Source organism: Odontesthes bonariensis, chromosome 12 (assembly GCF_027942865.1).
Source record: "Odontesthes bonariensis isolate fOdoBon6 chromosome 12, fOdoBon6.hap1, whole genome shotgun sequence".
Lineage (NCBI taxonomy): Eukaryota > Metazoa > Chordata > Actinopteri > Atheriniformes > Atherinopsidae > Odontesthes > Odontesthes bonariensis.
In genome coordinates, this window is record NC_134517.1 from 2,862,771 (window position 1) to 2,934,859 (window position 72,089).

Sequence of the window (72,089 nt, forward strand, 5' to 3'; positions counted from 1 at the left end):
AGGTATACTTTGTCTTTGCAGCTGGGCCTGAAGCATCCATTTAGTTTCTCAAGCAAATTAATCTGGGAGTGTTCAAAGAGGCAGAATTGTTCACTCGCTGACGTTCACCTGCAGATGTTGTCAACAGGTTGAATGTGTTCTTGCTGCATCCTGTGCAGGACTGACAGACCATCTGCACTGTTGTTTCACAGTCAAACATTCACAAACCCCTGTTTATGTATAGATGCATAAAAAAAAGATGATGAATGGATAGCATATATGTTTTGGTGGTAAGCAGAAACCATCATCCATATTCCCGCGAGTGTGGTTTGGCAAATATCTGTAAATACTATAAGACACATGAACATTTAGAAGGTCGAAACAAAAGTGGCTCCAACTTCCACAATCATTTCGACACTACTTTCAAGCATTAAAGAATTTGCAAAGGAATGTTGAAAGTCAGTAAATTATATGATGTAGGTGTCAATGGTAGGCCGAATCATTAATCAGCCTAAGATAGAAAAAAAATGCTTGACTTCCCAAAAAGAAATGATATTGTTGTTTTAATTATTATTTTTTCTTATATAACAATCATTCTAAGCTTTCATGATGCATTTGGTCAGCTGGTAGAATGACTTCCTCTGTTATATTGTAGTTGAAGAGGCCTCATCCTGATCAATGTTTTCACACTATGTTATGTAGAGGGTGGGCAGTGTTGTTCTTTATGATCATTAACTTGTGCAACGCAGAGCCAGCCTTCCTTCTCTGGCTCTGATCCTGCTGCCCCAACAGATGCTGCAAAGCAGACTAAATCAGAAAACGCAATTCAGATTACTTTAAATAATTATTTTATCTTAGTTTTAGTGTTTAATGTTGAGGGTAGAACAAGAAAAAAGTTTATATATCTAGCCTATTGTAATCACTACATTTTTGGTTTTGCACATATACTTACTATACTTGTAATATCCACATTTATGCTGCCTTCTCTGAGGCATTGTCTCTCAAAGGATGTATAACTAACTGAGTTAACCACATCAATCTTTCAGAACAAAAGCTAAACATGGCTTCTAGTTGAAATAGATCACTACCAGGAATTAAAGGCAGACTGATACAGTCTACAGTGACTGAAGTCTTGCTCACATTAACTAACTGCAGTTAAACTACAACTAGCTGCTTAACACGATTAATTAACTATAACCGGCTACATAAAATAACACTGTTAACTTCATTTGTTACAGAGCAGTCAGCTAATGCCTCACAATGCCAAAAAATGTTGTTTCATCAACTTACCGGAGAAAATACTTAAAAAAACACAGAATGAACGTGTTCAATGCTGGAACTGCTGGTTTGGAACTATCTGCAGCTCCATGACCCATGTGACCAGGGCTGTAGTGGAGGGTAAACGCACGTAAACGCCGTTTACGCACCTCTGGAATTTAGGAAATAGCGTTTACCCACCTCTAAATAGCGTTTACGCAGCTCTTAATGGCAATTACGCACGTCAAAGTTCCCTGCGCCTTGTAATCTGCCGTTGGAATACAGTGAACCCTCGCTATAACGCGGTTCACCTTTCACGGTCTCTCCGCTTCTTCTCTACCTGTGTGTCAATAACGTTGTGGTTTAATATGTACACGTACACGTTCATTACAGTTCTCAAACATAATCGATGGTGGCATGTCGGTATATATAAATATTTTTGCCCAGAAGAAAAAAGGGCGACAACAACTACCGATCTATGTTCTTCTCTCGAAAAAAACACACCTGCACCGCGGGCTTTAGAAGAAAAAAACGCTACAGAGCAAAGGCAGCGGCTCAGTCAGAAGAGCAGTGAAATACACGTGAGTCACTATTTGTCCCACTGTCCTTTGTATTTTTTTTCAAAATAATTTTTCATTTTCTCCCGTTCTAATCCAATGACTCGGGTCGCGGTGGGGCGGTGCTGATCTCCGCAATTTGAAGCCTTCAGTTCGTCTTGATGATGAAAATGATTATTTTACAGTAGGCTACAGTAGTTATTTGTAAAAAAAAAAAAAAAAAAAAAAAAACGTTTATACAGTACTTTTATTTGTTAAACAAATGCTTGGGCCTGTAAAACGGCTTTGTTCTTTGGTTTCAATGCTTTATGCAGTATTTCATTGTATAATAATTGTATAATAATTGTAAAAAAAAAAAAAAAAGGTTTCTACTTCACGGATTTCGCCTATCACGGGTTCTTTTTGGAACGTAACCCCCGCGAAAAACGAAGGTTCACTGTAATCCAAAATAAATTTGGTGTCCTGGAAATGAAGTCCTGGCTGGTGAAGCACAGGGGAGCCATGGACCCCAGAACACGCCCCTGTAAGGCAGAACCTGACGTAGCGGACAAGGAGGCCCTCTGGGCACTACTTTAAAAAGCATGCATACTAACACACACACACACACACACACACACACACACACACACACACACCATATCTACTGTAGATAGTTCTTACTCTACACATACTTTTCTTTACTGTTGAAATTTGAAATTTAATAAACTACAAACTACAAACACATTTGTTGACTGTCATTGATTTAATATGACTTTAACTGATAACGTCATGGAATATGGCCAGGACAGCCATACAGATTCGCGACACCTTGCGTTGCTTTGTGCTGTGTCGCGTCACGTTGCGTTGCGTCGCGTCACGGTCTGTCTGATCAAAAAATTCATAGTTTACCCACCTCTAATTTGACCACTACAGCCCTGCATGTGACTTCCACATTCCTTTCTTTCTATAAGGCTACGGCTACACGAAAACGACAGGTATAACATGGTATAACATGGCAAAAGACTTAACTGTGGCGTGGCGTGGATGGTGACGGGGAAGGATCTCACAAAAACTGAAAGGGAACCTGGAAACTAAATACTGTGGAGGGTGATTAGGGATTGAGTGCAGCTGAAGGGGAAAACACAAGTGAGGGACGTGAGGCTGATGGCATGACATGAACTAAACACAAGACCTGAATCTGAAACATGAAAACTAAACTAAGACATGACTAAAAACCAAACATGACCTAAAACATAAAACTCATGACATGAGTCCATGGCGTGACAACCTGTACAGGGCTCTAACACCATTGTCAAGTTTGCAGACGACACATCGGTGATTGGGCTCATCAGCAACAACGATGAGTCGGCCTACAGGAAAGAGGTTCAGCACCTCGCTGAGTGGTGCGCCGACAACAGCCTGGCCCTAAACACTAAGAAGACCAAGGAGCTCATGGTGGACTTCAGGAGAACCAAAGGTAGCACACACACCCCCATCCGTATCAACGGGACGGAGGTTGAGCGTGTCGCCAGCTTTAAGTTGCTGGGTGTCCACATCTCCGAGGACCTCTCTTGGACCCTCAACCCTGATCAAGAAGGCTCATCAGCGCCTCTTCTTCCTGAGGAGACTGAAGAAGACCCATCTGTCCCCTCAGATTCTGGTGAACTTCTACCGCTGCACCATTGAGAGCATGCTCACCAACTGCATCTTGGTGTGGTATGGTAGTAGCTCTGTCACTGACCGATAGCCCCCATGACCCCCCTGCACACCTACCTCCAGTGGCTGTACTTCACCCCTCCACCCTGGCCTTGACGGCCACGCTCCTTCCACCAGCCACTGAACATTTGCATTAAACTGTTTACTGCTGTACTTTCATCTATAGTTTACTCATTTTGACCGATTTATTTATCTGTCCGTAGTGTATCCATTGTACTTATCATGTCTTTTACCTCATTCTGCAACTTTAACTGTTTACATGTATATACACATACATATTTACTGTACATACTGTATATATTCATACTTATGTTTATGGTTAGTCACAGTTTATTACCATTCTGCTCTTACTGCACTTGTACATTTTCAACGCTTTCTGCTTCTTTGCACCACTGGTTAGATGCTAAACTGCGTTTCGTTGTCTCAGTACTTGTACTCTGTGCAATGACAATAAAGTTTAATCTAATCTAGTCTAATGAAATGACAGCTCCATCACAGCTCCAGTCAGTTCAACCAAGTATCTTCCCTAAGATGCCTCACAATGTTTCAGGAGAACTTGATGTAGACACTCTGACCCTGGGGAATAAATCCAAGGTGCACAGTACCATGAATTATTCATCTGACACTCCCACTTTAATCTTGGAACCTGTGAGCTCTTCCACTGAATACTGCTGTCTGGTGTCTGAATCAGAGCTGTAGACCAAACTTCCATCAAAAGTGAACACTATGTGCATATATATATATATATATATATATATATATACACACACACATATATGCACATTCTCAATGTATCCAGCGTCATGCTTACATTAAAACCATTTCCCAGTGGTCCTTAGGTGGATGCAGGTAATTACTTATATATCACAGAGAATCACTAACCTTTAACTTTGAAGTCAAAAACACTCCTTTAAATTGGGAAGACGGTAAGTAAAAACATAGGCTTTTAAAAAGGTGAATTTCAAAATTGTCCCACCTTTTTTGACTGTATTTGTGGAGAAGATAGGAATCAGTGTTCCTCACAGGGAATGTTCCGTATGATCACTGACCAAATAGGCAAAAAAGCCATTTGCCACCAGGAAATGAGAAGGCAGCGACTTGTGGAGGCCTTCCAAAATGAGACTTATAAGCCAATCAGAGAGGGGATCGGAGAGAAGGAAAAGCAAATCAAAGGTGAAGAACACAAGAAAGCCGAGTGTCAAATCAGGCGTAAGGGTTAGGGTGTAAAGGGGAGAGGAACAGAATGAAATACAAGGTGAAACATGAGATTGCATAGTGTTCAGGTTGTGGGATAGAGAGGTAAGGATATGAAGTAGGTAATTGTTGCAAAAAAAAAATCACTTGGTTCATGAAAGAGAACAAGGTTGTGCTGGAGAAAAAGCAAGTGTGACTCAGATAAATAGAAAGTAGGTGAATAGAGGGGGAGAAAATGTTTTAATGCAAAGAGAACATCAGGCTTTTTTTTATCCTGTGCAAGTGGATAGATACCAATTTTGCCTCAAAGTGAAAATTAGATGGAAATGTCAACTCCACGCAGGTAATTTACTCTACCCTGGTTAAAATGTACTATTCAAAATGGTAAAGGTCAAGAGAGAGCAGGCTGATGGCTGCTGTATATGCACATTGTCATGATGAGTGGGAAGGGCAAACTAAAAATAAAAAAAGACTAGATACAACGTAGGACATTTCCCACAGGGTGTTCAGTCAAATAAGAAATCCAGTGTTATTAGAAATTAAAGAAGAAAAGGAGGACAATATTAAACCACCAAACCATTAAAAATAGCACCAGGGGGAGGGGGATATATTAGGCAGCAAGTGTCAGTTCCTAAACACGTGTTAGAAGCAGAAAAAAATTACTTAAGCAAAGATGGCAGGATGACTCGGTCATCTACATGTCTTGTGGTATAAAGAGGTTATGTTACAAAGGTGGTCTGAGGAGGCTCAATCAGCGAGCCTTTGACAGGGTCGAGCTTTATGGATGTATGTGTGGGAGAAAAGGCTACTCCATAGTGACAGATCTCTCTCAAGAAGGGGTCTGCTTAAAGACAGACAAACACAAAATAACAGTGACTATGAGCACAAGGTTTCAGAATGAGTATTCCAGCTTCCTGTATGTGAAGCTGTGGAGACGCAGACGAGTAAAAGTTACACTGCTGACCTTTGTGTGCTACGTCACCGAGAGCACCTTCAATGGGAACGTGTGTGTCAAACCTGCACTATGAAGCGATGGAAGAAGGTTATACTTTCACACCAGTGGACTGTGTGGGGGGTGTTATTTAAAGTGAAGGCAGCAGGATGCAAACTGCAGGAAAAGAAGGTTTGCAAAGGTTGAACACCTTTGATAAGATGATCTGCTAGAAAAACTACAGTGGTGAGATCTACATGGATGTTGATTTAACATTATTAACGCCCCTTCACAGCCATGAATTTTCCCTCCATCTTTTAGCAAGACAATGCCCATTGGCACAGTACAACAATGATACATGGGAAAGATTTCCTGGTTTTGACATAGGCTGTGTTCGAAATCGCCTACTACATACTACATACTTGCAAACGGCATACTCATCGATCAGACAGTATGCAGAGCGTTTACCCACAATGCACTTTGCTCCTGCCCGAGCCGAAATCAGCCGGCCTGAAGCTGATTTCGGCTCAGGCTCTAAACTCTGTAAATATATAACTTTAGCAACATTTGAAACATTTTCAGGTGAGAAAGTAGTCGTTTAGATCCCCAACATGTTGAAAATCTGACAAAATACCGGCTATTCACAATTTTCTTCCTACGAATTCGGCGCTACTAAAGCTAGCCGCAGTGAGTAACACACTTCCGGTTATTTTCACAAAATAAAATACCCGTTGCCTTTTATCATAGGGAAAGCCATTACGATACAATTGGTGCTTTTGTTTTGAAAACAAGAAGTGAACCTACCCTCATTGTAGCTAGCTTGAAACTGCCGTTTTGACAGGAAATTACGATCTGCGACGTCACGTTTATGTTGCATCTTGGGTAGTTTGAGTATGACAAGTAACCTCATGATGAATACTCAACATTTCGGCGAATCTAGTATGCATCTAGTATACATCCGGGAACTTAAAACAGTTAAAGTTAGTATGAGTAGTAGGAGTAGTATGCGGTTTCGAACACAGCTCTAGCCTCCAAATTGCCTGATCTTTCGAGTGAGTATGTTTGATTTGGTAGAAAAAATGGGCCCAATCCATGGAGGCCCCACTGCAGTTTACATGATATAAAGAGTCCTCTAATCATGTCTTTTCAATTGATCCCCAGTGTTGGGAAGTGTTACCCTCAAAAGTAACATTAATGTATCAGATAACTGCCATTAAAAGGTAACACGTTACATTACTAAATGACTGTTTTGTGTTGCCAAATACATACCCCTCTGCAATTCCTGCTCAACTTTCACTATGATATCAAACAACATTTACGTTTAAATGTAGTACCTCATTACATATCCTACAGTTATGAAGCTCACTCGGCTTCTTACAGGAATGACAGATGCAATATGCCTTTTACACAACTTTTTACGAAGAAACATAAGACAAAACACATGGGGCTTAATGTGTAAGGTTTGATAAGCTTTGGGGACTTTCTCAGTGAGCTAACAGAAAGATAGTGACTGCAGTTGTTCGCAGCATCTCCTTCACTACAGAACCAGCAACATGTTCATTACTTTCCTCGGAGCAGCAGCTTAGCTCGATGCTGTTGTTGTGGAGCTGTGCTTAGGCTGCAAGTGCAAATTATCATGTGGGCACAAGATACATTTCACAACAATGCTCCTTTACACCCACAATTCAAATGTAATGTGAGAACATACATAACATGTGGTCCTAACTGCCGTCTCGCTGGCTGAGGGAGCTGCACACACACTAATGGGTGAACAGAAGAGACACAGAGCACATTGGGGATTTTCTTTTTCTCTTTCTTTACTGGCAACAAAACTCACAGGCTGATTCCATGACATGTCTATAGCAACTTGAATTGCCCAAATGTAAATGCTCTAACATTGCTTTGCAGGGCTTTGCCGTTTGCTGATACCACAGCACACCTCCAAAGGTCTTGTGGAGTACCTGCCTTGAAAGGTCAGGGCCGTTTTGGCAGAACAGCTGTGGATAGATGCATGAAGGATGCAAACAGAAAAAACACCACTCCTTTTCCTGCTCACAAAGACTACTCGGGTATTTATAAAGGAAGAAAGCATGGTGCCCACCTCACACAATCTTCAGATCACATGTTTTTAAAGCAATGTAACTCTGATATGAGGTGGAAAAAGAAGAGGTCACATGACTTACTGTTAAGCTAATCTGACAATTTCCCTTAGATTGTCAAATGAAAACTATTTTTTCCCTGATTTTGTTTGTCATCATGTATTTACATCATGTATTTAGTAACTGTGGGAGCTATAAATAACTGCAGCTATGTGTCACGCATCATGAAGACCTCTGTAATGAGATCTTAAAAAGAAAAGAAACACTTAAAGGTAGGGTAGGAGATCCTGGATTTTGAGTCCAGCGAAGCTGCATTTTGAAAATACACAGGTAAAAAGTCCCAACCCTTTTCTTCACTTTCCCCCCGAAGGCACGCCTCTAGAGTACATGAACGCGCACGAGCACGAGCACGAAGGTGCACGAGCGCTGTTCTGACAGCAAGCATCGATCGTTGCCGTATTTAGTATTTATTATATGCTAACTATACATTTAATAATGCTAGGTGCTAGCCAAGCTGGCTCTAGTTTAGCTTCCTGCCAAGCTTCTGGACGCGTAATTCGTTCACGGAGCAGGGTACGGGCACAGGGGGGAGGAGGGGGAGGGAGGAGCAGATTGCAGTTTGATAGACGGCATCAGAATCCAATCATCATTAACAGTCCGTTCAGTATGATTGGATAGTGTTTTTCCTAGATTGTACGTTCTAGAGGCCACTAAAACTTTTCATATTTGTGTCAAAACTTTTAATTAATTGGTTGCAATGGGTGTGTGAAGAGTATTTCAAGCAATATGTAAAAAAATGTTCCAGAAAAAGATCCCCTACCCCACCTTTAACTCATTGGCTGCCAGCCATTTTCAGTTCAGAGACACCCATACTGCCAAGTGTTTTACAGTATTTTGACTGATTTTCCAAGACCCACAGAAAAGTGTGTCTTATGACTATGTACACACCGAAATTACCAAACGAAAGAGTAGACTCTCTTCTTTCATCAGGAAAAAAACAGGTTGTTTCTACCATTTTCAGTCCTTTAGTAATAGACAGTAGAACATAGGTTGGTTTCACCAAAAACAGCTGTTTGACCCAAAAAACGGAGAAAACACGCTTTTTCTTTTTTTTGTGCAAAGTGGCACTGCTGCCACCTTGCGGGTAATTTTGCCAGTATATTCTCTGTTTAGTGTTTACAAGCCTAAGATTTAGTGACAAACTCCACTAGATTGTCCCCCAGCCCGCTCCGTTAAAAAACGCAATTGACGTCTATAGACGTCTTTGGCACCGAAAGAGTTAAGAGACTGGTTTGATTTTCTTTTTTTTTTACAAAGTTGTCTCATAGACAGCAAACATAACAGGATCCATCTGTACATATCTGCCTTGCTGTTGATCATCCGTGAACTAAATCATATGCTGTACAGGCTGTGCGTTCATCCGTTACAATTAAATTGAGTTGAGTTACAGTTGAGTTGTCGGTCATCCTCCACTGTGCTTATGTGTGAATTCATGTGTGTTTTGGCCACTGGTTTATCATCCAACCTTTTCTATTTTACCTCTGCTGGGTTGTTTGCTCTGAACATACACATTTTTATGTTTTTAATTCAGCGGTTTTGGGATTACAAACCGATTGACAATTAAAACCAATTCAATTTTTCTCTGCCTGACTAACGACCGTCTCAGTTTTATTTTCGGTAAAGCTGTGCTTCTCATTTACTGCTTTCATTACCATCCCCATAGTTTTGGTGGAAAGAGTGTCTTCATGTGCAAATGACAAATTAAGGGTCTGTATCTATTCTCAACTCATGAGATCACTGAGATAAATATGGCAAAACTAATTTGTTGGCACAGTTTTAAGCATCTGGTCCCCTCTTTGGGATGGAAAAACACAGAAAACAACTCGGTAATTCTTACACATTTTCTATACCGACTTAATCCGACTCAGGGTCAAAACCATTCTGATCATGGTATACTACAAAAGCAGCATCCATGAAAGGCTTTAAGGAGCAGAACTGGGCAGAAGAATTCATGTTCTTCAAAGAAACATTTGAGGGGGTGTGCATAGTGGTTAGCGCTGTAATTTGTGAGTCCGTAGCAGTTGGCCGTAGAAGTGAATGTGTATGGTTGTTTGTTTCTGTGTTGGACCCCCGGTGGACTGGTGACCTCCTCTGGGGTGTACCTCAGCTTTCACCTGATTGCAGCTGGGATGGGCCAACCCCCCTTGCAATCCTGAATTGGGTAAAGCGTATTGAAAATAGATAGAGGGCTGTCAACATCACCTGCTTGGCCAGCATCATCAAATACCATTAGGAAATACCAATATCAACATCCATCCACCCATTTTCTATACCCGCATAATCCAATTTAGGGTCACGGAGGGGCGGGAGCCTATCCCAGCAGTCATTGGGCGAGCTGCAGGGTAACCCTGGACAGGTCGCCAGTCCATCACAGGGCTACACAGAGACAAACAAGACGAACAACCATGCACACACTCACTCCTAGGGACAATTTAGAGACAGCAATTATCCTAACATGCATGTTTTTGGAGCCGGAGTACCCGGAGAGAACAAGCAAACCCCACACAGAAGAGACCAGCCTGCTGTGAGGCGATGGTGCTAACCACCACACCACCGTGCAGCCCATAACAACAACATACGTCCCAAAAAAACATCAATTTTTTTTAACAGATTTCAGTTAATCAATGCAAAGAAACTGTGGAGTGACACTGTATTACACATTCAACCAAATCTCCTCTTACAAGCTATGTGACATTACAAGTAGACACAGATTGAGGGGAGGGGGGGCTCTGTATCTTGCCCAAGAGATGATGTTAAATCATAAATTCAGGGATAGAACTGAGGCTCCCCTGATTACAGGACAGCTGCTCCACCTCCTGAGCTTATGCCAGATGTCTGAGATTTTGTTGCACATTTCCAACTATGAATCCTAAAAAGATTGTCCTTTAGATGTGTGTGTGTGTGTGTGTGTGTGTGTGTGTGTGTGTGTGTGTGTTGCAGCAAGTCTTACGAACAAGTCTCAGTTTGATTGTTGACCTGTCAAAATGAACAAAATGATCTGGGATGGAGCTGTTTTTGAAGGTTTAGTATTTTGGAAAGGTTCCTATGAATAGAATTGTAATGACAACCTCCTGTGACTCCTCAAAGATTTTTGTTGTTCCTACATCACAATGTGATAACCTCTGGCTAACCTGATCATATAAGTGAATCTTTAAAACTCTTAAGGACAGTAAGCTCCAATCAGAACAGTAGAGCAGCCACTATGCAAGTACCCTCCAATTAGTCTTAAATAAATAGTTTCTGAAAAACTTATAGAAAAATTCTTTGAAATTATTTTCTGACACTTATAAAATGTAAACAGAATATACACTATATGTGATACACGTAAAAAATGGTTCACAATGTATGAACATTTAATGTATGTACTTGCATCAAATGTGCACAACGCAGTGAATTAATGTCCAGTTTGATACAAATGAAAAGTACTCCATTTTGAACCGAATGTATCTGTAAACAGTTAATTGAACACAGAAGTTTCCCTTTCTCAGGGGGGCTTGTTTGAGGTGGCTGGCAGCTGTGATTTCTGACCAGGTGGATGAGGTGGGTCAGGCATTATGAAATCTGTATGATACTGTAGATGGATAGATAAATAGAGATTTTTAGAAAAAAAAATACAATTTATGTCTTAAATTATTTGATTGTTTTTCAGAAATAGGAAAACAAACATATTTGCAGTTTGTTGAGGGTTTAATGTGAGCTTTCACTGTACACATTCATGCATTGTGCTTATACAGAGTTGATGCACTCTTTTTTGAAGGGAACAAGCATTAGCCCCACGGTGTGAAGAGTTAAAGAGTCCAGTGTTGAGAAAAACTGCTACATGCTTACAGGGGGAGTCGAAACAGGTGGGATGAAGCCTCCAGTGGAAAAGTACCGGACACGGGGAGAAAGGGAGGAGTTTTCCCACACAGGGAGAAGACATCTGACTGGAGCAAAGCTGGAGTACGAGGCTGACATTAGACCAAGGACCAATCAGGGAAAGCCAGGTCTGGTCCACGGCTTCTCCCCAACGTTTGGACCAATAATATTTACATCATGTTTGTATGGCGATGTAAAAGTTTATTTTATAAAAGAGTGGAAGCGTTTATCTGATATGACTGCCTGGCAGAGATGGGTCCACAGCGCTGTGTCACCTGAACCATTTAATAAATTCTGAGCTCGTACATCTTCTATCAGACAAACGAACACGACAAATGAAAACAGTCAAATCTGATTTGTTTTTATTTGATAATGTTTAGTTTTCAACATTCAGTATTAAAGTGTGTGAAAAGAATAGTATATAAGCAGATGATAAGCAGCAAAAAGATGGATTTCACATGACAGTGTGAGGCATCCATCGCGACGACAAAATCAAATTTCCAAGGGATTTAGTTTTTGTGCAGCTGCAAAACAAAAAGGCACAAATGTGTCCCAGCTCTCCATAATGTAGCAGGCTTTTATTTCCCTGCAGGAAACATTCTCCTCTGGCAAGCTGGGTGGCTCAGATAAGCAAGTGTGCTGTCAACTCAGCACCTTGGCTCAGTGGTAGAAAACAGTCCAATCAATACATCATTAATCATCAGTTTAATGTGGCCAAGCCCAATGTGGACAAGCATTAAAATGGAGGGATTAGTGGGAGTAGAAACAAGCTGGATGGCTCTTATGTGAATTTGGCGAGCTTAAAAAAAAAAAATTCACAAAATAAAAATGAGAGTGAAATTTGTTCCAAGTGCTGAACCCGACCTGATTGATGGTAGCAAGACGGGTCTGTTAGAATGTGGTAAATAATATGATTCTGCTTGTAAAATGTGTCACTTACAGCATTTTTCACCTGATTTTTCATGTAAAAAAGTCTCATCATGTGAATGCATCCACTCATTACTGCTTTGTCACAACAGCATCTTAAACAAACTATAAACCCGTGATTCACGGCTCTGACTAATATGTGGGGTCCAGTAACATTTAGTAAGATTTATTTCCATCACTGACATGAGAGGGAATCGCCTCATGACATTTGCTGGTGTAGTTCCTGAATTATAGCCAATGAAATTGTGCCATTCACTTGCATGTGAAGTGCATCAACATCTTACACTTGCGAGCTTCCATTACAACTCAAAGGCAAAAAATAAAGCTCAATCTCTCCTTTTTCAGATGAATTCTTCCGAACTGAATATCCTCACCATGTTCCTCTCCTAAATAATGAATCCTCAGCACTCAGAGGTCTATGCTGTGCGAGTGCTGTGCCGCTTGTGTTCCTGCTGGGGGGCCGTGTGAGAGACGAGATGGGGACAGCGCTCTGCTGGCTCTGACGGCAACACTTAAGCCGTTTTCATTCCACTATGAATTTTTAACCAATTTGACAAAGTCTTTGGATCTCTTGACCTCTTATATTGTTCACATGGACGACTGGCAAAGCTTCAATTTTTCTACAAAAAGCAAGATCAATCTTTAAATTACTGTACTTACTGTAAAGTATCTATAAGGTAATGTTGCTTTCTAATTTGCATATTTAAATATGAATTATATTTCTACTTTTTTAAGATGAATTGCGTAAATAAATCACTATAACGGTGTGGCTGGAACCATTCTTTCCTCTGTCTTCATCTCAAACAGCTCACAGTGAAATTGGTGATTTGTCTGGACTTTCTGGGTAACATATCTTAATTGGAGCAGGATAAAATGTAATATCTACTGGGGGCGAACCAGCTCACTCAACCTCGCAGGCTATACGTGCTTTATTTCATTTTTTATTTTTGAGTCATAAGCTCATTGCACATTTTAATGTGAACTCTGAATGACCCCGACATGAGGGACATGTTAACACGGGATAATGATTCTTGCTGTTGACAGGAAAATGCCATATAAAATAAGTCCAGAAGCTTTTTATTGTTGTTGGCATAATATTTTGAGTGATATAAGTCATTATTCAGATAAATTCAGATTGACCCAAAAACCTCTCAATGACCGATGTTTGCAGCCTTTTGTCTGCGCTGACTGCTTCCTTTCCCTGTCTGTGAACTTTATGCCATGCCAGGTCCGTTTATTCTGCCAGACGATGTTTACACCTCCATCCTTCACCTTTGGAAGGGAGGGTCACGCACGTTGTCTTTGTATTACAGAGGATTCATGTTTTCCCCAAACTCAAGCTCAAAATCAAAGCTGATTAACCCATTAGCCCACAATTGTTATCTGGCGGAAAAGAGCGAGACATTAAAGCATTTGGATATGGCCTTTTGTATTGAGGGCGTGACAGATTAGTGGTTGGACAGTTCCATCCTCTACCCTAACCCCACTCACTCCTATAAGGTTAACCTCCTTTATCTCAGGCAGGGATAATGTGTCCTGCACTCTAAACGACCTTCTCCAAAAACACCCGAGCTCGTCGTTCCTGAATGCCCCCGCACCGTTACATCTTCACGATAGTCCCATGTTGCCAAAGCATCGAGGGGTAAACACTTATTCACTGTCAACAGTCCTTTGTAGGATTCATACAATTCGTTTGATATTCATCTCTCACAGAACGAGTCTATGCAAGGATAGATGTCTTCCTGTTCAAAGGGAGTCGTTTCTCTCCACAGTCGCCTCGTGCACGTCGCTCAGGACGGGAGATTGGACTGAAGACAAGTTTCAGTGCAATCTGTTGGTTTCCTTAGCTTTTGAATTGGCTCTGTATGAATGAATTGGATTCATTTGAAATTAATTAATTGGGTTTCATTGGATTATGATTACAATGAATTGAACTCCAATTGGGTTGAATTGGACTGTATTATTTAAGTGCCTTGAGATGGCATTTGTTGTAATATGGTGCTAAATGAATAAACTGAATTGAATTGAATTAAGAAGGTTTGTGCAGTCCATGCCTCAGGGTATCAGAGCTGTTTCAGTCACGCACAACAGACATGCTGGTCATTAAGTGTTGGAACAGTGTCCATCTACAGCACTTTACTACTTACATGAAGGTTATGCATTGATAGGAGTTGCCTCCAGCAACTTAAAATCAAAACCTCATTTCATTCATGTACACATGTGTGTCATAAATATTATTAGAAAGATAAGGGTTATTTATAAGTTTTTATTTCCAAATCACACCTATGTTGCAATAGGTATGGTAGAAAACTGCATCACACCAATCAAATGCAAGGCATGATGGAAAACTGATTTAATATTTTCTTACAGGTTACTCTCCGTGCATGAAAGCCAGCCTCTGGCTTTGAGTCAGTGCCTTTCCATTCAAGCTCTGTTGGCCTTTACCTCCATTTTTTCCTATTGTGTCACCATGAGATTTTGATTCTTTGGTAAAAATGTTGCAGCTACTTTCAGGGTGAACAGCCATGAAACTTTGTACAGACACGATGTTTCCCACAGTCTGTGTCCAAATGACTCCACTGATGTCCTTCGTCTTCCTCTCACACAATGAGCAGATCGATGATTGCAGTTCTGAGAGAAATTAAACTTACAAGCATTAAAGGTCTTTGTCAAGCATTAACATTAACATTTCCTTCGGTAGCCTCATCAGATTATATTTAGGGCAAAGTTAATGTGTCCAATAAAGTGATAACTACAAGCTGTGGACTGCAGTTGTTCTGTCAGCATGTGACTCTCTACATTTAGAGAGGGTTAGGGTTAGTGTTGGCGTACAGTAATTTGTAACCCTGTCAAGAAAACACTTTGTAGAATTGCCTGCCAAACAACTGACGACCGTACATTTAGAGCAAATCACAACTGGCTGATTTCCAATACAGTTTACTTTACAAAGACAGTGAATAAAAGCTTTTTCAGCCTTTAACACTTACAGTACGTTATTAAGGTATTTATCTGCTTCCTGTGTTTATAACATTTACATTATAAGCCCCTGTGGATGATCAACTATCGCAGACCCTTAACTTTGATAACAAAGCTGATCTTTCCAGTCTTTTGGCATTCACACTTGCTGTATAAGTGCTGATATCAGCAACTAATGAAGGCATAATGAATGAGCTTTTCACACCAAGAGCAGGGTAACAAATGTGTTGCGGACACTAGCATCTGATTTTCTGAATGAATGGTCAGCATCGAGGGGAATGAGGGAAAAAACATTTGACCCTTGACTTCCTCCATGGTAAGGTTTTAAGTAAGGGGGATGTATGCAGAGGCCATTTCCAGAAGCACGTTGGCAAATAAGAACACAGATGCTGATGTGTTGAATTTCTGTCACATAGTTATAGGTGAACAAAGTAGGTAAAGTTTCTGGAGTTTTTAACTCAACTCCTACTGTACCGGTCAAACATCTCTCTGCCATTTCCCGTCTCTGCTTAAGGAGCCCAAAAGTAAAATGACAAATTATTGCCATCTGGTGTAACTCAAAACCTAGGCCCCCTGTCCCTCCACCATCAGCCTCATTTGGAAAAAAAGGATTGACTGAAATGGGAAATAGAGAAATCTACGCTGGAAAGCTAACATGAATCACATCCCCCTCTCATCAAGTCCCACTGCAATGAGTGAGCCTGTACACCCAGATGAGGCCATTTAGTAGTCTCTCAGCAGGCCTCATCAGTGAGCTTGTACTGCTCTAATACATGTAAGGCATTCCGTCAACCCCCCTCTGCCACCTACCAGCCGACCCATTATTATAAACCTCACACTGGCACACCACTGTTGCACTGAATGGACTGCAGATTGAAGGAGGAAATTGCTGAGAGTGTGCCTGTGTTTATGCACGCTCTTGACGTGACTGACATTGTGGGTAGATACTGAAAATGTATTTAGTTACTGTGTGTGTCAGCATTTTTTCAGAAATCAGAGATCTCTACCATGTGAGTTAGCAGACTCCCCTTTACTTATGTGCCTTGGTGTTAAACAAGGTTCCAGGAAAGATCAGTCCAACAGTATTGGACTGCCTCCACTTAAATTACTTTTGCAAAACAGTAGAGTTCTTGCAGTGAAAGTTTTAGCTCATTAAAGGTGTTTGCATTCTTATTAAGCCAACATTCCGCCAATGTTCATCTTAATGGACGTGACTTATAAATGATCATGTGTGATACATGTTTTCCTTGCTGGTGACCTTTATCGTGTTTTGTGTTTCCTCTTTAGGTGAACCTGGTCAGGCCTCATCAAAGCAACACTAGGGACGTTGTGAGCCATGAAAGTAAATGTTTCTGACTCGTTTTGAAGTACAGCAAACTCATTCCCGAGCCTGAAACTGCACTGGAGCCCATAGTAGTTCACAACTTTCCATTCCTTTTGGTTTTCCTGCCCAGTATGATACTGTTTTGCTTTACAGTATGACAGTTTTTTTTTTTGCACCAATTGTAGCCACTAACATTTTCATTGTCCGACCCGCAGTATAGGGAGCCTCTGCAGGTGGACATGATGCAAAGAGGAGAACACAAATATAGGAATAACATTCACTTGATTCACTGTTTGCACATGTACAATCCAACTTCTAGTTATGATTAGATGCAGACACTCCTCTGAAATTGTCATTTGTATATCAAGACACCCTTTGCACCACAACTAAATAGGCATAATATTGAGAGCAACAGTAAAGAAACTCAGTTTTACCATATCTAAAAATCAGACACAGCATAATGTTCATTTCATGGGTTACATTGTTTTGAATTATTGTGCACCATCTGAGGAATGCAAGAGACGCACACATTTTGCTTCCTTTAAAAGTACCAGTTTGTTTCGAGGAAAAGATGCTCATATGTGTATGCATCGTAATGTACCTGGCCCCTGTGGTGGAGGATTATATTACACTTGTGCACATCATATGAAATCACAATCACATGTTGACTGGATTACAAAAGCCTGTTTGACAATGAAGTGCATAAAACACTGTGTTATGTGCAGAGGTTCATTGGGTGACACATGGGCACGTGGGTGCTCATTTTGTGCAGCTACTGGAAAAAAAGAGGAGTCTTCAACTGTTGAAATAACTGACATTTTTCAAATAGCATGTCTCAGAGACATATTCACTGAAGGAAGCAACAACTGGGGCTTAAATCAACACCATGCAGAGCTGGAGTTGATGGAAAAATGTCTAAACAGGAGCCAAAATAATTTGAAACCACTGATTTACACCACTGTTTCTGTCAGATTTTACATGAAGAACTCAGGAAAACAATGCCTTGCTGGCCAACTTGTCCCAAAATGTGGCTAATACTCAGCACTTATGCATTGATAGACAGCTTTTCATTCGATTTCAATAGGAATGTTCTTTGCCTAAACCGAGATATTGCTTGTTTTCTTCTCAGGCACCGTTCGGTTGGGTTTAGACAAAACTATACCAAGAATTTTCAGTTGGGGTAAATATTTATGAATAATCTAATATTACTTTAAAAAAGAAATGTGAAAAAGAAAACATATTTTTTAGGCACCCTCTGGCTATTTCATCTGGCTGAGTCATCAACTTGTCAAACAAGCCATCTGGTCCAACAGACAGACATGGAATGACGATGATTTAATTATTTGACACAATCGGTCATTCTGCAGACGCTTTTATCCAAAGCGACTTACAATAAGTGTGTTCCACATTGGTAGGCAAAAAAACTTCAGGTCACAAGAAATCATAATTGCGTTTCCTTCCAAAACCAAACAGCTAAGAGCATAACTAGTGCTAGAGTAAGTGCAGTAAGTTAGGTACCTAGACGGGAAGACAATTTAGGAAACAAATAAGTGCGTAAGAAGCTGGGAGGAAGCAGGTGATGTCCTCAGAGGGCGGATCTGGGTAGTGTTTCCTGAAGAGGTGGGTTTCAGCCTGCGGCCACAGATGGGCAGCGACTCAGCTGTCCTGACATCAGTCGGAGATCGTTGCACCATCGGGGGGCCAGAACAGAGAAATGTTGTAGAGGAGGAATCGGCAGGAACGGGTCACTGATGCGATTTTTGCCGAGGACGACAGTTGGTCGTCCAGGATCACACCCAGATTCCTCGCGGTCCGGGTTGACGTCACCACGGAGTCATCCATGGTGATGGCCAGATCTCTGAACGGGCAGCCCTTCCCTGGGAGAAACACGAACGCTCAGTCTGGTCCAGGTTGAGCTTAAGGTGGTGCATCGACATCCACCCCGAGATGTCTGCCAGGCACACAGCAATGCCTCCACTTGGGTGTCAGAAGGGGGCAAAGACAGAATCAGCTGGGTGTCATCTGCATAGCAGTGGTAGGAAAAGTTATGGGAGTGGATGACAGAACCAAGAGATGATGTGTAGAGGGAGAAAAGAAGAGGACCCAGGACCGAACCTTGGGGAACCCCAGTGGTGAGCCTACGTGGCTTCGACACAGACCCTCTCAGTGTGACCTGGTAGGAGCGACCTGTCAGGTCGGATGAGGACCACTTTCCATGGTATACAAAATTTTAAAACTTTACCTGAATTGGTTAAAGAAAATAAGCCCAAAACAGGTGACCTGACAAGCTACTATGTGTAAAAGGCAAGATAAACTGTTTGATCAATTCATATGTATTATATGTGTTACATGTGAACAACAACAGGAAGGAATAAATCAATATGCCAATGCAGCTCTTTAAAGAGCTGGTCGAGGCAGATGACCGCCCTTCCTGGTTCTGGTTCTGGTTCTGATAGAGGTTTCTTCCTGTTCAAAGGGAGTTTTTGTTTTTGGACAATTTTTATTTTATTTAATTAAATTGATTTGATTGGATTATGAATGCAATGAATTGGACTCTAATTGGCTTGAATTAGACTTTATCATTTAAGTGCCTTGAGATAAGAGTTGTTGTGATTTGGCGCTTTATAAATGAACTGAATTGAACTGGATTAAATCTGTAAGGAAGATCAGAGTTCAGTAGAACAGATCATTATATAAGTAAAAGTAGGAATACACATTTAAAATTTCTCTGGAAACAAATTTTTTCTTGAACTTTGAGTGAATTCAAAATGTATTTAAGGACATTAATTTATATATAAATCCCTATAATGTGGCGACTGTTTCTAATGTATTTTACTGCTCGGGAGCTTTAATTCTATTACATTTATAAATTATTATATTATCAATAGTTATCATTTTATTATCAAAATATGCTGAAAACTAGTTACCAATTCATACATTTATCTTTTAGTTCTGTAAAAACAAGTACAATTATCTTTACCAAGTACAAGTGTTATTAGTTAGAACAAAATCATTTCATGTCCCTTTAATTTTCAATTATCCAACATGAAGCTTACTATTTCCAGAGTGATTCTGCAGTTTTATGTAATGCATTTTATAGGTACAGGTACCTCCGTCTTGTGGATTTTGTTTGCTCATTCAGAGTGGCAAATAGGTATTATACACCTTACATGCACATAATTCTACACCGCTCACAAAAGTGCCAACTGTAATAAAGTTCTCCCATCCAGAGGGTCAGTGGTGCTTGATGAGCGAAGAAATTACACTGCTCCTCATTTTGATGAATGGGCGGATTTCTGTCATTATGATGTTCTGCTGTATTGGTTATTTTCCTCAAGTGGATGAAGGCTGATGCTTGCATTTTCACAGTCATGTCTGTGTACGGACCTTATCGCCCCACATATTGTGTAACTATCATGTTACTATAACATATTGAGTTTAAATGACACATACTGAAAAGCAAATGTGAAATAAAATGTTCAAAAATGCAGAGAGGTCATTGTTCTGCATACCTGAAAAAAAAAGTGGGGATATATTTTTTATTATAACTATCAAACTTTCAGGATATTTGAGGGCTCCTGTCTTATCCTAATTATTGTTACTGAAATGTATCAAATCATGCTTTCGGCATTAAAATAAGTAGTTTTTTTGTATTTGTGCTGAGGGCCGGCGTGAATTATTACAAAATGATTGGTATCATGTTGGTTTTGATCATTTGATATTGTTGACAGTATTAAATGTTGACATGCTGAAATGTGTCAAAAAGGACTTCTTAACACACCACAGTAGGTATTTAAAGAAATAGATTCAACTTTTTACAAAATGTCTGGAAGACTTTTAGTTCTCTTTATAAGAAAACCAAATTTTATGGAGGAAAATAAATCAATAATCAGTGTCTCTTTAACTTTTCTATCATTAAGACAACAAAGTACCGAAGTGGCCTTGATAAAAGGTGAATCTAAATCATTTTCTTCATTTTCAATCATATGCATAGTGTTTTTTCTTACTTATCTCTGCGTACACCATCTGTGTGGAAGCAAAGGGTTCAGCAGTGGTACTGCTAAAGGACAGGCAATCTAAAAGTTGTAAAAATAGAGTGTAGAATGACACAGCCCGTGCTGCAGATTGTGAGACAAATCAGGAAATCTAATCTAAATACGGTGTTGCAAATGTCACCAGCAAGAGATTAATATTGACTGAGGGAAATTAAGGCTCTTGGGGGAGGAAACAGTATGAGACAGTTGAGATTGAAAAGGCACCGAAAATTCATTCAATTTCCCATCTGCCCCTTAGTTCCTCAATTCAATATAGTTCAGTTTCAGTTGTAAGGGGTATTTTATTGGCATGACGCTGGTGGACAAAGTCAAGACAAAAGGTGACAAAAACATTTACCACTGCCTGATACCAGGCCACCACAACTAAATCCTGTCAGTATTCATGATATTGACAGGTTTCTTAATTTTTCTTCCATTTTATGGTGGATTGGATCTGCAGTTAACAGAGACTCTTTCCTTCTCTGTCTCGTCCTTGTTTGCTCTTCTTCTCACCCCTCTTGCTCTCTCACATACTTTCCAATTTCACACATTAGCCAATTACAAACAGGGGGTAATCAAATCTTCTCTTTAAAATGCACCCTGGTCATCTGCTGGGTTAGAGGGATAGCATTAGTTCTCCATCAGCAGTGATCTCTGGGCTTAAGTTTCTATTGCATTATAGGGCTTGGCTGGGCCAGGTTAATTACATCAGGCTTTCACGCAGCTGCTCGATGAAGCAAAAAGGGGTTGGTTGTCCTGGTCCTGTGTTTGACTGTGAAGAGACTGCCAAATAAAAACGCTCAACATTTGTGTTTACCCATGTCAACATGTGCCTGTGTACTGGATGCATCCTTCTGTGTGTATGGATGTATCCTCCTGTGTGTATGGATGTATCCTCCTGTGTGTATGGATGTATCCTTCTGTGTGTATGGATGTATCCTCCTGTGTGTATGGATGTATCCTCCTGTGTGTATGGATGTATCCTCCTGTGTGTATGGATGTATCCTTCTGTGCAGTAAAATTGTGAACTCCATTCACAGTGAAAATGCTTCTGTGCATGTTCTTTGTGGTGGACAGGTCAGATGGAGCCGACAGGAAGCAACATCTGTTGTCTGATGTCTGACGTGGATGGATTGCATGACTGATTGACACGGGGGGCATCCGGGGTATGTGGTCAAATGGTGCTCTCCTAAAGGTCAATATGAGTCAGTGCCCCACCAGAATGTTCAACTCCAATTAACTTCAAATAGCGCATGATAACGGGGGCTAGTGGGGTTGGGGGTGTAATTGCAAAATCAAACTAACCATTCCTGTTTGGAGCGCCCCTCTTTCTTTTCAGCAAACAATTTCCTTTTTGATCTCTCTTTCACTTCAGAGTTAGTCTTTCTCCCCTTCCTCCTCCTCTTCAGATCATTAGTCTGAGAGACGACGTTTCTTCTTACAAATGGAAGAACCAAGAAGCAGCAGTGCAGCAGAAGAGGAGGAAACTGGTCAACACGGCAGAGATTCTTCATACGTGGGATGTTCTTGAAAGGTATTGAGAGCCAGCTAACAAACCCATGGCCTGAACAGAGCCAGCTGCCTCCAGAATACACTGACAGTCTTCCTTGTGGAAACAGTTCAACTGCATTCACCTCACATCAGCACATCAGTCTTTTCCAAATAACTTTTGGATGTGCAGCAGTGCTACAAGCTTGAAAAGCAGGTTGCACATATTGTGGTTGCTGCATTAAAATGGCAGCTTTCAGAGCTTTGGATTTAAATGGGTCTGTATGTGTTTGTCAGTGGGTCTTTAGAATGACATGAAGCCACTTAAAGCCAGCTGTCTCCAGAGTAGTGTACTATATGGCGATCTGGGTGAGCTTGTTAAAGGACAGCCTTGAGGCTAACTTTCTCAAATTACTCCTGTGTGGCGAGGAGGGCAGCCGCTCTCCTGTGTGGTTTTAGTTAATTGCAAAAGCCGATGAAGGAACCCAGCCCACACCACCCACCCCTGCCCCCCCAATCTCCACATTTATTGGGAACAATTTCATGCATGAGAAATACAAGAGAGCACCACCTTGCATTATGTACATAATGTCCTATATATGTTGGGAGGGCTGATGGAACACTGGCTCTAGCTTTTTTCCTGCAGTGAGCACAAAGGATGTCCTTACATGCTTCTATCACTGTGTTTCTCAGGGGTATCAGCATAAAAAATGAATATCCTATCATTTCTCCTCTATGCTCCGGGCAGTCTTTCAATTACAGCCTTTCATTTGAAATACTAAAGATCTTTCTCCACTCAGTCTCTGGCTCCAAAACGGGTGTGAATTTATGGAAAGGTCAAAATGAAATTGTAAGAGTTGGAACCTACAGCGAGGAGGCATCCAAATGAGCGTCACTTCATAAAAGTTCCAGCGATCTGAGGCCTGCGCTGCGGTGGATCTTGGATTTGTTTCCATTAACAATGGGGTTATAGAGAGCATTACATGCATTTTCACAGAGCTTGAGAAACTGATATGCTATTTCCTTTATCCTTTAAGCCCTCCAAGTGTCAGAGCATGTTGAAAAAAACTACACGTTGATAATAAAAAAGCAATAGAGAGGACTGCAGTCTTTTTGGAACAGCTGTCAAATAAAAACGCTCGACGACAGACTGCTTTTCAGCATAAGTGCAGCTGTGGATGTGAATGGTGTTGGATTGCAATGCGACACAGTCATTTCACACAGCTGATGCTGCTCGTGTGGGCATGATTGTGTGAATGCATTCATGAGAAAGTATGATTAAATCAATGCAAAGTATCTTAGTTTGGGTGTATTCATGCACTGACAGAGACTTTTGTTTATGCCTTGGTCTAATGCTCAATTAGCCCATTCACAAAAATATAACTGTATTATTTATTCTGCTCCATTACCAAAGACATGTTTAAGCTACAGCGTTAAATATGCAGGCCACTGAAGTTAGTTAGCAATCTCTATTTTTCATCCCATATTTATTTTCAATAACACAAACACGCCACTGTACAAAGCTTTAGCACAAAGCTTTAGCACAAAGCTTTAGCACAAAGCTTTAGCACAAAGCTTTAGCACAAAGCTTTAGCACAAAGCTTTAGCACAAAGCTTTCCTAGCCCTCCTGCAGTCATCTGCAGCAATGCAACTGACAGGAGGTATCACACCACACAGGTGGAAACCTCGTGAACAAGGATGTACGTTTTACAGATTTGTCTCTGAAGTGTTACTTTCTATTGCTTAGTCATTGCATGCCTGTCCCCAGAACTCTGTTGGTCTACCATATCAAAATCACTCATCAAAACAGCTTCAGAGAAAGTGTCAACTCGGGTAGTTTAGATTTGCACTGTGAAAAATAGACTATAAAAACTAAATCATCACATTCTTTTATCTGTCAGCTTTTAAAGCTCCAAAACACTAATGTAAACTTTAATATAGCAGTATGTGAAGACAGCAAAGTTTTTACTGGGGTACTTCCTGCTCATAAGTTCTCTGTTGTTCTGAGATTATCAGACAGTGCACACACAAACACTCACTCTGAGAGAGCAAAGCTCCAGCTCCTCTTTCCCTCACAGTCGTTCAAATATTATTTGTTTAAGTTCTGCTGTGGGTATAATTAGAATCTACCTGCAGGGCTCAATATTATATCAATTTGGACTATAAATTCAGATACACTATGTATTAATTCAATAATGTTCTGATAGATGGTAGATGCTGATAGCATACTGGAATGAGAATTCAGTGCTGGGCTTGATCAATTATGGTTTTATTCCCTGTAGAGCATCATCATGGAAAAAAAAACAGAATAGGATCCAGGGTGGCTCATCACAAGAAAACTTTTAATATTTTTACCTTTTACTAGCCTGGCTGACGCATCCATGGTGGTCTTGGAACTAGGTGTGCATTTTCTCGTATTTGAGGCGTTGTTTACGAATGCCTAGAGCTGTTTATTGGGCGCTACGAATGTCTATCAAATGGCGTCTGGTTCTTCCCATGCTGCTTTGCGCGCGATTCATAGCCAATTGTATCACTTATACCAGATGACGTATGTAGAGCGACAGAAATTCGATGAGGAAGAAGAAGACGCTTTACTGTGTATGAGAAGACGATGCTCTTTTTTAAAAGTAAACTTGCGTTCTAAGCTACTTAAAACACTTTCTAAGGCTGCATCGAACGGTAATGTTGTGTCCGCTGCCATGTTGGATTAACACTCTACAAGCTTCGGTGTCGCGCATAGACGTCGTCATCGTCCTGCTGCCCCCGCCGTTCTGTGATTGGTTCCCTAACTCAGGCAAAAATAAGAGCGGTGGGTTCCAGGCTGCCTTTGCAGTGTGAATGAAATCGCGCGCAAAGCAGCATGGGAATTCCCAGGCTAACCTTTTACAGCATATTTTATGAAACAGAGAGCAGTGTTGATAACCTAGCTTATTTCTTGCTTGAGTAAGTAATTCTAAGGATGAATTAATTTGTATATTTTTCCTCAAAATTTACCTTGGGGAACACATGGTTGCTTTCCTTTGAAAATCTTCATGATATGATATTTCTCTGTGCGCTTGTGTTACTGTGAGATCATGAATATGTTCAGTTTGTGAGTACGGCAAAGAGCATATTCAGTCAGTCAATCAGCAGCCAGACAATATCCTCCATACAACCAATCCAGGATCCCTGTATAGCTATGATTCTTACTTATACATCAATTATGTAATAGTTATTGTTTTCTATTAATCCAGTTAAAGGTTGCAGGGCTACAGCCTGGAGATTATCCCAGCTGCCATTGGCATGATGGACTGGTCACCAATGTTCCCTCTAATTTTTCATGTGTCTGGGCAAACACACAAGCTCCCTGAGCACTTTTTACTTTGGCTTGGTGAGAGTGAGAGCAAAGCTGTGTGAGCAGCTCAGAATCATGCTTTATGGGCTCGATGGAGAGCAAAGCGAGATCAGCGGCAAAGGGAATTGAGTGTGCACAAGTGTGTGTGTGTCAGGCTTGATTTCATTATGGGGGCTAATCAGGTCCATATACTTTAAGTGCTGCTTTAATTTGTCTAATCTCTGCAGGATATGGCCGCTGCCCTCCAGACTACATGGCTGCTTTGCCTTGAAAATGAAAAGCTGTTAAAGAGCACATGGATGAGCACCGACTCTGACCTGTCCCTCCCACATTATCACATCCGTTTTCATACACTTATATATTCTGCTCAATTATATCTACAGTTTAACCTTTTACATGAACAAACAGATTAGTGGCAAACAAAGAATCACAATGTTTAAAGGTTTGGCAGGTGGAGGATGTGAGAATATCTGAATGGATACGCTGGTAAACTACTGTGCTCATTTGCAGGCACGTGAACTTGTGACATACAATTTGAACGTGTTAAATTGGCATTCGGTTCCACGTCAAATGACTGCCGCAGATGCATGTTTTTATCGCCTCCAGCTCGGCTCGGCATTGATGTTAACATAACATCCAGGCGCACACGCTGATTTTCACTGAAGATGCTGCAGTTTGGGCTTTACAGGAACACCTGTTTACTGTTCGTCATGTCCCATATGGTGGCTCTGGAACTGACTAAATAAAAATATGTGTGCAAAGGCGTGTGTCGAGCGCACCAGACTGTTTCATTTGTTGTGGAAAATGATGTATGGGGGCGGCTGTGGCTCAGTGGTTAGAGTCGGTCGTCCAATAACCGGAAGGTTGGCGGTTCGATTCCCACTCTCGCTTGGTGGAACTGATAGCTGGAGGGGTGTCAGTCCACCTCCTTGTCACAGCTGAGGTGCCCTTGAGCAAGGCACTGTACCCCCATACTCCCCGGGCGCTTCATGGCTGCCCACCACTCCAGGTTGGCATCTGTCTCTGAGTGTGTGACCCTGTGCATGTGCATGTGTGTGTCAACAGGTGCCAACCTGGATGGGTTAAAAGCAGAGGACCAAATCTAACTTCGGGTGTAAATAAAGTCAACTTAACTTAACTTAGATGTATGTTTTTTGTAATTCAGTTTGTGTGAGAGTTTAAGAGTGTCTGTGTAAAGTATGATGTTTGCTTCAGGACCATGCATGTGCATGTGCATGTGCATGTGCATGTGCATGTGCATGTGCATGTGCATGTGCATGTGCATGTGCATGTGCATGTGCATGTGCATGTGCATGTGCATGTGCATGCGTGAGTTACACTCTTAAAACGCATCAGTCAGCTGTTGTAGATGCGCTGCTGCATGTAATTGTTATTTATTTTCACTGTATTTGCAGCACACCTCTGTCTGTACCAGCAGTGTTTGTTGCACTTCATCCTCACACAGAAAAAAAAAAGCTTCCATGATTTTTTTCATGTGTAAATCACATTTTGAAAACCTTGCTCACCCCATGTTATCTGTGGTTAGGAACCTGTGGTAACTTTACAGATGACCCGTTTGAAATGTGATCTAAGCTTTGGACCTAAAATACAATCCCAGCAGTCTGAATAGATGATGTAAGCAGATAGTTTTAAAACAGTTTATTTTCATTTGAATGGCTAAATCAGCTGAATAGCACATTGCACAGCAAAAGGATAGTTTCTCTTTGATGGCGAGTTATTCCACCAGCCTGCATCAGGCCAGCCTGCAGGATGTAGTATCATGCCATCCCATCATGTTGTCGTAGCTACAGACTTATCTCCTGAGAGCGAGTGGTAGATAGACCTGATCAGAATACATAGTAGCCTCCAGAGCACCTAGCTTAAGACAATCTGAAAGCTTTTTTTCAGCTGGTGTACCCAGATTTGAAAACATTTTTAACAGGTTACCTTTTCTATGAAAAAAATGTTTTGACATCTTAATTTCAGCTGATGTCAGTTTGTCAGTTACTTACATTCAGAGCTTGTCTACACATGGCATTAGATTCCAGTGCTATTCCCACAACACGACCGTAGGTCTTCTTTCCTCTGACTTCTGCTCATAGCTGCATGAATTTTGTATCGGACTGTGAGCACTGCTAAATGCATCGGCCCGCACAGAGTAATGTGGCTGAATTCATCCGGTGTGAGTGATGCAGGATGTTCTGCTGATGTGCTGATACACTTGATGTGCTACTTTCCCTGACAATCTGTTGCTGTAAAATATTAATCTGTAACCCCGAGTAAATTCAGTCTGGTGCTTTGATGTTTCACAGGAGCAGAAGTCAGGTCTCACATAAATATGTGAAACGAGCAGGACTTCAGAAAACTACACAAGACAGATGCGAGGAACGTGTCAAAGTTCGCTGTCGCTCTCATGGAAAACGACAAGCTTCTTCGTGTTAAGAAGCTGATCTCATTTCATGCCTGTCTGTGAGACCATACTGCAGAGTTGCCACGGTTACGGTAAGTCCCACCCTGATCAGCCATTACATTATGACCACCCATCCAGTAGGTGCTCCTCACACCACTAAAAGAGCTCCGACTCGTCAGGACAAAGAACATCAAAAGATGAAACAAATCAGCTCCACACCCCAATGCATGATGGTCAAAAGCCAGCCTGCCCATAATGGTAATCTCAAGCTCACTGGTTAGTTAGCAGCCTGTCTTATTCTTGCCTGTTGCATTACCAGCTTTTCACTCTCAGCTTAACCCATTTAAAGCATTGCCGCATTTCTACCTTTAAAGCCGGGGGCGCTGTTGCGTTATTCTACCTTTAAGGCCGGGAAAGCGTACACGTCTTTTTTCCTGTATAAGGGTTGTTTTGCACCAATTATTGACCTCTGCGCCAATTAAATGCATTATAATAGACACGTGAGAGTGTCGTCATGTTCCTCGTGTCATTGTTTTGAAGTTGAGTTACATCGAACAAGCATGGAGGACTTTCAGTGGGAAGACATTTCAGTGGGAAGACATTTCAGACGGTAGCGATTGTGAGGAGTTTCTTGGCTTTGATGATGCTGATGAACGCGCTGACCCAATTGATGCAGATTTATGGCTAGCACATATGTTTGAAGATGACGATAACGGCGAGGATGATTTTGAAGGGTTTGAATGTGAGTGGAAGACTGACAATTACCACCGTAATCGACGGAGAGATTTCAACCGCACACCAGGGGTGAAAGTCGATTTACCTGCAGATGCCACACCGTTGCAGGCATTTAATCATATTTTTACTGAGGAGCTTTGGCCGCATCTCGTTTCCGAGACGAAGTTTATTTTATTTTATTATTGTTTTTTTTATTGAACTCAATTTCCAAAGAAAGCCACAGGTGTAAGCACTCAAATACTTTTTGAATTTTGTTTCTATCTACTACAAAGGCTGAGAAATTTAGTAGGCGTTGACACAATTGCTGAATTTCCAGAAAAACTTCAGGTTTTAGGGGGTCTTTCTGAAATCGCCCATAGGTTTTACAGGCATTCTTTTCCAGGCGTTTTAGGCCTAAATGGGTTAAAATATATTAACCAGCAGTGGCCAAGAGACAATGACTCAGTGTCACAGTAAGCATCAGAAAACTCACAAAGTAACATAGTTTTACCAGCAATGAATAGTTATCAAACATCTTCAAATAACTGGTGAGAAAAGAATTCATTTTGAACTCATTCAGCTGTAAAGTTGTACATTTCTACGTTTTTCAGTGCAACTACAGTTAGTTTCCCCTTTCTTTTTCTATGTTAGCATCATAGTGTTTAATGAATGAAAATCTTTTACTGGCCCGCGATAAAAATATTTAATCAGTGCCACATGGTGCCGGTTTGGTTGGAGTTTCTGGTCAAGAAGAAACAGGGAAAGTAAAGAAAGTCTTCCCAGACAAAGACAGACTTCAAAAGACCTGCAGCTGTGTTCTTGACATATCTTCCCTGATCTTTTGGATCTGTCAACTTGTGCTAACAGGAAAGGGTTCACAGGTTTTACCTGTTCCAATATGGGCCTGTTACAAAATGTCATGCGTAATATTCCCATTCCATTTCTAAGTGCTGCCGGTTGATGAGCAAGCACGGATTTTACACAAGCAAAAGATATACTAAATAAGGGGAGATTAGCACTGTAATAAGTGCTCTCACTGAATTAAAGACAGGGGCTGATGAAGGACCCTGAATCTTATTTGACATTATGGTGGTTTGGGGTGGCTGCAGCTCTGGAGAAAGGTCGCCTGCTAGTGGTTCAATCCCCAGCTTCCCCAGACCACATATCAAAATGTCCTTGGGCAAGATAGTGAATGGCACTTTGCCTCCCATGCATCCAACTGTGTGATAATGTGTGTGATATAGAAAAGAATACTGCATAGCCTGTAACACTATATAGACGAGGTGAAAGTGGCAGAAAAGCGCAATATGTAGCATTACTGTATCCTTTTGATGAGCCATGGCTGGCTCTCACTGACTCACATACAAGCCTCAGTCATACTGTAGTTGACAGGCATTCTCTCTTAACTTTAAATCGCCATTCAAATCTTAAAGAACATATAAATCAAAGTTCAAACATGAAAACTAGATCAGATTTGCATCACAGATGAAACGTTTGCATTGAAAGGTAGCAGTTGCACACAGAGCACAGACTTTGTTCCTCTCTTCCACCTCTCTGATCTACTTCTACTGGGTGTACATTTTGAATAATGTCTTCAAGACTTACACTGCTGGGTTCAAACTGAGGCTGAATGGAAATCACATTTATCTCACTGCAGAGACCTGACATCGCTACTTCCCATAATAAATTTGCAACATAATAAAAAAAACAGTGGCAGGCTGCAGATAGAAGAATTTTCCCTGTTATAAAAGAAAAAGATATCTTGAGTATTTTGAAGGTTAATCTAAAAAACATGTTAATTTGGTTTCTTTTTAAAATGCCTCCTCTAATGATTTAAGTCATTTATGAAGCATTTAAAGTGTGGTGCGGGCACATGTGTGCATGCCTATGTGTTTGTGATGTATTTGCAGGACCCTGCCCTACAGCCGGCTTCCCTGCTGCACTTAGCACCCAGTAGCCATGCTGTTAGCTTTTCTCTGCAGACTCCTGTCCTGTCAGATTTGGCTGCACCTCTGGTAAAAGCTCATCCTCATGTTCTCACTAGCACATTGCATTAAGTATTTATGACTGCCGCTGTCAGAAGATATGACAACGTGGTGTGTGTACATGCTTCATTTGGAGTCAGCATTGTGCATCTCAAATTTCATTCATGTCTCCTCTTTTCACTCCACTTTTGTTTTCCACACTGCGTGGCTTTGACTTTGAGGTACTTTGTTAGATAAAAGTGGTGCATTCTATCTGTTTACATAAACATGCAAACAAATTCATCCATCTTTAGAAACGAATTTCTTCCACAAATGCTTTTAAGACAGTGCATAATTAAACTCACTGCATTTTAATAGCTCAATGTCTCCTTAATGTTTCAAACCTACTGTTGAAAAGGGAAAAGCACATTTCTAAAAATACAACACAACGGGTAAAGAAAGTTTGAAGACATGTCTATCTGAAGTAAGCTCAGTTGTCAGATAGAGCTTGCAGCAGTGTGCTTTTGACATGAGTGGTGTCTGGAATGCTTATCAATATACCAGAGAGTGCCAGGCTGATTTCCATATGTTATGTTGTTGTTTCTTGTGGGCACTCTTGAGATAAAAACAGCTTTCAGCAATCTGCTATCACACAGAGACGGCAGTTAATTTGAATTCCCGGTGGATTCAGATAAAGGTAGAAAAAAGGGTAACAAGTAATAACTGTTTTATTTTTACTTTAACCTCTGGTGGTTGTTGGCAGATGGCAAATTAACAAAAGGCATGACAAAATAAATGGGTTTTATTTACGAAGAACTACAGCTTTCAGTTCTCTGTGACCAGCAAACAACAGCATAACCCTGTCTTAATAGAACTACCTGATCAAGACTTTGCTCCTGCTCATGTGGGGCCATCACATGAATTGCGAGTGGAGGCCTGAGAATGAGACTTCACAGCCACCATAGAGCTAATTATTGCTTTGGAAATGCATCATCCAGTAGTGAGACAGATGGAGACATTCCACTATCCTTGACATCCCCCATAACTATAAATCAGTTTATGTCCTGCTGCCATGCTTGTAAATAAAGTATTTCATTTTCAAAGAATGATGAAGTGTGACAATATATTGTCAGGGCACATGCTTGGCATAGCAATTACTATCTGTCATGGCTCATGACCTTTGTTCTCAGCTGACATCAACTTTTTTTCTGAGGATTCAGAATAATACACCAGTGCAGTCCAATCACCTTTGAGAATTGTAGCAAATTACAAGAAAAAAACTGAAGAAGATGAATAAAAGCCTACTTCATAATAGAATACGGAGAAGTACGAGTATTAGCCCAGCATCCATCACGTCTCTCGTCCACGATATGCTAAATGTCCTCCCTTATTGACCACTCAGTCTTCTATGAGAAAGAGATGTAACAGTGTGACTAATGTGGCAGATTCGTTCTTAGTCTGGGTCCATCTGGATTAGCTTTGTATACTTCAAAATAGTTTAGAACTAGTTCAAAAGGAGGAAGAGCTTCCTTTCTGAGAGACGATTTACAGGAAGTGTCTTCTGATTGGTTAAATCCCTGTAGGTTAGCCAAGGGAGCTGGAAAAGGGATGATGGTGACTTGTGATGGTCACATTAGGACGATACGACAACACATAAACACAGTAAGACTTTTAGATACATGCTGCAGTTTCGAGTTTGACGATGATAAGATCCAGCCTTTCACGTTTGAGCCAGAATTTGATCCTGAATATCAATGTGAGCAGCGTCACAAACCCTCACAATGAAGACTACAGCAGGATGTTTCTGAGTGACTGTAGAAGCAACAAATATATACATTAAGGAGTTTTGTGTATAAATTCTTGAACACAAAGTACCGTTAGCCTTCTAAACTGCCTTTTAACTCCCTGTTTATACTAAAATCCATTCATATTTCCACTGCCAACACATCACAGACCACTTGTGGATCAGAATTGGGCCCAGTTGTGCTTTGGAAATACCTACCAGACCCTTTAGACCTCACAGCCCAAAGGATTCACCAACCTGAGGAACTTTTCTGTACAACAGCGTTGATTTGCTTGTTAAATTTAAAATCTCAGTCCATAACAGCACTTTTTATAGGGCTCCAGAGAGCCAAGGTTAAAAAGGGGTTTAGAGGGAGCAGAGGCGACTGTGGAGAGAAAAACTCTCTTTAACAGGAAGAAACCTCCATCAGAATCAGAACCAGGAAGGGCGGCCATCTGCCTCGACCAGCTGGGGCTGAGAGTACAGGAAAGAGGGGACAAACACCATTCAAAGGATACCTGCTGAGACACTTTATCAGAAAGGAAAGTTTTAAGCCTGATCTTAAAGGTAGAGAGGGGCCTGATAACTGAAGGCTCTGCCTCCCAAACTGGCAGCTGGTTCCACAGAGAGGGGCCTGATAACTGAAGGCTCTGCCTCCCAAACTGGCAGCTGGTTCCACAGAGAGGGGCCTGATAACTGAAGGCTCTGCCTCCCAAACTGGCAGCTGGTTCCACAGAGAGGGGCCTGATAACTGAAGGCTCTGCCTCCCAAACTGGCAGCTGGTTCCACAGAGAGGGGCCTGATAACTGAAGGCTCTGCCTCCCAAACTGGCAGCTGGTTCCACAGAGAGGGGCCTGATAACTGAAGGCTCTGCCTCCCAAACTGGCAGCTGGTTCCACAGAGAGGGGCCTGATAACTGAAGGCTCTGCCTCCCATTCTACTTTTAGAAACTCTGGGAACCTCAAGTAAACCTGCAGTTTGGGAACGAAGTGCTCTGTTAGGAAAATATCTTACAATGAGATCTTTAAGATATGATGGAGCTCGGTCATTAAGAGCTTTATATGTAAGGAGAAGAATCTTAAATTCTATTCTGAATTTAACAGGGAGCCAATGAAGAGAAGCTAAAACTGGAGAAAAATGATCTCTCCTGTTAGTTCTCATCAGAACTCTGGCTGCAGCATTTTGGATCAGCTGGAGGCTTTTCAGAGAATATGTGGGACAGCCCAATAATAAAGAATTACAGTAGTCCAATCCTGAAGTAACAAATGCATGGACTAGTTTTTCTGCATCACTCCGAGACAAGATGTTCCTGATTTTAACAATATTACGAAGGTGAAAGAAGGCAGTCCTAGAAACCTGTTTTATATGTGAGTCAGAGGACAGATCCTGGTCAGAAATGGTTCCTCACTGTAGAACTAGAAGCCAAGGAAATACCATCTAGAGTAACTATATAGCTAGACAATTTCTCCCTGAAGCGCTCAGGTCCAAAGATAACGACTTCAGTTTGTCTGAATTTAGAAGCAGAAAGTTATTAAGCTTTACAAAACAATGGAGCAACTTTTTATTGTAAATTTGTCTGAATCAATGTACAAATACACTGTACTGTTTTTACAAAAAGATGCAAAGAGCCTCTGAGGCTCAGTCCCAGTTCTGTGAAAATCTCCTATATGCTTCCAGTAGCAAAGATTTTTCATACCAGGGAGCCAAACTGTTCAGACCTTTGGCCTTCTCATCGAATGAAGACCATGAAAAGGATTATACTCAGTCATCTTTGATCCTTGGTGAGCTCACAGCTGGACCCTCTGCAGTTTTCACATCAGTCAGGAATTTGGGCAGATGATGCAGTCATCTATCTAATCTCACCTTTAGCACCTGAGAGCATTGTGAGATTTTCAGCACATCATCCTGCCTGAATGCATGGACTGCAGAGCACCTCACCTGCATCAACTGAGCTCTGTGTGTGAGGCTCGTTGTTTGTCTGATATGATGTGTTGAAGCACAGGGGTTCCTCAGGGTGCAGTAATCGGTCCTTTCCTCCTCACTTTGTACACATCTGACTTCCCCGACAGTACAAACAACTGTCCCCTCCAGAAGATGATACAGTCATTGTTGGATATGTTTCACAGACCCTTTTTACGCTGTGGTGGGGGGTGTACAGAGCAGGTCAGGAAAAGACTAAACAAGCTGAACACTGGGGCTAACTGTCCCCGAGATATTTATTGAAGGAGGTGGGTGAGATGAGTATCTTAGACAGGCTAGCATCGAACATTGACATCTTTGAGTGTGTGTCTGCTGTGGGAGTGGATCTTGGTCTCCTTGGTGACAGCTGCCAACACCTGCTTTTCATCTTCCTCATCAAGCTGCGGTATGTTTTTCCAGTGTAGTCTACATTTATCATTAGATCAGTGTGTCACCAGCTGATAACTAGATGACTGAACGCTCTTTCTAACAGTCATTCTTGTTACCTTCTTTATGTCAGCTCTCTCTCCCAGCTCTGTCTGGCCTGCCCCAGTTTCTCAGTCTGAAAAGTAAAAAATCCCTTTTGCTTGCACTTACCAGCTCTACGCTCAGGCTGGGATCTTGTAAACTGCAACACAAACATAAACTTGAGTCTTAATGAGACTAAGGTGAATGCCTGCAGAGCGCTCTTTTTTTTGCTTCATGTAAGCTAAGTATTAGATACAAAATTTTCAGTGAGAATAAATTGATTTCATCGGGAGAGTTCTTGGATTTCTCTGTCGGAGCTGAAACTTTGAGGAAGTTTGGGATTTATTTGATGAGATAACGATTGCACTTTCAAAGGTAGTCTTTGCATTTCTATGTTCAGGAGAAAAAAAGGGTTACATTGGAGAAATAAGCAATATTCTCATTTTGGTTGCATAGAGAGTTGTCTGAGAGACACAAATGAAACGCTCTGAGACCTTTTTTCTCATTTCTCCTCAGGGAAAGCCTACACAAAAATAAAGTGGAGAGGAATAAAAAAAAGACTGAAGAAATTGTATGAATCTCATTATATTTTGACTTAGTATTTTTGTTATGTTTTATTGTTATTCATGACTCTGGTCATCTGCATCTACTGTGCAGTTATAAAAGGTAAGACTGTGAAACTAAGAAAGATTTACAGATAGCTTTCACCCAGTTGCTGTACTGATATTTGTACCAATAACATACTGTGTTCACACAAAGACCCAAGTGGCAGTATCATATATGTTACGACGACTTGAAGAAAATGTTGATTGAGGTGTTAAGAAAAAGTCAGGCTTTCACAGTTACTGGGGATGACATGTTTTTGGAGCCGGTGTTGGATTCCATCAGCAGTGAGTGTGAACAAGCCTCCTGATGCATTGCAACAGTGTGACTGAAGAGGAAGACATGGTTAATGGGTGTTTGTGTTTATCCATGGTAATATGAGCTTGCATTGACTGCACACTTGTCGTGGGCTGTCATGAATATTGATCTGTGTACGCACAGAGGTGTGAGTCAGTGTGTATGTGTGAGTCTCAGTAAGTAAAGTGTGGACATGAAGAATGTGCAAATGACTGCATGTTATCTGTGCAGTTTTCTGTTTTCATGTTAATATTTGATGTTGTGATGGCCAGATTGTTTGCTTGCGACCACTAAAAACGCAACTTCAGCCATTACTTCACTTTCTCAGTTGTTAGTCTTTTTATCTAGCATTTTCAGAGATTCTAAGGGTTAAAAAAGAAGAAATGGTCATCCCTTTTCCATAACTGCTTTATTCTATGCAGGGTTGCAGGGTGGGTTAGATAGATAGATAGATAGCTTTTATTGTCATTGCAAAAGAGCTTATAACGAAAATTGTCAGCAGCAACTCTGTCTGATTGAACTATATATATATATATATATTTATATATATATATATATATATATATATATATATATATATATATACATATATATATACACCTAATATATATAATTTAAAAAACTTTTTTTTTTAGTTCAATCAGACATATTGTATATATAAATATATATATGTATATATATATATACATATATATATATATGGGAATGAAATATACATATTAAATATTCATAAATAATCATAAATGTATCGACCTTATCCTCCTGATATCCTGAGCACATTACTCCCATTTCAGCCTCCCTCCACTGGCTGCCTGTGCATTTTAGAGTCCATTTTAAGATGGATAACAAATTTTATTTGTTTTTAAATCTTTAAATGGACTCGCCCCGCCTTACCGGTGCCTCAGGTCAGCTGATCAGCTGCTCCTGGAGGTACTGAGGGCTAAACGGAAGCTCAGAGGAGATGGAGCCTTTTCCGCTGCCGGTCCGAAACTGTGGAACGACCTCCCATTGCACATCAGACAAGCCCCTTCACTGTCCATTTTTAAAACTCGTCTTAAAACCCATTTTTATTCCCTGGCTTTTAACCCAGCATGAGACTCTGTTTCTGTTATTGTTTATTATTGTTTTAATATTGTTATTGTTTATTATTGTTTTTACATTGTTCTTATGTTTTATGCCTTATACTTCGTGCTGTTATTCATGTACAGCACTTTGTTTCAGCCACGGCTGTTTTAAAGGGCTTTATTAATAAAGTTGAGTTGAGATCCGGTAATTAATTTTTCATTTAGTTTTTGCTTATATCTCTCATACTACACATACCACTCTGCTAAGTCCTGATGCTTCTGAGAGAGGAAAATGATGTCACGTGTGGGGGTGTGGCCTCTGTTCAAAATGGCTGCCATCCTGACAAGCACATTTTATCTAAGAAAGAAAGGTAAGTGTGTTATTTATATTTAAATGTTTTTAAGTTGTATATTTTGATTCATTTTCCAAAATGAAGATCTATTTAGTAATTTGAGTGAGTTTTCAGAACTTATCTTATTTAGTTTCAAAGGGCAAATTAGTAATTTATCAATGTGTACTGTAGTGCACGTCAGGACTTTGTACTTATGTTTATTTTATTTTTTCTAGTAGACAGCTTTCTGACAGAGGCAGAGAGAATTCTCAACAGAATCATTGAGGGATATTCAGACATAGATCTTTCAGAAGATGAGATTCAAGTGAGCCAGGCAGGGGAGGGTGAGAACCCAGATGAGGAACCAGATGAGGATGACCAAGATGCAGGGCCAGATGTAGTGGAGAAAGACACAGAGCCAGCTGATGTCTGGGCCAAAACCAACATGTAGGGATCTGGGATTTTTGATAACATACAGAAATTTGGTCCAGTAAATTTATTTAACTTTTATTTCTTAATATAGTGTAAAAGAGTTGAACTGTCCTATATATCCGAGGAAAGATTTAAGATATTGATTCTGCTAAATAGTGTTTTGCTACATTATTTTATTTTATATCTTAGGTTCATGCCTGTGTTGGAAGAACACAGAATTGCAGATGACAGTACCCTAATGACCCGTAGTGATTGGAGCCCACAGCAGTACTTCCTGCAGTACATTGACAAAAAACTAATTCAGGATCTGTCCTTCTTTACTAACCAGCATGTGGTATAGGAGGATTTTTCCATTCAGCAGCCATTGTCCAGTTTGTCAGTTTGTGCCTGGGAAGCCGAATACAAAGGGTTTAAAGGTGTTCGTTCTTGCAAGTCCAGGTGGCTGAGTTCTGGATTTTGAAATCTACATAGGAAAGAACACCTTCACTCAAGTCCGACAGATGGGAATAGGTGGAAATGCAGTCCTGCGTTTGACTGAGACACTCTCCCAGAGGATCATTGGTCTACTTTGAGCGGTATTTTACTACCATTAGTCTTCTTGACGCTCTTCGAGAAAGGGGCCTGCTTGCTACCGGAACAATTCAAAAGAACAGAATCCCAAAAGAGTGCCACTTCACTGCTGACAACGTCCCGAGCACAAAACCAAGAGGGTCATCAGAAATGATTGTTCGGACACCTGATGAAATAACATCAAGTGGATGGACAACGGGCCTGTTGTCATGGCATCGACAGCCCATGGAATTGACCCCCAGGATACCTGTTCCAGATGATCAAAGAAACAACAGAGGCAAATCCAAGTCCCAAGACCTGCAGTGGTTGCGGAATATAACATCAAAATGGGTTGATGTTATATTGACATGTATGATCACATGCTCAGCTTCCACAGAATGTCCAGCCGGACAAGAAGTGGACTGTTTTCACCATACTTCACTTCACTGATTTGACCACTTACTGACAAGACAGCCAGGTCTTGCAACGAGCTGATAATAACACCTTCCAGTACCTGGAGTTCAAACTTGTCTTGGCTGAGGGACAGATAACCCAGGGACAAACATGTCAACAAGACCTGAATGATTCAAGTGATAAAGAGTTCTTCCTCATATGTACAGATAAAATGAGGTGCAGGAGTGACTGAAACATTCTGTGTGTGTGTCAGTATGGTTTTTGGCTGTGACTATTGAGGATTCTTATGGCTGTGGAAAAGTCTTTCATTCTTTTTGTACAAGCCTTGGCTGCTCTGTGTCTCCTGCCAGAGGGCAGCAGTTCAAAGAGATGGTGATCAGGGTGGTAGCTGTCTGATAAAATTGTCCTTCCTCTGCTGAGGTAGTGTGTGGTGGCAATTTCCTCCAGAGATGGCAGCTGGCAGCCGATGATCTTTTCCGCAGTCCTTGCCACTCTCTGGAGACACTTCTTATCTGCAGCAGAGCAACCTGAGGACCACACCATATGTGAGGACAGACTAACCTGCAGCCCTGTAGAATGACACCAGCAGCCTTTTCTCCATGTTGTTCTTCCGGAGTACTCAGAGGAAGTGGAGTCTCTGATGTGCCCTCTTCACTGTGGCCGTGCTGCTCATTGACCTGGAGAGATCGTCAGACATGACGACCCCAAGGAAGTCAAGGGACTCCACTCTCTCTACATGTAGAGTTGATGTAGAGTGGGGCTGGGTCCAAGTCAAGCTTCTTCCTGAAGTCCAAAACCATCTCCTCTGTATTACTAGCGTTCAGACACTGGTAATTATCTGAGCACCAGGCTGATAGTCTGTGGACCTCATCCCTGTATGCCGACTCGCATCTCGGGGGGCTCTCACCTGGTGCCCAGTTTAGTAATGAGAATGTCCGCGATGATGGTGTTGAATGGGAGTGAGAGCAACTGGAGCAACTGGTCTGTAGATGTTGAGATCGGAAGAGGCTGGTTTTTTAAGGAGTGGGATTTTGGTAGCAGATTTCAAGCAGGATGGGATGTGGGCCTGTGACAAGGAAAAGTTGAAGATCCTGGTGAAGACCCACGCAAGCTGGTCCGCGCTGGCCCGGAGGACTTTACCAAGCACTCCATGAGGAGCAGCAGCCTTCCTTGGATTCACCGACCTCAGCACACGTCTGACATCAATTTCTTGCAGAGAGAGAGCATGGGAGTAGGAGGAGGGAGGAACAGGAAGGGACACAGCAATAGGGCCATTTGTCTTAAAGTAAGCAAAGAACCTATTAGCTCCTCACACAGTCAGACGTCCACAGTGATGGTATTGCTGGGGCTGCCTTTGGAGTTGGTGAGCTGTTGTATTCCTTGCCACACCCTGCAGGGGTTGTTGTCCTCCAGATGGGCTTCAATCTTCTTCCTGTACTCCACTTTTGCCTCCTTAATGCCCCCCCCCTTAAATCTGCTGTGGTTGCACTGTGCAGAAGATTAAATTAAAAGGCTGTGTTGCGTCTCTTAAGTAGTCCCAGGTAGTTCCTGGACCTTGCCAGTCGTCCAGGGTTTCTGGTTGGGAGGGCCGGATCCGTTTTTCAGTCGCAAAATTGTTTATACTTGATGTAATAAAGGGCAGCCTCTGTGTGTTTCTCCATGTCCTCTTCTTCAAACACATCCCAGAGAGTGTTTTCAAAGCAGTCCTGAAGCCAAGTGAGGTCACTTTTAGGCAGGATTTTAATGCATTTTGTGCAGGGCTTCGTTGACCTTATGAGAGGGGTGTAAGCAGGAGTCATTGCCAGGAAAAGGTGGTCCGACTGTCCTAAGTGTGGGAGAGTGAAGGCTCTGTATGCATGTTCAATGTTTGAATAGACACGATCCAGTGTGGAATCACAGTCTTTAAATATACCTGGTTAAAATCTCCTGCTCTGATTTTTTTTAACACCGTCTGGATAGTTCTTCTGCTGTTTGCTTACAATGGCTAGCAGATTGCTCAGAGCAGTGCTAACCTTAGCTAACATTTGTAGAGAGGACTCTACAAATGAGTATCCCAGCAACCATCGACTGAGAGCAACTTTATTGGGAATTTGGCTGAATTAATATACACTTACACTATCCTGTTCTACCAAAAATATGCAAAAAGATGGAACTATAGAACGTGTGGTGTGCCCAAGCCCATTTGAGTCTAGTAGAGGGAATATATGCAGTAGTGATTTGACTTCAAGCTGCATTATCTGGTAGTCTAGCTTTGAGAGCTTCCATTTGACATGCAGTTACACGCTGACATGCATTTTCAAAGACTAGTTTTGGTTAGACTAACACAATTAGTATTTTTCATAGTCTTGTGTAAATGTGCTGATTGTGTGCTGTTATGCTTGTAAGTAATACTAAACAATTTTGCCTGTTTTATTGTAGAAGTAAGAATAAATACTGGGAATTCAAATTTTGATATTTCCTTTTCTAATATCATAAATTCTGAACAAGTCAAAGCTGTGTGTCTGATTTTGATGAAAACTGCAAAGTGAACTGATCATTAACTGTTTTGGGCATAGTGTTGTCCAAAATAGTGTTTCATAGTGTTTCGGCCACAAAATAATCCCAGATGATCTTAAATTGAGCTATAATCCATCTTTTTTTAAGGATATTTATCCTGCAGTTGATAACACTTATTTTGTGGTGAGAAATAATTATTTTCACATGAGAAACCGAGTCATTTTACAATAAGACAGACAGCATGAACTTTACACAGCAGGGCACTTGGAGCAACTGTATTTTCTTGCAAAAGACTTGACTGGCTCAAGAATGCATTTTTCAAACTTTACAGATGTATGAGCTTAAAGTGAAAGGGAGCAGTTACAACAGTTGAATCCAAGAAGACTATCGCTACAAGTATAGGAAGTTCATGTATAATGTTGTGCTATCCGGTGTGGGTGTTTGAGATCTTTTTCGAGGCAACACAATGATCGACATGAATAATACTTCTACTAGCATCGTGACCTGTGTACCCTCACAAACCTATTAGAGATACATCAGCCTACCTTCAAACATGTCCTCGGCTTGTTATTTCCTCCCTCGGGCCTCCATGCAGTAAGGAGGGCTAAGGGCAGTTATACTCCCATATATTTGGTGTGGGAGGTGGAGTTTGAAGGTGACAGACAAAGTCACCGTTCCTCCAAAGTCACTCAAGGTAAGACTTCACCCCTGGGCCCCAGAAAAAAGGAGAAAGGACAAAATGACAGCTTTGAAATTAAATGACTCTTTCCTAAAGCACCACAAAAGAGAGCCAAAGACTTGGGTGCTGAATACTTTTATTGATAAAATGATTGGATGGTCACATATTTGAAGCCAAACTTTTCATGTTTGACATCAAAGACATTTTCTTTATTATTGTAAAATATTCGTAATATAGTTACTGGCATTATGTGTTTGGCACAGTCACAAATAGGACGTTAGACTGCTGTTGACTACTGTGAAAGAGAGATTTGTCATAAGTTCTGCTTTTATGAATCTTTTTAACAAGTTCAGAGCAATGCTACATGCTGAATGACTCATGAATGTCAAAATTAAAGAGCTGAATTAGCCAAGTCAGTTAAACAGTAATGCAGAGTACGATGGTCATTTACTGAGTAGTTGTTCAACATGTTGAAAGTGCAAGCATTCATCAGACCCCTATACACTAATGCCTCATAATGTCTCATAATTTTTTACTCTTCATACCACCATTTTTTCTTCACACTTTAAGGGCATGATATACATATTAGAATAGAATAGAAAAATACTTTATTCATCCCCCAATGGGGGAGATTCAAATTAGTCAAGTAGCTCAAAAAAAATTCTAAATATTTCCAATGATTGTATATTAACCACAACTACAATAATAACAATACTAATAAAAATACTACTACTAATAATAATAATGATAAATGACTAAATAAATGAATAAATAAAAAAAAAATCACTCAATCAATTTGAGAAGAACTCAGCAGTCACTGTTAAAAAGCCTAATGGCTGTGGGAACAAAGGACACACAGCCATAAGGCTTGGTATTATCCTGTCATTGTAACCAAAGACAGGACGTTATTCAGGGGAGGACAAATTATAACTCTGCCTGCCCTAAAAAGGCTGGTATGCATGTTTGAGCACAATGTGTGTACCCATGCACATGCTTCCAACCTGGCAGCATGTTGAATAATAATATTTCAAATTTTATACATGGGACGTACTGCATAAGTGAACTTTAACCTTCAATTCAATTCATTTTTATTTATATAGCGCCAAATACAACAAATGTCATCTCAAGGCACTTAGATAGTAAGTCCAATTCAAGCCAATTGGAATTCAATTAATTAATAATAATCATAATTCATAAAATAATCCAATTCGTTCATATAGAGCCAATTCAAAAACAATTTCCTAGCTAAGAAAACCAACAGATTACACTGAAAACTTTATGTTTTTCGGTCCAATCTCCCGGCCTGAGCGTGCCTGAGGCGACTGTGGAGAGAAACGACTCCCTTTTAACAGGAAGAAACCTCTGGCAGAACCAGACTCAGGAAGGGTGGCCATCCGCCTCGACCAGCTGGGGTTTGAGAAGACAGAAAGGGGGGGAGGGGGCGGCGGCGGCGGCACTGTAACACCATTCAAAGGATATCTATTGGAACAGGGAAACACGAGTTAATGACCACAATAATATCACATATACATAAAGAGAGTAAAGTGAAGAAAGGTGTGACAGATGAGGCCCCCCAGCAGGCTGGGCCTATAGCAGCTTAACTATGGGATGTTTCAGGATCACCTGAGCCATCCCTATTCAAGGTAAACACAAGAAACTTGTGCTAACGAAAAAATAAATAAATAAAGGACCAGACTCAGTGAGTAATTCCCTATACTCCCTATATAGATCTGCTCCTCACACCACAACAACCATCTTTTTACAGCCACAAGCTACCTCAGCCTCTCACCAACTGCACACCAGTCACAGCGGGGTGGGGATGCAAACCCTGGTTCGGGTAGGGGGAGAAATAAAAGAGGTAAGATAGGCGGGAATGGGATTCAAACCCTGGTTCGGGTAGGGGGTAATGAAAGTATAGAGGGTGCCAGAGGTGGAGGCAGAACAAGACACACTATCAGATTCAACAGACCTAACTATAAGCTTTATAAAAAAGGAAAGTTTTAAGCCTGGTCTTAAAAGTGGAAAGGGTGTCTGCATCCCGGACATTTACTGGCAACCTTAAATCCTGTTTGCAGATAAGGTGATGTTCCATATGCCAAAAGCTCTTTTAGCCAATTTATGATAATTGGACCAACTATTTTTGAACATTTATGCTGGTTCCACCATCCATCTATCCAGAAAAGGGGTCGCGTTAACCAAATATTTTCCGTCGCTATTTAAAACGGTGACGAAAAATCTGACATTTTAATATATTGCAATTCACACCCCTGACCACTTGGTGGCGAGTGAGCATATTAGTTAACTATTGTCTCTCTTGATGCATGACCTCGTTGACTTCACTCGGAAAAAAGTTACGCAGTCTAAAGTCTAGTCTCTGATCCAGATAGACGGAGAGATTATTTATTTTAGAGAGATTATGCCTTTGTGAGAAAATAAATGGATGGTCTTTATTGACTTAACTGACACTGTTGGATAGTGGTTTGTTGTGTTTTTAAATTTAATTTTCTTATTTATATTTACTTATATATATATACAGTATATATAAATCTATGTATAAAAGTTATTTACTCTGTTTTGTCATATTGTCAAATTGTCTCGTGATTTTGAAATATTCAAAATTGATCTACAGTGTAGAAAATAATTCAAGATTTCCATTAATGACCTTAAAGATAACTGAACTTATTTCCTGTACCCGCTTTGAAGTTACCGGAACGTTTGGAAATATATGCCATTCATATTGGATCTTAATCTTCCATTCCTACTACAAGCACTGTATCAACTGCTCATATATCCAATGTGTTGAGTTCCCTGTTGTTGCTAATTCAGACTGCCCAGTGTGATTTCAATTGCAACTTCAACAGCAGGAAGGGAGAACTGAGTGAAATAAAACAGAGATAATATTTCTCTTGAGATACACAGACAACCTACACACAGTAAATAATATGTCACAATTATATCTCATTCAATACCAACTAATCACAGGAGCAATGTGCACCACTGGCAATTGTTTATGAACTTGACACTTGAATACGCTGTTTTGAATTATTCTCCAATATCCTTGTTTTTGCCAGAGAGGGCTTTACATCATTAGCAAAACCAAACAAATAGACTTACATAATCACGTTGCCTCAGGGAACGTTCAGCTTCACAAATGTCTCAGTTTATGTACAATTGTTAATGTTTCTGTAAATACCCTCACGGCAAATGATATATTAATATCTCTATTATTTCTCCCTGTGGATAGAGTTATGGAATCCAGAATGCATTTGTTTAACAGCAAACATCATTTGTGAAAGTTATTTGTGTTTGTGTTTTTTTCCTTTTTTATAACGTAATTTTTTTTATCTCTTAATACTAGATGGGTCTCCATCCCAATTTGATGGAAAGTTTGGAAAATAAAATGCTTTAATGCTAGTTTAATTCCAGAAAAGTTGGAAAATTTTCTGAACTGGAATAAGAACATAAAAACTTTCATCTATAATTTATTAATTGTTTGACACTTTATTTAACAGACACAAATCAAATCATGTACACTGAAGAAATCCATAGTATTAAGTAAACTTAAACATATTTAAAAAATCAATTCCACTAACAAGCTCAAAAAAAGTTGTTATACAGGCACTGTGTTACATCATCCTTTCAGAACTCTCCATCCATCCATCCATCCATCATCTGCCGCTTCTCCAGGGATCGGGTCGCGGGGGCAGCAGCTTGAGCAGAAAAATCCAGACGTCCTGTCCCCTGCCACTTCCTCTAGCTCTTCCGGGGGGACACCGAAGCGTTCCCGGGCAAGACAAGAAACATAGTCTCTCCAACGTGTCCTGGGTCTTCCCCGAGGTCTCCTCCCAGTGGGACTGGCCCGGAACACCTCAATAGGGAGGCGTCCAGAAGGCATCCTAACCAGATGCCCGAGCCACCTCATCTGACTCCTCTCAATGCGGAGGAGCAGCGGTTCTACTCCGAGCCCCTCCCGGATGACCGAGCTTCTCACCCTATCTCTAAGGGAGAGCCCAGACACCCTGCAGAGGAAGCCTATTTCAGCCGCTTGTATTCGCAATCTCGTTCTTTTGGTCACTACCCACAGCTCGTGAACATAGGGTAGGAACGTAGATTGACCGGTATTCTCATCCCAGCCGCTTCACACTTGGCTGTGAACCGCTTCAGTGAGAGCTGGAGGTCACGGCCCGACGATGCTAACAGAACCACACCATCCGCAAAAAGCAGAGACCCGATTCTGAGTTAGCCAAAACTGACCCCCTCAATGCCCTGGCTGTACCTAGAAATGCTGTTCATAAAAATTCAGAACCCCAATGTACAGGCACACAGCTGGGGGTCAATGAGTATGCCCACACCTGCTCTGCGCCTCTCACCATGGAAAACTCCATGTGAAAGAGAGTCCAACTCCTCTCAAGGAGACTGGTCCCAGAGCCCAAGCCATGCGTTGAGGTGAGTCCGACTATATCTAGCCGGAACCACCCAGCCTCGTGCACCAGCTCAGGCTCCTTCCCCTACAGAGAGGTGACGTTCCACGTCCCAAGAGCTTCAGTAGCCAAGGATCAGACCGCCGAGGTCTCCGCCTTCGACTGCTACCCAGCTCACACTGCACCCGACCCCCTTGTCAAAAGCCTGTCAAAAGGGGGACTCACGTCATAATTTCGGGCTGTGCCCGACCAAGTCCCATAGGCAAAGGCCCGGCTACCAGTCGCTCACTGCCGGGCCCCAACCCCAGGCCTGGCTCCAGGTGGAGGCCTCTGTGACCTGCGTCCGGGAAAAGGAAATCGTTGTCCAACACTGTTTTTCGTCATGGGGGGTCTTATGAACTGTTCTTCATCTGGTCCCTTATCTAGGATCTGTTTGCCTTGGGTGACCCTACCAGGGGCTGAAAGCCCTGATTGTTGAACATCAAATCCGTAAGGGGAAGTGTGGTTCTCGTCAGGTTGTGGAACAGTGGACCAGATCTTTACCCTCGCAGTTACTGAGGGGTTCATGAGAGTTTGATCATCAAGTCTACATGTGTTTTTTTCCAAGTGTAGACTTGGAAAAGGATTGCAACAGTGTTCCCCGTAGGGTTTCCTATGGGAGGGTGCTGAGGGAGTATGGGGTACTGGAATCGCTTTTGTAAGCTGTTTGATCCCTGTAAAACCAAAGCAAGAGCTGTGTTCTTGGTACTAGGTTCGGCTTGTTTATAGTGCGTGTTGGACTCGACCAGGGCTGCCCGTCGTCACCGATCTTGTTCGTGATTTTCAAGGACAGGATTTCAGGGCCTAGTTGTGGACAGGATGGTGTCTGGTTTTGGAACTTCAGGGTTGCATCTCAGTTTTTCCCAGATGATGTGAACCTTCAGCGCACATTGGAGCTGTTCGTGGCTGAGTATAAGCTGCCAGGATGACAGTGGCAATGTACAGGGCAATGGTTCTCAAACAGAAAAAAAATGGATCTATCTGTCAATAAAAAGTTTCCCTTTTGTTAATTTCTGCTAAAAAATGTCTATCCATGCCTTTTGCTTTGATGAGTGTAAACTTATGTTTACTTGTCTGTTGTCCATGATTACTAAGATAATAGGTTACACCAGTGGTCGGCCAATTTTGACCCGCCATCAATTCTATCTGGCCTGCAAGATGACGTTGATTTACTGTTTAAAAAATGTGATTTAAAAAAATGTCAAACCCCATGTTTAAAAAAAAGGCCTACAACAATTCAATCAATTTCGTAACATTTATTGAGGTGTAGACGATAAGTAACGTGACAAAAGCAATAGGTGGAACATCCTTGCAGTTATCCTTGACGCACAGGTCGGAACGGTAACAGTAATTGGCACGCGAGTGCGCGTAATCGTAGGCCTATGCAAAAACCAAAAGTGTCCTGTGTCCCTCTTGCAACAGACAAGGTAAAAAAAATTGCCTCATTAAAATAATAACATAACAAAGTCTGCTCCAGATGGAACATCCTTGCAGACAGTTATCCTTGACGCACAGGTCGGAACGGTAATTGGCACGGGAGTGCGCGTAATCGTAGGCCGATATGCCAAAACCAAAAGTGTCCTGTCTCCCTCTTGCAACAGACAAGGTAAAAAAAAAATAGCCTCATTGAATTAATGACATAACAAAGTCTGCTCAAATATGAAATGGTCTAATTTTAAAAAAAAAGGAAAGAACAGATGAATACACATTTGCGCTGGGAGACGGATCTGCGCTGCTCCTGAATAAAGACAGAAAAAAGAGGAAATACAACGTCAATAAGATCAAACAATATGACTACGCATAGGCCTATTTTTTTTTTAAAAGACTTTATAAAGGCCAGTACTCACCTAGTGGGAAAAGTGACTCCTCCCTTCGGTCACAATTTTGTGGATGTCGGGCGATAGGGATGTCACTTTTATCCTCAAGCAGTTCTCTATGTTTGTATTGGTCAGACCTCTCATGAGTTTTGATTGCATTCATTGACGAAAAGCTTGACTCACACGTGTAGGTAGATGGAAACATCGTCAGCACATAAAGGGCAAGTTTCTTAATCCCTGTGTACTCCTCTGAGCATCCGATCCAGAAATCCTACACGGAATGCGCACTAAACGCATCACGGACGAGGGAGCTTGTCTGGAAATCAATGAGCTCCAACTGAAACATTGCCTCGTCTAGCAAGCACCTAAAACTCTGTTGCACTTTGTTGTAAGCGGGATGGGGGAAGGAGGGAATCAAGCACTGGTGTCACTTTTGTCTTTGATGCACTTTGTCACTTTGGATCTACTACTACTGTGTTTGTACTCCAAACTAAATTTCGTTGGCTTTTTTTTTGACAATGACAATAAACTCTTGAATCTTGAATCTTGTCTAACGAGCTCATGGTTTTTTTCGCCAGTGCGGAGAATTCCTCATTTCGGATGGAGAATGGGTCGCGGACAAAGCCAACAATTTCCTTTGGGACGCAGTATTGTTGGCCCGTAGCTTTTCAATGAATTCAGTTATTATTCCTGTCACTCGCCCCCCTCCCAGTGATTTTAATGTTGCAAAGTGCAAGAGCCTTCCACTTGACAGATCAGACTGGAACAACTCCAGCTTCCTTGTAAACGCATCCATCTTTTTGATCAGGTCCACAATGGTTTTCCCTCTCCCTTGTAGCTGCAGGTTCAGCTGGTTCAGCTGGCCAAAAATATCAGTTAAAAACGCGATGTTTGGGATGGACATTTCATCATCCAGAAAAGCCAGGTGGTCGTCTGAAACACGCATCTTGCTCATTCGCAGGAAGGCTTTAACTTGCTCTAGTAGCGCACAGAAGTGCTCCAGTGCCTTTCCTTTGCTTAACCAGCGCACATCATTGTGAAGCAGCAGATCCTCGTAGCAGGCCTCTGACTCAGTAACAAGTTGGCGGAAAAGACGGTGCTGAGTGCTTGATGCACCCCAGACAAAATTAATGACTCGCATCACTTTATCCATAACACTCTTCAGCTCGCCACTGAGTCTGGCGCACAGAACACTCTGGTGAATTAGGCAATGTAATGCGTGCATTTGGGGCGCTATCTCCTTCACTCGGGCCACCAGACCTCTGTGGCAACCAACCATGGCAGGTGCACCGTCTGTCACGATCAGGTTTACTTTCTGAAATGGTAGTGCATGTAGTTTAAACAATTCCTCCACTTTGGCAAACATAACATCCCCAGTGGTGTTTCCCTCTCATGGAATTAGAGCCAACAACTCCTCCCTGAACTCCTTTCCATCAAAATAACGCACGTAGACACACATCTGACTAATATCAGTGTTGTCTGTACTCTCATCAATGGCAACTGAAAAGTAGTTGGCCTGACTCAGGCCACTCATAATTGATGCGCGAACATCGTCAGATAGGCTCTCTATGCGTCGGGAAGCTGACCTCGCCGAGAGCGGCATTTGTTTCACTGAGGCAATCACCCCATCCATCGACTTATCAGTAGCCAGCTCCTCCAAAACAGCCACCATCACTTACTTAAAAACCTCTGCGTCCGTAAATGGTTTGTTGTGACGGGTAAGAACCCATGCTGCTTTAAGGGACGCACTTGTAACCTTTTGCTGCTCAGTGAGTGACTGAACTAGGATCTTGCTGCTGCGTGCATATCCAGCCTCCAATGCTTTAATTTTCTGTGTTCGCACCTCTGTCCCGGGAGAATAAGCATTTTTGAAGTGGCCATGCTTTGTCTCGTGGTGTCTTCTAATGTTGTATTCTTTAAGCCCCATACACACACGTCGCTGCTATTTACTCGCTACTCGCTCACTCGCCTACTCGCCACTCGCTTGGGTGCTTTTGCTGACTTGATTGGGTGGCCACTGTTTGGAGAACACTGGGGGAACGTCACCTGTCAATAATCTGTATTCTGCATTTTAATTGGCTACTCGCTTTACTCGCGTCGCTCGAAGTTGAAATATGTTCATCTCGGAATCCGCCCACATCGCATCGCTTGTACTCTCCTCGCCTACTCGACTCCTCGCCTCGCGTGAACACATAGACATTCTATTGACTTCACTCGCTGAGCGAGTAAATAGCAGCGACGTGTGTGTATGGGGCTTTACAAACAGCAACCGCCTCGTTGCAAATGAGATGGTTTGGCATTAATAAATGCAGGCAGGATGAATGCATACCTCTGCTTCCATTCTTCTTTGTAGGTCCTGCATTCTGAATCAGTTTTTCTTTTCAAGGTTTTCGACAACAACATTTTGCATTGATAACTAGCATATAGCAATGTTCAGCTAATCATTTACACGTCATCCAAAAGAAGAAATAATTGTATACATTAGTTACGGCAGGTTGCTAGGCGAGTCGCCTGCTTCATGAGAGACGGCAGGAGATGCAGCAGGCGGCATAAAAACAGCGCACAGAAGCAAATAAACGTTTTTAATGAAATGAAATTAAATGCATTTAAATAATGTTTATTTTAATATAGTAATTAATAATATAAAATAATATAAATGATATACCCCCCCCCCCGCGCATTACAAAAGCCATGGCCCACGATGCCAATGTCCGAAAAAAATTTGGCCCGGGTCCAAACTTAATTGCCGACCCCTGGGTTACACTGTCACAGTGTTACAATTTGGAGAAGTATTTTGCTCTTTGGCTCCCCCTACAGCTATGGGATGTAACATCACTGTCGTAAAAAAGAAATATCCCATGAGCCCATGAGCCCTGTGCATGTGTAGTAAACATTATTTGTTGTCATGTTGAAAAGGCCACGGAGATGCCATCAAAAGCCCCAAAAACGATGCAGTGCAGGGCTGGAAACCAAAGTAGTAAACTGCGGTATCTCCACCCCCAGGTACTTTAGGGTAGTTTCAGGCCTGGGAAGTGCATAACAAAAGTAAATATATACTTCAAAAGTAGTCTGAGAATGGTTCATAAACTTCTCTACTATTACTTTAAGGAAAAGAAAACAAACAAACAGCTACAACAACAACAGCCTTTTTTTGTCTTTCCTTCGAAATAAAGGAGCAAAGAAGCCATTAAAGCTGCCGTCGGCAACTTTTTTTTAGTCAAATTAGCTTGAACTGTCATGGGATTCTGGAAGTAGAATATTAAATAGGATGTTTAAGAAAAATCCCGAATTCTGTAGCTCCCTCTAAAGCCTGTAATCGTGCTTGCAAAAATCGAGCGCTCCCGGCTGTTTTTAACCAATCACGTTGGGTTTATTATTTATCTATTATCTGACCAGAACAGTCACCAACCACGTCTTCCATGCTGAGCGTGAGTCTGCCCCCAGCTTGTGTGCGCGCACACTGGTGTGAACTCACGTGCACAACCTCGTCCACAGAGGGGGAGGGACCTGAAAGTTGTATCAGTTCGAATTTTCCGACTTTAGACTAGGTTTTTTGAAAACCTGCCGACGGCAGCTTTAAGGAAGTGAAAATGGATAATAAGCCTTCCGCTTGTCAACATCAGTCAAAGCTAATAATGTATTCGTCAAGAGCAGTGAGTTTTCTGTGTTTCTGTTTGACTTCAAGGTGGAGAGCTGGGCTGATCCTTCAAGTGGAAAGTTCCATGGACGGAGTCCTCTGGCTGCTGGCAATTGTGTGTTATTCTCCTAATCAGCAGTGGGCTCTATCAGAACAGAGGCTGCAGCTCTTCTCTGCCAGATTGTCGTCACTGTTATGGTGAACACGGGCCGCTTTCCTAGTAAAGCTGAGTTTTTCGAGAACCTGTATTGATTGAGCCTGTTTTTTTCTTTTTTCAGAGTTCCTGCTCTGCTGAGCTGCTGCCTGCTACTGACAAAAGTAGGAAACAGCACTCTCCTCTTTTCACTCTTCATACCACTCCAAATTAGCCTCTTACCAATCTGTCTTCTCCAACAGGAGGCCTGGAACCTGTACATGGGTGTACCGTCAGTCAGCACATACCTGTCAACTTTCTGCTTATTCACTGTGAATAAAAGTCACTTTAAACTGCTCTGCCAAGCCCAAGTCTGAGTCTGCCCGCTGGGTTCGTGTGTTCTAGTTCTGAATCATGACAGTATTGCTAAATGCTATCGTCAGACGAGACAAACACTCCTGATTGCTAGCCCTGAAACGTTACCCGTACCTCAATTGGGTTTCTTACTCCGGTAGTTTAAAAGGGACTTATAAAAAAACATCTATTTCATGTGCTTGAGAGAATACACATATTTGAGTGTCTGAAAGAGACTGTCCTCCTCCACAAAACAATCCCATGGGTCATTTGCTCGTAAAGGCAAAAAACACTTATAATTACATTAAAAGAACTGTATGTGATGTGTAAAAGTGTGGTCCATTAGGAAGACTGCTGCATGGTACAAATGAGGAATTTTAGTCTGAGTGATTATATTTTCAGCTTTAACCCTCTGGAGTCTAAGGCCTTTCAGAGACTTTGAGGCGGTTTGCAACACCTTGACATTTTCAAGTATTTCAACTATCTGTAAACATCTATGCAAAAGTGACACATATGGTTGTATTCTGAAAAGCTTAACAAAAAACAATATGAGAGTGAAGTGAATGTAATACAAACAAGTTTTATTTAAATTGAGGGTAAACACAACTGTACAAAAAAACAGGTTTTAGAGGTCTTCAAACAGTGCAAGAAAACACACTATAAATATATCTAGCCAAGACTTTTGAAGGTTGAACCTTGTAAACAAAAGTGTTGGCTGCATAAAAGTAAAAAGTGCAGTCAGAAATGTTTTGTTGTTTTCACACAAACTGTAAAAAAGTAATTGTAACTCAAGGCAGTGTCTCTGTTAGTTGAATACTAATTAGATGGGTGTGTAACACCCCTGATTGCCCCCACCCCCCTGTCACTCTCCATGTGATAATTGTCTGTCTCGGGCAGGACATTGTTGTTGAATGGGGCGTGTTCTCACCTGTGAATAGCCACTCAATCACCTGGTACTTTACATGTGAATAGCGATAGGTGTGGCCTAGGAGGCTGCTGCATTCAGAGAGTACAGAAAATCCAAAGATTTCTGTTCACTCTCTTTAAAAAGGGCCAGCTATATAATTTATTTTAATATATATATATATATTTGAAAAGTAGAAGTTTCAAGGTTTTTAATGGTGTCACTTATATGTTTGAATGACAAAAACTCACAGAGTTACAGATGTGTTTTTGGAGATGTGTCAAAAATCCCACCGGCGGGTTCTTAGACTCCAGAGTGTTAACCAAGTAGTTCAGATTTTTGTCATGTTATTGTGTAAACCCAAACAGAAAGCAGCCTGTTTTAGTGTTATTGTGTTATCATTCTTGTATCTTTTTTTTTCTGTCAATGGTTATAATCAGGAAAATATTGCAGAAGGAACGGTGAGGAAGCGCTATCTTACTCCTGAAGTGACTAAAATCAATACTTAATACTGCTGCCCCACTAAAAATGAAAAAGATTAAATCAAATCCAACACCTCCCTGGAAAGATCAAACAATTAAACAACTAAAGAGGGAATGCCGTGTAGCATAGCGGAAATGGAGGAAGACTGACTTGCAAGACAGTCCTACTTTTCACATTTGATCAATGACAACAGTAACAACCCTAAAACTTTATTTACAACCATCGACCATCTTGTTAATCCTATTTTTCATCATATAAATAATTGTTCGTCCAGTGAGAGGTGTGGGGAATTTGCAGTTAATTTCAGAGACAAAATCGACAACATCAGATCAGATCTCGTTCAGCTCCAGTCAGCCCAGAACCTGGTCTCAGAGCATCTGTCTGTATGTGAGGAAACACCAGAAAGTTTTGTCCTGGTTGATGCACCAACCTGCTTTTTAGATCCCATTCCAACCTTCTTTTTTTTAAATCAGTTTATGGCTCTTTAGATGGGGATTTATTGACCATCACAAATTATTTTCCTTCTTCTTTTAAGACCGCGTTGGTTAAACCCCTTCTGAAGAGAAATGGCTTGGATGTTTTAGACCCCAATAATTACAGACCGTTATCCAATCTGCCTTTTTTAAGTAAGATTTTAGAGAAGCTTGATTTTAATCCGATGAATGATTTTAACATCTCCAAAACTATCCATGAAAAATTCCAGTCTGGTTTTAGAGCTAAACATAGTGCAGACTGCACTTGTTAAAGGGATAGTTCGGGATATTTGACATGGATCTGTATGGCATCACCATAACCAGTGTCGTGCATTCAAACTGACTTACCCCCGACAGTGTCCTGTGAGCCGAGTTTTTGTCCAGTGTTGGTCAAGGCGAAAGTAGTCCGGCTTGTTTGCTGGGGTCAAGAAATTAGCGCGTTTTTCTTCCCAAAACAGTACGTGTGCTAAAGAGTGATTTATTTCATCACAAAAACCGAAGCCGGCAAAAGTCACTCCTCGTTATCACTTGGGCCCTATACTGTCTCATTGTGTATCATTGCGCACGTCATTCTGACCGCGAGCTGTGCGCACGAGTCTTTCTGTTCTTTGGCAGTGCTCAACACTTACTCTGCAGACAACTGGCCATCGGGTCTAGCTGGTCTGGGACGCCTCTTCCAGTTGATCTTGGGAACATGGAAAAAAGTTCTCAGACGCCTGCATTCAGGAGTGCAGGGAAGTCACCGTTATTCGTGATGCAGGCAGCAGCCGTCCCGCGGCCGCCGACATCCTCATCTATGGAAAGGTTTTGTATCTGGGGCATAACTAAATCCCACTCGTGGCAGCAGTAACATTCCACCTCTGTCTGCATTACTTCGCACTTCAAACAAGTGCACCAGGATTTGTCGGCCACCCTGGGTATCGCAGCTCCAGCAGTGGCTCCAGCTTCTGTTTCCATCACTTCTCTGTCCACCCTCTCTCTTTCTGCCCGATCTAAGTCCATGTGGCGAACTTCCTCCTCAGTATAAACGGGTTCATAAAGATACCCCCTTGGCTCTGAACGGAAGTCAATATGTTCCTCGTCGCTCTCGTTGTCAGACATCTTCCCGAGCAGTAAACAAAGTGAACTCGTGCGCACAGCTCGCGGTCAGAATGACGTGCGCACTGATACACAATGAGACAGTATAGGGCCCAAGTGATAAGGAGGAGTTACTTTTGCCGGCTTCGGTTTTTGTGATGAAATAAATCACTCTTTAGCACACGTACTGTTTTGGGAAGAAAAACGCGCTAATTTCTTGACCCCAGCAAACAAGCCGGACTACTTTCGCCTTGACCAACACTGGACAAAAACTCGGCTCACAGGACACTGTCTGGGGTAAGTCAGTTTGAATGCACGACACTGGTTATGGTGATGCCATACAGATCCATGTCAAATATCCCGAACTATCCCTTTAAGGCTGTGAATGACCTTACATATAACCCTGACATGAGAAAACTTGCAGTCCTTGGTTTTGGGGGGCGATAGCACTGAGTGGTATCTGGTGGGCGGGGCTCTTTGGGTATGTAGGCTGCCCGGAGGGCCACGCTCCCAGTTCCACAAGGTTGCTTGCCCCTCAATTTTAAATGCGCGCTATTAGAAAATGTCAGAGAGCCAGAGGGGAGAGGGGAGGGGTCTTCCCGCACCCCTGTTGCCTGGTTGCTGCCTGGGGCGGGGGGGCCAGGAGGAGGAGTTGTCCTGCTGGTTCGGGGTCTGTGGTGGCTGGGGGGCTGCTGGCCCCCGGATGTGCCCGCTACGCCACACTCCAGCGGAGGTGGGGGATGGATGCATGTGCTGTGCGAGTGTTTGTGGATGTGTTTTTTTTTTTTTCTTTATGTATGTATTTATTTATTATTTTATTTTATTTTATTTTATTTTATTTTGTTTTATTTATTTATTTTTTTGTCTTATATGATTTATGGGGTGACTGGGTCTGGGTCCTGCTGTCCTCTGGCCTGCTTGTGCTGTTCCTGATGGGGGGGGGCATTGCTTCTCCCCGCTGCTCGCAGCCTCACCCACCTGTGGGCACGTCTTGACTCCCGGGGCGCTTGCCCAGGGGCACTGGGGCAGGCGCTGGCCCACTGCGGTTGGCTGTCTGGGGCGCCTGGCCCTCTCGGGTAATGGGCGGGGCCCCTGCCGGGGGGTTTTGGTGGCGCTCGGGCTCGCGGGGGCCAGTTCCGGCGCGTGGCCCATGTCTGGGTGGCGGGGGCCTGGCGGGGCTGGTAGGCTGCCGCCTCTGGTCGCCGGGGGGGGGCTCTGCCCGATGCTTGTGGGGGCTCTGTCTGGGAGCTTCCTCTGCTGTCTTCTGGGGGATGCGTGGTTGTCCCTATGGTGGGCTTCCCGGGTTCTGTGCTCCTTGGGGGCTGTTGGTGGCCTGGGTCTGGGGGCCCTCTCGGCCTGCTTTTGATTGCTGGGGGGGGGATTGTGACACTATACACTGATATTTAAGCATGGTTATTATGTGGGACCATCTATGTGTATTGCATGTTCATGCACACACACTCACACACACACATTCATTAGCCCAGTAGCATGCTCACTATGCTCACTAAGCAGTTGTTGTACTGTCCTAGGTCACCTGTGTATTATATGAGATTGCTGCTGCTTGTGTTTTTTTTTTGTTTGTGTGTTTGTTCTCTGTTTGTCTGCTTCCAGGTGCTCCTGGTGCTTCTAAGGTTGGATTCCCCACAAAAGCCGTGAATCGTCTTCAGTTTTGTTTTTACAGGTGTAGCAGCTGGTTGTCGGATTTTTCATTGTTTTTTATGTTTGTCTCTTCATGTTTCTGTTCTTTTTTTTCTCTTCTTCGCTTTCCCTCTCTCTCTGTCCCCCGGTCCGGTTCGGCACTATTATCATATCATGTTAAATCCATCCATCCATCCATTATCTATACCGCTGAATCCGTCGATCGGGTCGCGGGCGGGCTGGAGCCTATCCCAGCAGTCAATGGGCGAGAGGCGGGGTACACCCTGGACAGGCCGCCAGTCCATCGCAGTCCATCATGTTAAATATTGTAACAAAAATAAATAAATAAAAATGAGGAGTTGATGGACGTCAAGGGGAGCTTTACATTCATAAAGCTTCCCTTGGCATAGCAAATGTGTTTAGCATAAATGGTATTCAGATTACAATTCTGCTGCCATAATGCTGGACAAGGGAAAAAAAAAAAAAAAAAAAAAAACCTTCTGAAGAGAAATGGCTTGGATGTTTTAGACCCCAATAATTACAGACCGTTATCCAATCTGCCGTTTTTAAGTAAGATTTTAGAGAAGCTTGATTTTAATCCGATGAATGATTTTAACATCTCCAAAACTATCCATGAAAAATTCCAGTCTGGTTTTAGAGCTAAACATAGTGCAGACTGCACTTGTTAAGGCTGTGAATGACCTTACATATAACCCTGACATGAGAAAACTTGCAGTCCTTGTTCTATTAGACTTAAGTGCAGCTTTCGATACTGTCGATCACGGAATACTTTTAAATCATCTTCACAGCCTGATTGGTATATCTGGTACTGTTTATAGTTGGTTTCAATCCTATCTTACCAACAGAGAGCTTTTTATGTTTTAATGAATGTTCATCTATGAGCTATAAACTGAATTATTGTGTCCCCCAAGACTCAATTTTAGGTGCACTTCTTTTTAATCTCTATATGCTGCCACTTGGTGATGTCATCAGAAGAGTTATGTGGATGATACACAGCTTTATATTAACGTGTCTCCTGATGACACAGGGCCAATTGATGCCCTTTTTAACTGCATTTTGGATATAAAGTCTTGGATGGCACAAAGCTTCTTGCATCTCAACCAGGACAAAACAGAAGTACTGGTTATTGGTCCTGAAGCACTGAGGGAAACACTGAATTTTAAATTGGAAGCACTAGCTCTAAAACCATCTGATAAGGTTAAGAATCTAGGTGTGGTCTTTGATTCAGACCTATCCTTTGAACACCACATCAGACAAATCACCAAGAACGCTTTTTGTCATCTTAAAAACATTGCCAAAGTGCGTCCATTTCTCTCTAAAGCCAACACAGAGACACTAATTCATGCTTTTATTACCTGTAGGATTGACTACTGCAATGCTCTTCTTTCTGGTCTTCCAAAAAAAGAGTATTGCGCCACTACAGCTACTACAGAACTCAGCTGCACGAGTACTGACAAAGACCAGCAAGAGAGCTCACATTACACTGGTTTTAAAGTTACCTGTGTGCTTCACGATTGATTTTCAAATTCTTTTGCTGATTTTCAATGCTCTTAATGGTCGTAGTCCTGGTTATTTATCAGATTTGCTTTTAACTTATGAGCCATCCAGAACTCTCCGGTCTTCAGATAGAGGTCTTTTATTCATTCCTAAGGTTCGATCTAAAACTCACGGTGAAGCAGCTTTTTATTATTATGCCCCACGCCTGTGGAACAGCCTCCCTGAAGACCTGAGAGCAGCTGCAAGTGTGGACATTTTCAAAAGCAAACTTAAAACCCACTTTTTTAGATTCATTTTATTCATAGTTTTTATTATTTTCTATCCTTTTATTCATATGTTTAAATTTTTTCGTCTGTTTGTTTATTTAGCATATTTATTTATAATTTTAGTTGTTGATGTTAATTTATTTATTTATTTGGTTTTACCCAGTCTCTGGTGTTTCCTCACTGCAACTCGCTGACAGTAAGACAGCGCTTCAGTTACCTTCCTTCCAGTGTGTGTGCATGTGTACGTATAGATGTGTGTTTAAGTGTGTGTTTGTGTGTGTGTGCATGTGTACGTATAGATGTGTGTGTGTGTGAATGTTGGTATGTGGCCTTGAGTTTCACTGCTTTGTTTTATTTCGCTTCTGTCCTGTAAAGTACTTTGTGCTACATTTTCTTGTATGAAAAGTGCTATATAAATAGTCTGATTGATTAAGGTTTTTTGCAAGGTTACACTTCAAAAGAACTATTTCAAAATTAATTTCATACATATTAACACATTGAATACCGGCGGTTTTTACAGAATTATGTCGTAGAATCCCAGCGTTCTAAACCATTTTTTTTTTACGTTTTTTGTACAGTCACAGCATATTATGTGATAGGGCCACTGAAACATGTTATGGCTCGTTTGAAAGCTGAGACTTTAAACTCTTTGCGTGTCTCTAGGTGCCGCCATTAGCGAGCTATCCTTAGCTAAACCAAGGCGGGTATCCACCAAAATCAACAACAAACTGAGATATCGGGGCTTTTGTGAAACGTGCGCTCTTTCAGCCTGTCGCACTTTAGATACTTACATATCCGGGTCAGAGGATTTGCGTCGTGTCGCATGTTGCAAAGCTAACCTGTTCATAAGACCGCCTCCTTAGACTTGTCGCGTGTCTTCTTCTCCTTCTTGTTGTTTGTTTATGTTACTTTACCGTCACCCTCTGGAAACCGACACGTGCCATTGGACAAAATGCGGAAATGCACAACAATCAATGCAGCGTTATCAAAATTGTTCTTGAGTTGACGCAAAGCCATTGGCGTAATGATCAAAATGTCCAGATGATGACACCAGTTTTTGACTGCCATCTATGTCAGTTCTGTTCATCACATAATTACAAAAATCACACAGAATGTGCATTAGAATGTATAGATTCAGAATCCATAAAAAAACCCGTAAAAACATATTTTTACCATGTGGGAGCCAACGCATGGGCAGTAAAAACGTAGTTTTACGTGACTTGGAAGTCAATGTGTTAATATAACAAGCTCATGTTCATCATTTGCCATTTGAAATTGTGAACAGTCCCATGATGAACTAGTTCACCCACATTTGTCACTTGTACTTTCCTTTTTTAAATGAGCTCTTTATATTGTACATAGTTCTCTGGTGTGCTATGGGGAACTGAAGCATGGGCCCCACAGCCTCCTGACATCTGCATTTATCTGTATTTGGTTGCATTTGGTTTCTATAAACCAAAGTCAAATAAAAAAAAAAGTGCACAATCTACTTTATTTAGTCATGTTTAACCTAATGCATGAAAGAAGAGAAAACCCAGCAAGCCATGCATGACAAAATCTGGTGTGGAAGCACAATCATAGATATATATGATCATATATATGATATATATATCATCATGTGTCACTGGATGAAGGGGATGAGAACAGAGTCTGTGAAAATGCAGGAAAGGCCAATGCAAAGGTTCAATTTACCATACATTACAGGTGCTCTCCCCTATGCAAATTTGTCTATCAGATACTGCAGATTAAGTGGGCAGGCCCTTGCTTTGCCTTTTCTTTTTTTAAAAAAAAAACCTTTATAGCTTGCTCCAGAAACTTGCTTTTGTTTTAGGACACCACTTTTTGTAATTTTCTGCGAGAATGAGAATTTTGCTACCTAATTCTACACATCTAAAATAAAATTGTTCCGGCACACCAAGAGGCATTTTAACTTTAAATCATCTGTTCATCATCTTCTAAACTGATGATAGAAGCTGCAGGTCTGTTTCAATAGTTTCTTTTCGACATATTTTACTGTTGCTGTTAGCTTAAGTTAATCTCTCTTAGTGTGTTCTTAATTGTGCAACTGGAGCATTTGTCACTGGCCCTTTGCTGGTTAATATGCTTTAATTAGTGTGCAAAAATGTTGAATTGCAGATAGTGGGAAAGGAAGGATGGCTGGCTTCAGACTAAATAGTAATCTTGCATACATTGCATGCATTGTGACAGGCAGGGCCCACATTGGCTGTTATGTAGTTGAGCGCAGTGCTGCTTCCTTGCTTCAGAGTTCTTTTTTAAATATATTTGTTTGATTGATGCATGATAAATGTAAACTGATTTGAGCTTTGCAGTTTATGATTATTTAGAGCCATTACTGTTATAAGTTGACAGAAGTATTTGAATGATGAATCTGACTTCTGAAGGTAAAACTGTTTTTAAAATGGCAAAAACTACACAGGTCAGATGCGTTCTGTTAAACTCAATCGAATGAAATGAGCTTTGCACTAAAACATCATGTTTTTTTAAAATACGTTTTGATTTCTAGTTTGTATCAACTGAATATATCAAAGATCCGCTTACATCTGCTCAGAAAGCTGTGGTGCCCACATTTTAGTCCTTCATAGCAGTATGTACCATTAATGTATAAAGAGAATAATTCAGAGAAGCTAACAAAGAAGTCAGAATTGATCATGAACTAGTTTCTCCTAGGACTGTACTCATCCTTCAGCATTTCAAGTGGTGAACTATAAACTTGAAATTATTCATATTTAATCTGTGTGAACTGAATTTTGAACTAGTTCTTGAGAAGTGTGAACCTATATAACACTGTTAATGATGTGATAATACGCAGAACTGTTATATTATTGTATACCTTTATTTATCAAAGTGGACCTTACAAAGTAGATTTCCTGACGTCTTATTGACGGGGACATATAGAAAAAACACTTCACTTACTGTCAGTACCAACTCAAAAATTCAGAAGCACAAACCTTTGGTTTCGGGCCCTCTCGGTTTGAAAATCTCTCACTCAATGATCCATTCGGATTTACAGTGTAAGCTTCCACGAATCTTAAAGTTTGCCCCCCCTCTGCTCAGCTCTGACCTCTAAAACCTGCCTGGCATTCAACCTGCTGCAGATGAAGCCAGCTTTGCTTTGTTTTTGTCAGCTGCACGAAGGAGGATGCATCTTACATCTACCCCCAATCTCATAGGATATACAAGGTCAGTGAATAAACTATCTTTGAGGACAATGTTACAAATGTTAGTGAAAGACTATGTATGAACAGCAGCCACTTTTTTTTCAGATTGTTTTGCATGCGATTAAGGTTATACCGCCTTAATGTGGCATCTGGGCACGCGCTGGTGTCGACTGTCCTACCACTGGCATCAACTGGGTGGGTATCGGTTCCTTGTGACACTGTTATATGGTATGAGCTATCCACTTTGTTCACTGCCACTGGCAGTCAGTAAGAACTGAAACAGAATGGAGGTTACGTAGGTAACTATGGTTCTGTGCATTCCTGGATGACTGCTGGTCACTCTGAACCTTTTCTTGGGCAAGAAGATTCTGGATGTAGGCTACTAGACACTATCTATGGTGGGGGCGTCACGTAGGTGACTTTGTTGTCATAAGATCTCGAGCTGCGCGGAGTGCGAAGAGACATATGCACTTTGTTTCCTGCCAAACTCACACAACCATATTTATCTATGTAACTTTCATTATCATTGGAATCACTAATTGTGCATTCAGCTTGACAAGCTTTTAACAGTAGAGTTCATCAATAAAAAAGAAGTAAGAGAACCAGAGAAAAAAATTTAAATAAATAAATAAAAATAAATAGATAAAACAATTCTCCCTCTCTGATGTTAATGTTGACCTCACGAGCTGAGACACTATAGCCCCATTAGATTCACATAGTATGGTGGTCATACCAGTAAGCCATCATTATTATATTTGAGCACCCCAATCAGACTCAACACAAGGCTTTCAGTGGTTAACATTACTCAAAGGCTTTAGCAGCATAACTAAAACATATATCATATATGCAGTAGTGATGTGCGATACCACTAATTTAATTCTGATCCGATACCAAGTAAAACCAAAGGTGATTTTGTCGATACTGACCGATACTTTTTACAAAAGCTTCATGTGTTAAAAGAAGAGAATTTAAAAAATTGAGTGTTTCAAACTGTAGCCACCCAATGTCACCAGAACTTAGATCATCTTTCTTATTCTGTATTTATAGAGCATTTTCAGTTGTAATCAAGATAAGAAATGATGATAGGAGAAATTTAAACAAAATGATCTACTGATGAACCTATTTATTAGTTTTAAATTATGGCAACTGACCTGTAGAACGAACAAGTCCAGATGTACCCTAACCCTACGTTGATGTAGCGTTTAGTTTTTATTTTCGGATGTAAAAAAAGCTCCACACATGACTACACTGTTGCTCTGTCATTCTCATCCCATTAAACTAACCGCCATGCGTCTAGAGTTTCAGTATTGGTTCAGCTTTAGTTCCCCTCACAGGCAGAAGGAGATGTAAGTTAGTCCCTGCTAACCAGCAGAAAATGGGTCCTGTAAATGGTGAAATAACTATGTACTGCAAAAAAAGTAGCTGTTATGAAATTACTGCACACTTGTGAAAATATCGATACTTTTGATAAAGTATCAATCTTAAAATGGACATGTTTGGGATCGCAAATATCGATACCTTGATAAGTATTGATTCGCACCACACCAATATGCAGCACCACGTTTAGCACTGTATTCAAGCTGGAGAAATAAACTCAACTCATCTACCCAAAAGAAATCGTTCAAGGACTTTAACAAAATTCCGGCTAAAACAGTGTGTTAGAAATGATCTTTGTTCTCAAAAATAGGCACAAACAGAGCAGAAAACACGGAGTCTTGTAACAGGAGATTAAACAAGAAAACAGATAACAAGAAGATGAACTACACAGTGGTAAACATGGCCATTTTCTGTGATGTCTTGCTTTCATCAAATTCAAGATGAGGCCATATTTTTCAGGACATAGAAAACATTTAAATTATTTAAAGTGACACATTTTACTTTGTTCTATTGTGGATGGAATATTTCAGACATGGAGGTTATTGCTCTATTTTCATTTACACGTCATATAGCATCCCAACCTTTTTGGAATTAGGGCTGCATAATAAAATAAACTGTGTAAGTGTTTTTGTGAATGCAGAACACATTGTAAAGCACTCTGTAGTACTTAAACACGGTCACATGACAATATTTACCATTAAAGCAATACTATGTAACATTTCTACCTTAAAATAACAGCTTGAAAAAAATTGTGCGGCTAGAATGAGTTTTAAAGGGATAGTTCGCCTCTTTTGACATGAAGCTGTATGACATCCCATATAGCAATATCATTTATGAACATTGACTTACCCCCCGCTGCGTCCTGTGAGCCGAATCCCAGCTGAGTTTTGCGTTCCACGAAGGTAGTCCGGCTAGTTGGCTAGGGTCAAAAAAATAAAGCGTTTTGCTTCTCAAAAAAATATCCGTTCAAAAGAGTAATACATTTGCATCACAAAATGTTGTCCAGGAAAAAGTCAGACCTCACTTCGCTTGGCGCTATTTTTGCCTCCCTTGATATCAATGCGTCCAATGTAAAACAGTGCAGACCGAAGAGCAAACCGAGCACTCCCTAGCCACCTAGCGATAGCCGCACCTGTTACGGTGTTTACTGCTCGGAAGCAGGGGACTGCTGGGTATGCTCTTCGGTCTGCACAGTTTTACATTGGACGCATTGATATCAAGGGAGGCAAAAATAGCGCCAAGCGAAGCGAGGTCTGACTTTTTCCTGGACAACATTTTGTGATGCAAATGTATTACTCTTTTGAACGGATATTTTTTTGAGAAGCAAAACGCTTTATTTTTTTGACCCCAGCCAACTAGCCGGACTACTTTCGTGGAACGCAAAACTCAGCTGGGATTCGGCTCACAGGACGCAGCGGGGGGTAAGTCAATGTTCATAAATGATATTGCTATATGGGATGTCATACAGTTTCATGTCAAAAGAGGCGAACTATCCCTTTAATATTACGATTGGCCTGTCTCCTATGCCCTTCGGGGGTCTGAGTTAGAAAAACTGCGCTATGTAACTTTGCTGGAGCGGCCCGGTGGCGGCCCGGTAGCGGCCCGGGAGCTGAGCGGAAGTACTTCGACTTGCTTTCTGGCACACCTACCGCAAAAACAAATAGACCCCTCTCACGCTCCCAGGTACATTTGATTATTCTTACCTTCTCGGTCGACATAGCTTGCACCTTCTGACTCCTCGCTGGTTCGTCAACAAACGTGAAAGTGAAAGTGAAAGGGTGTTGTATTTACAACAGTGTAACCGTACATTACCTCCAAGCCTGTAGGGGGAGCTCCATAGTGGGCTTTTTGAGAAGTTACATTGTATTGCTTTAAAGGTAGGGTAGGAGATCCTGGATTTTGAGTCCAGCGAAGTTGCATTTTGAAAACACACAGGTAAAAAGTACCAACCCTTTTCTTCACTTTCCCCCCGAAGGCACGCCTCTAGAGTACATGAACGCGCACGAGCACGAAGGTGCACGAGCGCTGTTCTGACAGCAAGCATCGATCATTGCCCTATTTAGTATTTAGTATATGCTAACTATATGTTTAATAATGCTAGGTGCTAGCCAAGCTGGCTCTAGTTTAGCTTCCTGCCAAGCTTCTGGACGCGTAATTCGTTCACGGAGCAGGGTACGCGCACAGGGGGAAGGAGGGGGAGGAAGGAGCAGATTGCAGTTTGATAGACGGCATCAGTATCCAATCATTGTGAACGGTCCGTTCAGTATGATTGGATAGTGTTTTTCCTAGATTGTACGTTCTAGAGGCCACTAAAACTTTTCATATTTGTGTCAAAACTTTTAATTAATTGGTTGCAATGGGGTTGTGAAGAGTATTTCAAGCAATATGTAAAAAAATGCTCCAGAAAAAGATTCCCTACCCCACCTTTAAGTATCAAAGGCAATAGAAAAATTGAAAAAAATCTTGCATATTTATCAAGATCTGGAACAAAAACTGAGTCCCAGTTGCGGGATGATGCAGGGAGATGAGCAGCATCAGTTGTTCCAACCTGAAAGGATTTATAATATATGAAATATTCTCTGCGTAAGAGGGGCAAAATATTTCAATAGATTCGGCAGGTAACATCATTTATGTTGGAAACTGATCTCTGTCATGCAACTTTACCAGTTATCCTGAGAGAATTGAGATATTTACAGCTAATGGGCAGAACTACAGAAAAAGCACCATTTATCCAAGACTACTTGTTAACAAGAATGAAATTTAAGCTGTTTTTAGTGAACTACTCAACTGCAATTCTAATTTAAATCCTAATTTTCATATGATATCCATAAAGTCTGACAAACTGAAATTGAATTTGTTTGAAGAAGATTGTGCTGTGCCATCAGTAAAACTGTAATATGGTCTCTGAAGGAGGAGGTTGAAAGCGACACAGAACAATGTCTTGGTCTGGTTAACAAACCACAACATTATTGTTCATGCACAGCTTCTTTTTTTTTGTCAGTTGCTGTGTGGGCAGTGTTCCTCTCTCATGCCGGGAGGAAAAAGGTTCTCATGGTGTTGCACTTTCTGCTTAAAACAGGACAAAACGTAGCCAAGGATTGTCCAAAGATTTGGTCAATTTCACAAGGTGCTTTAAGAAAAATAAAGAAGAAAAAGGAGCAAAAATGTGACTTATTGGACATAATCTAACTTGTTTGTATAATTTACTGTATTATACCGTATTATACTGCTCCACTGTAAGTGGAGCAAATCAGGGATGGTGCCAACCCTGCAGGTCAGGCCAGAATCTTTCATAGATTAGGTAATAAGACTAAACAGTGGCTTTGTTAAGTTATTGCTTCACTCCCTCGTTCAATTTTTGGCTTAAAATTCATGATTCTTACACATCAGTAACATGTTTAAAGTTATTCCAGCTTCTCTTTGAATGTGGAAACACATTTGACTTATGCCACCTGAGTTGTCTTTCTTCAGCCATTTAGACATGTGGTGCTGCTGTACAGTAGATAGCCTAAGTGAGCAATTAGAAAATGTGGTGCCCATGGGATATGTTGTAGGCTCTCACACAGAGTCATTTTACATGCTGAAACAGATGGCTGTTGGAGGCTTTGTGCATGACAGCTAGTCATTCTCTCCTCTGTATCTTGTTCCACTCATGCCTCAGTGAACATGGGTGCCTGTAGTAGCTTATGAGCTAATCATCAGAGCAAAACACTGGATGGTGATCTAATTTAAGCTGTTGTTGGGCAACAAAAGCCTGGAGGAAAAAAACAGAAAAGTAAGCGACTGAGACATGAATTCATGGGTTGTGCACATCTTGAGTGAAGATAATAGCTACATCTGTTCATTTCCTCAGACTTATGGCATATTGCATTCATGTGCCGTCGCCAAATACCAAAGACTTGTTGTTTAAGTTGTACATGTTGTGGCAGTAAAGAGGCTATTATTTAGTGGGAAAGAACCTACATCCCAAACCATTACAGAATCCAATAGCTTTGCTTTCCATTAACTTAAATCAACAGGAAACACTGAGTTCATTTCTCTTGAAAGCTTCTGACTGATTACACATCTTCCCCTTTGGTCATTGTTGGCCAGCACCTTTAAAGACAAATAAAAGACCCAATGGGAGTTGTTGGAATGACAGACCATGTATAATCTATGCAATTGCCTCCAAAGTAAAAAGAGATATTAATCTCATTCCCTCTTTCTGTGCGATCCCTTAAGCACGATGAAACAGGCCTGTGAGAATTCAAGCAATTTTCCAAATTGATATTTCTCCTCGGACAATTTATTCTGCCATTAGAGCGTCATTCATAACTTTGTAAGGGATTTAACACAAGCCTCTCTGTGCAGTTCTGTATGTTTGGAGCTGTGTGAACTACACGTCTTGTTCGTAATGTGTGATCATATTTCCACACTACTCATTGTATTTTATGTTTGTCTGTACATATTTCTTACATGCAGTATGTGCAGGGAATTCTATCTCTGCATCATTGTAGTTCTGAAAACTGTAACATCACAGGCATGCGAGAGCTTTCAGAGTTCGAGCCAGGTTAGTTTCTATAAACACCATCAATATGATGCATGCACATTGCCAGAACATTCGCTCCCTCGTGATGCAATATGATGTGGTCCAGAAAGTCTTCATGCTCATGTGCGTATGTGTGTATACGTGCACAATGCATTTGTGTTGATTTGTAGCAGCATAGAGCAGTGTTGTTCCATGAGTCTTCAGAAACTGGAGGAGAATAGGTGCACAAACATGAGGACAAATGGGGTGCGATAGGTACAGGCTGTGCGGCTGAATAAAAAGAAAGGTGAGGAGACGCTGTTCAATGAAGCCACCAGGCCCTGCCAGGCTACGATCACTCTGCCAGTGATGAATAGAGAGAGAGGGAGGCATGGAAGTGTGATGTGAGAAGAGAAAGAGAGGAAAGGTTGTGATGACATGGAAGAGAAGGCTAACAGAAAGTGTGAAAAGCAGAGGGATTTATGACGGGGGTAAAAGGAAGAACAGAGGTCCTGAACAAAGAGAGAAGTTCAGATTCTTTGTGAACGTTATCTCTCCTGCAGCGGCACCGCTTTAACAGCAGATGACAGATTAAGCACTGCCAATTTTATTTTACATCTATATATGAGAAGTGGAGGGAAGGATTTCGATGTGATCATCAGACACTCAACTAGAACAACAGCCGAAAACACCGAGCTCAGCTCAACATCTGTTTCCTGAGCTGTCACAAACTCTGCAGGATTTTCTGCTTCTTCTGCCCCCATAAAGCTGTTTATTTCATTTTTATGGCAAGCATTTTTTTTCAATAATGTATTGTATGAAAGACTCAAAGACAGAATATAAAAGAGACAGAAGATTCTCGGCAGACAGAAAGTAACTCTCTGGCTCTATTGGGCAGAAGGGCTTTCATTATAAATGGTATGTTTAGGCTTCTTATACCCAGGTGTAATTAGGGTTAAATCCAAGGCTGTCAGTCAACTTGTCATTTATGGCCACTGAAGAGGCCATCTCCAGTGCTGAGGAGCGCAGGTCTGCCTTTCCAATCAGCTTTATGAAGCTGCTACCTGTCAGATAAGCAGGGACCTGGCAGAGGTGGCTAATGTGAAGAGGAGAGCAAGGTGATCTATTGTTTCAATGAGCCAAGTAATGAAGGAGGGAGGATGCATTGTCACGTGACAATGAAAACATTCAGCGTGGTGAAAGAACAAAAGTGACTGAGCATCGAATCCATTGTGATGAGTAATCCCTGGATTTACAAATAAATGTGAATTGGCTACACCAATAAAAGCCCTTTTTTTTGTAGTTTTTTAAGAAAAAAAAAATTCATAATGCAACCCCAGCAGAACAGACAGTCACGACGTTAAACCGAATCAACATGAAGCATTCTGGGTTTGATACCACTGATAACGGCCAATAATAACAGTAATGCTGTGCTGGCAGTATGTAGGTTTATTTAATACAACTCCGGGGTTGCTTGTGAACACATTTCATGTAAGATTTAATACATTTCCTTCTTTCTTTTTCTTTTGTTTTTCTGGAAGAGTGGCAGCCTGAAACTGTTACTTAATATTCCCAGAATCTGGGGAATGTTCTTTTCAAGCCTACATTTGAATTTCACAGCAGCCAGTGATATTTTCATTGTATTTCTTCACACTTTGATCTGAACTCTCTTGAAGAAGTTACACAGCCCTCACAAAATTCACCAACAGCTTCTTCTGAAACATGTCAAATGTTCTGCTATGAGATATGCTGCTAAAGAAACACGGTGAGCTTTAAAAGAAGGAGACGAGCCATAATGTGACAGGCTGAGGAAGAAACTAGCCGACAGGCTCTCCTCTGATGATGGGTTTAGCACCAGCTGAAGCAGCCAACTTCTACAGCAACTTCTCACCGTGATGGTAGGAGTCTGATTCGTCACCAGCAGCACAGGTTAATCAAGCAAATGTCATGTGTTCCTCTCCTCCGGCAGACAACAGCCTGGCCCACCCTCTGCATTAACCCATCGAAGTGGCTGACCTCATTAATATCTCCAGATGTGTACATCTTTACAGCTACTTTTTCTATCATTGCTCAGAAATGGCGTCTCCCGTCAACCTTCACCTTTTCATCACTCTGTGTGTTCATGAAAAGAAAACGTGTCCTTTACTTGTGGAAATCACATCATCTGTAGACTGTAAACAAACAAAAGCCTTTTTCATATCTGCCTTTTTAAGACACGATGCGCTTAGTTATGCACCGTGCGTGTCATGTGTGAAAGTACAGAAGAGGAAAAGGATTCAGGGCTGATCAGAGCCTCTGAGCTGGCGGGGCAGGTGGAAACAGAGGCTAAAGATCCTGCCTCGTGTGTACCTACACACATCAAGCCGTCATGGCAGAGCTTGTCACTCAGCTGATTCCGTGACACCAGCTTGTTGTGTGTAAGGACACAGCGATGTGGGGCTCATCTTCCTCTGATTGGCTAGCCGTAGGGGAACTATGAGGAGGAACAGCGGCGGGTTAACAAAGACGTCTTTTTTTGCATCAAATAGGCCCAACCAACGTGTGATTGTGGCTAATGATGCAGTCAAACCTATCTCACAGCACCACAAATATTTTCCTTTAGATTGTCAGTGGGTAATTGTAGATTGTAAATCCAACACAACAGTTATCACTTACTGAATTTTACGAGACAGGCTTTGGTCAAAATATCTGTTGGTTCACCCCCTGAAACACCTCTCCTTCGGCCAGGCTGAAGGGAGGAGACCAAGGGGCAAGCTACTACTGAAAGAGGGCATCCATTGTGCAGAGGGCTGGTGTTGTGCTGGAAACACACCTTATCCACACAGCTGCAGGTTGATGAGTTACAGAACGGAACCGTTCAGCTAGAAAGCTTCAGCTAACAAAGTAATGTGGGAACAATGATGTTCATCTTTCAGAAAGGAGCAGCAATAACCTTAGTAGTTGGTGTGCGTCATCTTCATTAGCTAAGCTGCAGTGAAGTGGAGGTATCATTTCTTCTTCAACAAAAGAGAAAAAAAGCCACATTAAAATGCTTTTTGTTTCTATTTACATAGATTAACCTCTCAATATACCTTTAATTTGAGCCTGACTTTATTTCCCTCCCATGGAAATTGTTTGACTTAATTTACCATTCAATGGAAGGCATATTGTCATGGAGACATCATAATTATGTAAGTGAATTAAGAACCTAACATAAAGTTTTTGCAATATTGTATTTTCACTTTGAGAGTAAAAATCTCCCATGTCTTGAAAATGTCTGAACCTCAGAAACTTTAGGCCTTTAAGAACCACATTAAATGTAAATATTTTAATCATATTCAGTTATCAAAAGGTTGATATTATCATCAAAACATTCAGACTCCAAAGAAATCTCTCTACAGATGGGACAATGTTGACAACAGATATCAGATGGGCTGATCTTCCTTCCCTGAGGCAGCACTCTATTTGAAACAGACAGAACGAGAAATTACCAGATGGGCTGTTAATATAATTATCAATGACTTGATTCAAAGCATCCAAAAAAAAAACCTCCATAAAAAAACCCCAAAAAGTAAATTACATAATATGGTCTTTCAGACACATTATTAGACATTAGTTTAAAACTAACTGATTCCTTTTATGTCGTACATAACATTAAAAGTTATCTGATGTCTTTACCTTTTCCTCATGTGTGCCTTTCCCCACATATGAAAGCACAAATATGTATGTTTCCACTTCAGCCCAAAGACTCCTTAAAGCAATTTATCGCAACACCCTGTTTTTCTCCACTGGTGACAGACTTATGACGTACGGCTGTACTTTCTATCAAATTTCAAAATAGCCACAGTTTTCTGCATAATAGAAAGTTTCTCCATCAGCTCAGTTTTCAGTAAGTTCTTCCTTCAAAAGTCTCCCCTCCAGTTGCTAAGAATTTCTAAACATTTATGGAACCATGAATTACAAAAGCAGCTTCATTTAAATGTCTATCACAGTTGAACAGCTCCACAGAGTGCTGCTTTCAGGCATTCATGGTCAATGTTCTTCAAAGCAGTGCACATTACAATTAGAGTTCCTGCCACTCTGATGGCAGTTATTTCTGTTTGGATTGAAGTCTAATTAATTTCTTAAATAATGAAATAAACATTATTGTTTGATGAAGCTGCTGTATCCATTTCATTGCATAGGTATCTGATTTGCCAATGGCTGGTTGATTACAAACTCATACTGCACACTTCAGCAATGTACAAACCTGAAGAACTTTATGTTGTTTCCAGTCGAGGTCACAACATTTCCAACAATATAGAACATGGCAGGATTAATATAGGAAACACAAATGCATGAATAGATCTAAAAGATCTCTGGGAATTTTATTTAATGGATTGAAAGCAGTCATAAAAAATGTTGGA